Source organism: Panthera pardus, unplaced genomic scaffold, assembly GCF_024362965.1.
Source record: "Panthera pardus isolate Hobbes unplaced genomic scaffold, ASM2436296v1 HiC_scaffold_27, whole genome shotgun sequence".
NCBI classification, from domain to species: Eukaryota; Metazoa; Chordata; class Mammalia; order Carnivora; family Felidae; genus Panthera; species Panthera pardus.
In genome coordinates, this window is record NW_026526843.1 from 59,216,079 (window position 1) to 59,288,167 (window position 72,089).

Genomic DNA, 72,089 nt, shown 5'->3' on the forward strand with positions numbered 1-72,089 from the left:
AATCTCATCTAAGCTTCTGTTTAGGGACTTATGCCATCAAATACTTTTGGAATACCAGAGGATACAAAAAAATAAGTTTATGTAAGTTAGAATAAGCACAATAAGTGAAAATAGTTTTTTAATCTTTCGCATCACAAATTAACCACAATAGGAAGTCCTACGCTAGGATTTTTTTGAGACAAATATCATTTAGGCAAACGACTTTTAAAATGTGGTACCCTGTCAAAATGAAGCCCAGCTCAAATTTATATCATAATGAAAATAGAGTAAATATGATAATGAAAAATTTCATTAGATGGTACCCAAGAGGTGGTGCTGTGCAGGACAATTTTGGGGAGAGAAACTAGAACAACAATAAAGTAAATAAAAGTTATCTTGGATTCTTCTCCAACCACTGACTCAAATCTATTACTAAACAACAAATGTGTTCCTGTTACACCAGGCTGCCCTGAGTCCACTCAGCCTCTGAGACCTTATGACTTCGTGAAGTGTTCATTCCCTTCTGCTTTCCCCACATAAAAAAAAAAACAAAAAACTTATCCATATTATAAATTACTCCTTGAGCTTATTAAATCATATAATTAACTATTTTTTAAGTTTATTTTTATTCATTTTTGAGAGAGGAAGTGGGGAAGGGCAGAGAGAGAGAATCCCACGCAGACTCTGCACTGTCAGCACAGAGCCCCATGCAGGGCTTGAACTCACAAAACATGAGATCATGATCTGATCAAATCCAAGAGTTGGACACTTAACCAACTGAGCCACCCAGGTGCCCCATAATTAAGTTTTTAATGCATTTCTTGTGTGTCAAGTATTTGCCTTTTCACACAACTATTTGGATAGAGTTATCAAAGGGGTGATCTAACAATGAGGTGAAATTTACTAGTAAGTTTGGTAGGTTTTTTTGTCTCATGAATTCCACCATCCATCCACGTGCCTGCTATTCCTAAACCCTGTGTTACCCTAATAATTCTGCATTGACTGGGATATAAGAGTGTTCCCACTTTGTTAATAGTGGCAGTCAAATAAAATACACTCTGATTTTGACACCCATTTAGAAATGTAGTTCTGAAATATAAATTGAACACCTGAAACACAGAAAAGTTGCTTTAAAAAAAAAAAATAGCAGCTCTTTCTCACCCAGTAATTTCTCTACTGAGTCTAAGAAGTTGTTATCTAATACTCAGAGCCTGTGTAATATTTAAGATGCTTACAATTTATTTTCTTTCTAAAGTATTCTGATGCCTCTTGCCATTTAGCCCAGCTGATGAAAGGTTTCCCAGATGCTTTTCTCAGTCCCTCCAAAACAAGGCATAACTTCAGGGAGGCTCTGAGACCTAACCTGATTTCCACTCTAGCAAATTTGTAGATTGCTGAGCTTTTAATGAATTATGTAATAGTTCTTCCTTATAATTGACATACGGAAGTATTTTTATTGGACCCTGTAAAGTTCCCTTGCTAAGTTATCCATATGTGTAATAAATGTAAGTTTCACATAAAAGTTGAGAAAATGCTGGAAATGAAAAAGACCTCTCAAAATTCCCCTCAGCTCTTTACCTTAAAGTTCCTGACTTAAGGACCACTAGTGCCCTCTTCTGGTCATAAGAAAGACAAACTTCATTTTATCCAATTATATAGGAGAGCAGTCAACAGAGAATAATCATTTTCATGATATCCAGTCCAAAAATAATCTCACCTGTAGGAACAATTTTAGAAAACATAATTTTTATTAAATTCACCACTTAGAAAAGCAATATTACTACCTACAAATTCTAGACACATATAAGTTACATATCTCCTTTCAAAGATGGCTTTAGCATATTCCAGCACTATAAAATTGTCCAATACTAAAAAATGTATACACATGAAAGTGTTCATGCCATATTATATGTGTCCATGTAGAGAAAAGTTGGTGAGAAAAGATAATATAAAATGTGAAAATCTGCTTGAAAAAAATTTTCATAGAAAATTAATTTCTTTCCAGGCACAGTATCTTTTTTGCATGCAGATAGAATGCTGAGGTGCAAGGAAGAATCCTACAAAACCTAAGGATGTGTAATAAAGAAATTTGAAACACATTTACATATACACATGCAGAAGTCAAATTTTTGTGCCTTCCTCTTCATAGTCATTTTGATAGGCTACACTCATATACTGTGAACTTTCTCAAAACTTCCCTTTGGAAATTACAGTCAGAGCCTAAAAGACATTAACGTTACTTTCTGCTAAACTTATCTTTGACCCATTGCTGTATTACTCAGCTTGAGCTCCCATATAACTTAATATGCAAAATTCTATCCCACGCAGTTGTTTCCAAAAGTTCAAGTCTACTTTTCTAGGAGAAAGATTTATCAACACCAAGGAGAAAGATTTATCAACACCAAGGATATTCAAAAGGATACACCCACTCAGAAGCTAATTTTTAAAAAGGACACAGGTCCAAGGATGTCTCAAACATTTTCTGAAATATGGCAGTAAGTGGAGAAGCTAGCTACATTGACTATTTTGAATGAAATAGGATCTAGATATCTAAATTTTTCAAACACCATCCATCTACTTTTCTGTCACTGCTAAATAAATACATTATTAAGCCTCAAATTAGGGCATGAGACTTGAACCACACAAAGCAAGGGTGGCTGGGCATGTATCCATAGGGATTCAAAGGACAATTAGGTACATCCCTTCTCCTCCATTAGTGTGTTAGGGATACTTATAACCTCTTGAGAGTTTAAGTCTAGGCTTTTAACTTGACTTTTGTTTATGTGGATAGCGTAAGGCCACAGGATGTTTTCTGTGGCAGGTGGCTGAAATAGCATGAATATTACTTTATATTTTATATTTTATTATTCTGTCACTTCATGGTCATTTGACTGGAGAGAGCAAGCTTTTTTTTTTTTTTTGTCTGTTCCTGTTAGTGTTTCCGTTACTGGCTTCTTTATTTTCAATTCTAGGCTACAGGAAGCCAAAAACAAACAAGCAAGCAAACAAACAAACAAAAACTATCTGAACTTATCACCATATAACTTCCTCAAGTCCTGAGGCTGATAGCAGATTTGACACTTTTGTCCACCATGCAGAGTCTCCTTACATTTTTTTTTTTATATATAAGACCCAGGTTGCTTAGTGTCAATTAGTAGGACAAATAGGGGAAAGTATACATGGTCCATATTCCTGATAGTGGAAGGACACATTATTTTTGAGATATGTGAGATATGCAATTGGAAATGCTAAGAAAGTAACTGGATATATGAATCAGAATTTCAGGGCAAAGTCTGGCAAGAAATATAAATCTAGGAGGCATCAGAACATAGATTATATTCAATGAAATTATCCTGGGCATTACTTAGAAAGTATTTGTAAATAGAAAATTCAAGATATACAAAGATTTAAGTTTGTGGTACTCCAATATTTAGAAGTTGGAGAGTTAAGGAGGATCCAGAGAGGGATTCTGAGATGAGGCAATAAGAAAAGTAAGAGGAAACTCAGGAAAGATTAGTTTTCCAGAAGTCAAATAAAAATAGTGTTTCAGGAAGTAGAGGGTGTTTAGCTTTTCCAATTGATAGTGAAAAAATCAAATTAAAAAAAGGATTAAGAATGGACTATGAGACATGGGAATATGGATACTATTTAGTGGTTACTACATGCTGCTTTAATGAATCCATAATGGTATTATTTTTATCAGATGTACTTCCTAATAATCACATTGTCTTAGAGTTAGGAGGATACAAAAGTCATCTATCCAACCATTCAACCAATCTATAAGATCCCTGATGATTATTTGCAGTCTTCACTTAAGCACTTCTAGTTGCAGTTAGCTCACAACTGTATAGTTATTTCTGTTTCTGGAGTTACCCTAACTGTTCCTTGTTTTGAATATGTATTTACTTTTACTTCCTATCCATTATTCACATTTCTTATTTTGAATTCAAACAGTATTATGAAATTTTTCCAGATATTCATAAGACATGTCTGTTATTTTTTTTAAGTTCCAACAGATATAAGTCTTCACAAAAATGACAACCTCAAAAATGTGTATGACTCCACAAGAAGTCAGCACCCAGGTTACAGAGAATAAAGTTTTGCTATTATCTTACCACCCCATTCCCTTGAAGACCCTCTCAAGTGCACATGATTGCTGAGCATTGTTCCCCACTTCCACCTCCAAATTTGTCTCCTTTCCTCTAGGCCACAGTTCTGTCATTAGCTGTCTGTCTCTCATCCTCTCTATATCCACTATATAACCAAGAAGTTTCAAGTCTTTGCTCTGAATCTATCATAGACCATATGTTTATAACTTTGTGATTGATTTACCTGGTCTGAAGCTCTTTACCCATGTACAAAATTGGAACAAACCAGCTACTTCCCAGGTACACCTACCAGTAGTCCTTATAATCAATGTTGTTCCCAGTACTATTCCATATCTACTCTTATCAACTTTCGTGTGGAGTGAGGACATGATGTCATAACATGTAACCACCTCACTGTAAATATTGCCCCAAACTCACTCTAAGGAGCATGATGATGATTTCATTCCAGTTAATAAGCCTACCTGCCATTTGTGGGTGAGACAATTTTGCAATAAGTAAAAGCAGGTATACAGAGAGAGTCAAGACAAGTTGAGTGAATAAAAGTCACTAGATGTCTGATTTCCCACACATTCAGAGAAACAAGATCACTCCTGCACCAAACAACTTTTAGTGTAAACCACCTAACTTTGACCAGGTTGAACAGTAGGCAACAATTCATTTAACCATTTCTATTCCAAATTATTATCTCATATACCGTTTTTATTGTTTGTTTAAATGGCCCCAGGGTAGAATTCATGGTAGAAATAACCAACAAAATCTGAAATGGTTTAGTGCAGAGAAAAGTAATGCATATATGGAATCAATTATTTGTTCTTACCTATTTCCCATTTTCCAGTATTAGCTACTAATTAGCTACTAAAAGAACTTCTTTCATTTAAAAATTATTAAAACATATTTGATGTGTAACATTGTGTAAATTTAAGATATACAACATTTGTAAATGATAGATTTGATACAATGATAAATTGTAATATGATTGCTATTGTAGCAATAATTAGCACCTATATCAGCTACATCATTATCCTTTCCTTTTAGTAATTCTTGATTACAACACAATATTGTTGTCTATATTTACTATACTGTGTATTATATCTTTATAGCTTATTTACTACTCATTGCAAATTTGTACCCTTAAACAACATCTGTTCTATCCCCACTACCCTCTATTCACTAGTAACTACATTTTACTCACTGTATGAGTTTGAGTTTTTAAGTTTTCATATACAAGTGATATCATAAGGTACTTGTATTTAACTTATCTCACTTAGTAAAATATACTCAAGGACTATCAATTATGTTGCAAATGGCAAGATGTCATTTTTTTCTCATAGCTGAATAATGTTCCATTATTAATATATAACTATATTATATAATATCCATGTATAATTATATCGATATACATATGAATACACACACACATACACACACATTACATCTTCTTTATCCATTCATCTGTCAATGGGCATCTATGTTGTTTCCATATCTTGGCTACTGTTAATAATGCTGCAATAAACATGGCAGTACATATATCTCTTAAAAATATTGTTTTTATTTCCTTTGGGGATATATACAGAAGTGGACTTGCTGGAGTGAGGGGAAGAAACTCTTTCAACAACAAACTCTATCAGGTATATATTTGCTTTTTAAACCTTCCTGAGCTTGGAAATGCTTTTCAGTCTATATTATTTACTTCCACAACTCCTTCCCTTAAACTATGAGACTCATGCAGTTGATCAGTCAGCACTTATGTTGCACCCTCTCAACTAGGCCCCATTTCTAGAACTAGAAATCACTCATCCCACCCTAGTTCTATTTATTATTGAACGGTTGGAATTTGCAGGTTTGAATTAAGCAAATGCTAGAGGTTAGCTACCTTATTTTGTTTAAGTTTTTACTTAAAAAAACTTAAACTAACTTAACAGTTAGTTAACATACAGTTTAACAATAGTTTCAAATGTACAATACAGTGATTCAATACTTCTATATAATACAAGGTGCTCACAATAAGTGCATTCCTTAATTCCCATCACCTATTTCACCCATTCCCCCATCCACCTCCCCTCTGGTAATCATGAGTTTGTTTTCTATAGTTAAGAATATGTTTATTGGTTTAGCTCTCTCTTTTATCCCCCTACGATCTTTTGTTGTGTGTCTTAAATTCAACGTATGAGTGAAATCATTAGGTATTTTTGTCTTTCTCGAGTGACTTATTTCGCTTAGCATAATACACTCTAGTTTCATCCACATCATTGGAAATAACAAGATTCCATCATGTGTATGTATATGTACATACTTGCACCAATGGGTTAACAAGGCTTAAGATTAACCATCCGAGATTAGGTAAACAAGGCAAAAGCACCCCCAGGATAGTACAAAAGCATAAGAATGGGAAGTCACAGGATAAAAGCATATATATATACATATATATGTATATATATATGTATGTATATATTCATAAATTGATGGACACTTGAGCTGTTTCCATGAGTTGGCTATTTTAAATAATGTTGCTATAAATATCAGTGTGCATGTGCCCCTTCAAAGCAGTACTTTTGTATCCATTGGGTAAATACCTAGTAGTGCAATTGCTGGATCATAGGGTACTTCCATTTTTAACTTTCTGAGGAAACTCCATACTATTTTGAGAGTGGCAGCACCAGTTTGCTTTCCCACAAATAGTGCAAGAGGTTTCCCCTTTCTCCACATCCTCGCCAACAGCTGTTGTTTCTGTGTAGTGAATATTAGTCACTCAGACGGGTGTGAGGTAATACCTCATTGTAGTTTTGATTTTCGATTACCTTATGAAAACTGATGCTAAGCATTTTTTCATGTGTCTGTTAGCCATCTGTCTATCTTCTTTAGAAAATTTTGTATTCATGACTTTCCTCCATTTTTAACTAGAATATTTGTTTTTAGGTGTACAGTTTTTTAAAAATGTATTTATTTATTTTGAGACCGGGAGAGAAAGAACATGCTAGTGGTTGAAGGGCAGAGAAAGAGGAAGAAAGAGAATCCCAAATGGGCTCTGCGCTAATGTGGGGCTCAATCCCACAACCACGAGATCATGACCTGAGCTAAAATCATGAGCTGGATGCTTAAATGACTGAGCCACCCAGGCACCCATAGGTGTTCATTTTTGTAACTTCTTTATATATATTAGGATAATAACCTTTTATATGTTATGTCATTTGCAAATATCTTCTTCCATAGGTTGCCTTTTAGATTTGTTGATTTTTTTCTTTCACTGTGCAGAAACCTTTTATTTTCATGAAGTCTCAAAGGTTTATTTGCCTTGGGACACATATCTAGAAAGAAGTTTATATGGCTGATGTCAAAGAGGTTATTGCCTGTGTTCTCCTGTAGCATTTTGATGGTTTTCTGTGGGGAATAAGTTTAGGAATTCTCTGAGCTTGCACCAATGGGTTAAACAGGTTCAAGACTAAAGCATCCGATGCATCAGCACTCCTGTATCCCTTGGGTAAATTCCTACCAGTGCTATTGCTGGGTCATAAGGTAGATCTATTTTTAATTTTTTGAGGAACCTATGTTTTCACTCTTATGTAGATCCTGAGAAACTTAACAGAAGACCATAAGGGAGAGGAAGGGAAAAAAGAAGTTAGAGAGGGCCAGAGCCAAACCATAAGAGACTATTAAAATCTGAGAATAAACTGGGGGTTGATGGGGAGTGGGAGGGAGTGATGGGTGGGTGATGGGCATTGAGGAGGGCACCTGTTAGGAGGAGCACTGGGTGTTGTATGGAAACCAATTTGACAATAAATTTCATATTAAAAAAAGAGATCACTTTCTTTGCTTGTCCATAAGAAGAAAATCCTTATATGTTAAAATTTTATCATAAGATTATAGCAATTCAGTCACATCTTCAGGCTCCACTTCTTTTTTAAAAAATTTTAATGTGGGGGCGCCTGGGTGGCTCAATCGGTTAAGCGGCCGATTTCAGCTCAGGTCATGATCTTGCCGTCCGTGAGTTCGAGCCCCGCGTCGGGCTCTGTGCTGACAGCTCAGAGCCTGGAGCCTGTTTCAGATTCTGTGTCTCCCTCTCTCTGACCCTCCGCCATTCGTGCTCTGTCTCTCTCTGTCTCAAAAATAAATAAACATTATAAAAAAAATTTTATAAAAAAATAAAAAAAAATTTAATGTGTTTTTTTTTTTTTTTTGAGAGAGACAGAGTGTGAGCAGGGGAGGGGCAGAAAGAGAGGGAGACACAGAATCTGAAGCAGACTCAGCACAGAGCCTGAGGTGGGGATCAAACTCATTAACCATGAGATCATGACCTGAGCCAAAGTTGGGTGCTCAACTGACTGGGTCACCATTCAGGCCCCACTTCCAATTTTAGTTCTCTTGCTTTGTACCACATCTGCAGTTACTTTCTCCACTGAAGTCTTGAACCTCTCAAAGTCATCCATGAGGTTTGGAATCAACTTCTTCCAAACTCCTGTTAATGTTGGTATTTTTAATCTCTTCCCATGAATTGTACATGATATTATTTTTTTAAGTTTATTTATTTATTGTAAAATAGAGACAGTGTGAGTGGAGGAGGGGCAGATAGAGAGAGGGAGAGAAGGAGAATCCCAAGCAGGCTCTGTGCTGCCAGCACAGAGCCCAATGCTGGGCTTGAACCCACAAAGCTGCTAGATCATGATCTGAGCTGAAACCGAGTTGGACACATAACCGACTGAGCCACCCAAGAGCCCCAAATCATACATGTTCTTATTGGAATCTAGAATGGCAAATTTTTCCCAGAAGGTTTTAAATTTATTTTGCTCAGATGCATCAGAGGAATCACTATGACACCTATAGCCTTACAAAATATACTTCTTAAATAATAAAAATTGAAATTCAAAATTATTCCTTGATCCATGGGCTTCAAAATGGGTCATGTATTTGCAGACACAAAACAGCACGAACCTCATTGTACATCTCCATCAGAGACCTCTTGGGTGACCAGGTGTATGTCAATAAGCAGTTACATTTTGAAAGGAGTAGTTCTCAAAAGAGAGCTTAAAATATTCAATAAACTATTTCATAAACAGAAGTGTTGTCACCCAGGCTTTGTTGTTCTATTTGTAGAGTACAGGAATAGTAGATTTAGCATAATTCCTAAAGTCCCTAGGATTTTGGAAGTGGTAAATGAGCATTACCTTCACCTTAAAGTCACCAGGTAGTTAACCCCTAAAAAGTCAGCCTGTCCTTTGAAGCTTGGAAGCTAGACATTAACTTCTCTTTAGCTACAAAACTCTTAGATGGCATTTTTTTACAATAAACGATTTTTAATCTACATTGAAAATCTGTTGCTTAGTTAGCAACCTTCATTAATTATGTTACTTAGATCTTTTGCATGACATGCTGCAGCTTATACATCAGCACATGTTGCTTCAACTTGAACTTCTTTATTATGGAGATGGCTTCTTTCCTTAAATTTCATGAAACAACCTGTCCTAGCTTCAAACTTTTCTTCTGCAGCTTCCATACCTCCTTCAGCCTTCATATAATTGAGAGTTAGGGTCTTGCCCTAAATTAGGCTTTGGTTTAAGGAAATATTGGGTGGGTGGTTTGATTGAGACCACTAAAACTTTCTTTATATTAACAATAGCCTGTTTCACTTTCTTTCTTTTTTAAAATTTTTTTAACGTTTATTTATTTTTGAGACAGAGAGAGACAGAGCATGAACAGGGGAGGAGCAGAGAGAGAGGGAGACACAGAATCTGAAACAGGCTCCAGGCTCTGAGCTGTCAGCACAGAGCCTGACGCGGGGCTCGAACTCGCAGACCGTGAGATCATGACCTGAGCCGAAGTCAGACGCTTAACCAACCAAGCCACCCAGGTGCCCCTTCTTTCTTTTTTTTTTTTAAAGAAAGAGTATTTAATATGCCAAAACTGTACAAAGAAATACTTATAATGAACTTTTCAAAACATTATGTATGTACCGAGTTCTTAGTACTTGTGAGTACTCTACTAGGTCCTGGGAGAGAACAAGGACAACAGAAGAGTTCCTTGAAAGTAGAGACTTCCTGTGGAGATAAGCAGAAAGACAAGTAAACCTCAATAATAATTTAATCCTTTAGTTCAGGATTAAGAACATTTTATGAGGAAAATTCCCCAAAAGAAGCACTCTGTTAATTTTAAACTGAATTTTTTGAATGATTCAAAAATAAAAGTATATCATAAATGCTTGTTTACCTCTATTACCATTACTAATTTTTTTTAAGACTGGTAATTTTCTTTATTTTTTTTAATTTAAATTCAGGTTAGTTAACATATAATGTAGTATTGGTTTTAAGAGTAGAATTTAGTGATTCATCACTTACAGTGCTCATCCCAAAAAGTGACATCCTTAATTCCCATCACCCATTTAGTCCATGCCCCCCAGCTCCCTCCAGAAACCTTTAGTTTGTTCTCTATAACTAAGAGTCTCCTATAGTCTGCCTCCCTCTCTGTTTTTTCTTATTTTATTTGTCCTTCCCTCCTTTATATTCATCTGTTTTGTTGCTTAAATTCCACATATGCATGAAATCATATGATATTTGTCTTTCTCTGCCTTATTTATCTCAGAATAATACACTCTAGTTTCATCCACATTGTTGCCATATTGTATTCTTTTTGATTACTGAGTAATATTCATATATATATATATATATATATATATATCGCAACTTCTTTACATTTGGAACAATAGTCTGTTTCACTTTCTTATCATTTATGTGTTCACTGGAGTAGCACTTTTAAATTCCTTCAAAACCTTTTTCTTGGCATATACAACTTTACTAATAGTTTGGTGCAAGATGTCTAGTTTTTTACTTAGCTTTTAACATGCCTTCTTCACTAAGTTTAATCATTTCTAGCTTTTGATTTAAAGCAAAAGGTGTTTAATTCTTCCTTTAACTTGAACACTAATAGGCTATTACAGGATTATTAATTGGCTTAATTGAATTACTATTGTGTCTCTGGAAATAGGGAGGCCCAAAGAGAGGGACAGAGATGGATGAAAGACCAGTTGATGGAGTAGTCAGAACACACACAATATTTATTAAGTTTGCCATGTTATATGGGCATTGTTCATGTAAGAAATTACAATAGTTGGGGCGCCTGGGTGGCGCAGTCGGTTAAGCGTCCGACTTCAGCCAGGTCACGATCTCGCGGTCCGTGAGTTCGAGCCCCGCGTAGGGCTCTGGGCTGATGGCTCGGAGCCTGGAGCCTGTTTCCGATTCTGTGTCTCCCTCTCTCTCTGCCCCTCCCCCGTTCATGCTCTGTCTCTCTCTGTCCCAAAAATAAATAAAAAACGTTGAAAAAAAAATTAAAAAAAAAGAAATTACAATAGTTGACATCAGAAATTACTGATCGCAGGTCATGATGAATAATATAATAGTAATGGAAGGGAACAGCATGGAAGGTTTTTGTTTGTTTGGTTTTGCATCTTGCATCCATGAAATACAGCCAGATCAACATTCAACCATCTTGCACACCTAGAAAACTGATTTGAGGATTAACACAACAATCTGAAAAACCTGAACTACAGAACTCAGCAGGTACACGGCGTGGAGAGGTAAGTTGGGGGAGAGAGAAGCTTTGGAGGACAGGGAGCTGTTTTTGCTTGTGGAGAGAGGACAGAGATTGGGGATACATTGGGAAACCTCCCCTCCCCAAAAAGCAGCTGGAGAGAAAGTGGAAAAGTGGAAATAGCCACAGAGACTGAACTAAAAAGGAAGAAAGGAGAAAGGAGAGGGTTTAAATTCCATTAAGACTCTATAAACAGGGGAATCACAGAGTTTGAAATTCTACAGTTCAATACCTGGAGGTGCTCTGGTGAGAAAGGCAAATTCCCAGGACCAGAGTGGGTTCCAGGAGGCTCTCAGGCCACATGGAGAGAAGTGGTTCCACTTCTGGAAGGATATGTGGTAGAGGCTGTGTGGTCACCCAGTCCCAGCAGACCCCAGAGAACAATCTCATTTGCTGGTGCTAAAAGAAGGTCATTAGGGGTGAAGCCTGATGCCAGATGAGTGTTATGATTTTCCATAATCCCTGAAACGCTGCTGCTACACAATCACAGGAAATTTTTCTGGGGTGGGCTGGCATCCAGCGCAGTTTCTGGGTATCAGCAGCAGCATGGTCCAATGAAAGTTCCTGGGTGTGGCTAGCACCTGGCCATTGCTTGGTGAGACCCTACCCCAGAGGATCTGAGCTGGTCTAAGCCACAGTCCCTCAGAAGTGAGGGATTGGGAAAAATAGCTGCATTTGAGATAAAACTCAGGAGAAAGGTGCCACCTGGCAACCTAACAGCTTGGTCACAGTGTAAAAGCAGGGAGTGGATGGCAGCCAGGGACAAAGGACAGGTGCTTGATTGCTGGTCAGGGAGAACACAGAGTTCAGATACTAGAGACTGGGTAGCTGGGTAACACCATTTCACCCCTCCCTCGCATGTGCATCCACACCTACAAGCATGACAACAATCCACCTCAGTAAGCTAAGCAGTGCTATCTAGTGGTGAAAGGAGCCATTACACTAAGCCCTACCCAACTGGGCCAACCTTGCTCTTCAGGAACACCACAAATCTCTTCGCCTGCTTAATTTATGGACTATAAAGTGCTTCATAGTTTGACCTCTAGGGGAAACTAATGTAATTTCAATTGTATTTCAGCCTGTTCACTGGTCCATCTATTAAATTTTCTTTTTTGTTTATTTTCTTTTTTTTTTTGAATACAGGAAGAGAAAAAATTTGTTTACATTTTCAATTATTATTAAAAATATTTTTCTTTTTTCTAATTTTTTTTTACTTTTTTGTAAATTTTTCAAATTCTATTTTACTTCCATCATTTCATTTTATTCTATTTCATTGTATTCATTTTCTCAAATTTTCAAACATTTCCTTTTTTTCACTTTTTGCTATAATATATCAAGTTCCTTTCAATAATCAGACCAAAACGAACCTAGAATTTAGCATCATTTATTTGATTTTGTGTGTGTGTTTATTGATTTTAATTCTTTAATTTTATTTTTTTAACCTTATCAACTCCCTTTCTCCCTTCAAAATGATGAAATGAAGGACGTCACCCCCAAAGAAGGAGAAGGAAGAAACAACAGCCAGAGAATTAATCAACACAGATAGAAGAAAGATGTCTGAACCAAAATTTAGAATCACGATAATAAGGATACTAGCTGGGGTCAAAAAGAGATTACAATTCCTCTCTGCAGAGATAAAAGAAGTAAAAACCAGTCAGGATGAAATTAAAAAATGCTATAACTGAGCTGCAATCTCGAATGGACTCCACGGGGGAAGGATGGATGAGGCAGAACATTGAACAAATGATATAGAGTAAAATCTTATAAGGAATCATGAAGCAGAAAAAAAGAGGGAGCCTAAGGCAAAAAAGCATGATTTAGGAATTAGAGAAATCATTAACTCATTAAAAAGGAACAACATCAGATTCATAGAGGTCCCAGAAGATGAAGAGAGAGAAAAGGATTTGAAGGGTTATGTGAGCAAATCATAGCAGAAAATTTTCCTAACCTGGGGAAAGACACAGACATCAAAACCCAGGAAGCACAGAAGACTCCCATTAGATTCAACAAAAAGCAACCATCAACAAGGCATATCATTGTCAAATTCACAAAATACTCAGGCAAGGAAAGAATCATGAAAGCAGCAAGGGGGAAAAATCCTTAACCTATAAGGGAAGACAAATCAAGTTTGCAGCAGACTTATCCACAGAAACTTGACAGGCCAAGGAGTGGCAGGATATATTCAACGTGCTGAATTGGAAAAATATGCAGCCACGAATTCTTTATCCAGCTAGGCTGTCATTCAAAACAGAAGGAGAGATTAAAAGTTTCCCAGACCAAAAAAATAAAAATAAAATTAAAGGAGTTCATGACCACTAACTAGCCCCATAATACATTTTAAGGCGGACTCTCTGAGGGGAGAAAAAATAAAAAAAAAGAAGGAGAAGAGCAAATTTAGCAAAGACTAGAAAGGACCAGAGAACACCACCAGAAACTCAACTCTACAAGAAACATAATGGCAATAAATTCATACCTTTCAATACTCACTCTAAACAGCAATGAAATAAATTCTCCAATCAGAAGACATAGGGTAACAGAACGGACAATAAAACAAGATACATCTATATGCTGTTTACAAGAGACACACTTTAGACCTAAAGCCACCTTCAGATTGAAGGTAAGTGGATGGAGAATGATCTATCATGCTAATGGTCACCAAAAGAAAGTCAGAGTAACCATACTTATATCAGAAAATTTAGTCTTTAAAATAAGGACTGTAACAAGAGATGAAGAAGAACATTATATCATTATTAAGGGGTCTATCCACCAAGAAGATCTAACAATTGTAAACATTTATGTGCCAAATGTGTGAGCACCCAAGTATATAAATCACTTAATCACAAACAAAGAAACTCATTGATAATAATACCATAATAGTAGGGCACTTCAACACCCCACTTACAACAATGGACAGATCATCAAATCAGAAAATCAACAAGGAAACAATGGGTTTGAATGACACACTGGACCAGATGGACTTAACAGATATATTCAAAACATTTCATCCTAAAGCAGTGGAATATACATTCTTCTCTAGAGCACATGGAACATTCTCCAGAATAGATCACATACTGGGACACAAATCATCCCTCAGCAAGTACAAAAAGATCGAAATCACCGTGCATATTTTCAGACCACAACACTATGAAACTCGAAATCAACCACAAGAAAAAATTTGGAAAGGTAACAAATACTTGGAGACTAAAGAACATCATACTAAAGAATGAATGGGCTAACCAAGAAGTTAAAGAGGACATTAAAAAGTACATTGAAGCAATGAAAATGATAACACCACAACTCAAAACCTCTCAGATGTGGGAATGGCAGTCGTTAGAGGAAAGTATATAGCAATGCAGGCCTTCTTAAAGAAGAAAGAAAGATCTCAGATACCAAACCTAACCTTACACATTAAAGAGCTGGAAAAAGAACAGCAAATAAAACCAACAATCAGCGAAAGACAGAAAATAATAAAGACTAGAACAGAAATCAATGCTATCAAAACAAAAAAAAGTAGAACAGGTCAATGACACCAGAGCTGGTTCTTTGAAAGAATTAACAAAATTGATAAACCACCAGCCAGTTTGAGCAAAAAGAAAAAGGAAAGAACCCAAATAAATAAAATCAAGAATGAAAGAAGAGAGATCACAACCAACACAGCAGAAATGAAAACAATAATAAAATAATATTATGAGCAATTATATGCCAATATAATGGGCAATCTGGAAGAAATGGACACATTCCTAGAAACATATAAACCACCAAAACTGAAACAGGAAGAAATTGAAAATTTGAACAGACACACAACCAGTAGAGAAATCGAATTAGTAATCAAAAATCTCTCCTCCCCCCACCCCCCCCAAAAAAAAAAAAAAAAAAAAAAACAAGAGTCCAGGGCCAGATAGCTTTCCAGGGGAATTCTACCAAACATTTAAGGAAGAGTTAACAACTATTCTCTTGAAGCTGTTCCAGAAAATAGAAATGGAAGGAAAACTTTCAAACTCTTTCTATGAAGCCAGAATTACCTTGAGTGCAAAACCAGACAAAGTCCCCCCTAAAAAGGAGAACAATAGACCAATTTCCTGATGAACATGGAAGCAAAAATCTTCAAGACATTAGTCAACCGGATCCAACAATACATTAAAAAATTATTCACCATGACCAAGTGCGATTTATACCTGGGATACAGGGCTGGTCCAATATCCAGAAAACAATCAATGTGATTCATCACATCAACAAAACAAAGGACAAGAACCACATGATCCTCTCAATAGATGCAGAGAAAGCATTAGACAAAATATAGGATCCTTTTTTGATGAAAACCGTCAAGAAAGTAGGGATAGAAAGATCATACCTTGAGATCATAAAAGCCATGTATGAAAGACCCAATGCTAATATCATCCTCAATGGGGAATAACTGAGGGCTTTCCCCCTATAGTAAGGGACAACACAGGGATGTTCACTCTCACCACTGTTATTCAACATGCTACTGAAAATCTTAGCCTCAGCAATCAGACACAACAAAGAAATAAAATAGGCATCCAAACCGGCCAGGAGTAGGTCAAACTTTTACTCCTCGCAGATGACATGATACTTTATAGGGAAACCCAAAATATTCCAACAAAAAACAGATAGAACTGACCCATGAATTCAGCAAAGTTACAGGATACAAAATCAATGCACAGAAATCGGTTGCATTCCTATACACCAACGATGAAGCAACAGAAAGGGAAATCAAGGACTCTATCCCATTTACAACTGCACCAAAAATCATAAAGTACCTAGGAATAAATCTAAACAAAGAAGTGAAAAATATGTACCTGAAAACTATAGAAATTTTATGAAGAAAATTGGAGAAGTCACAAAAAAATGGAAAAAGATTTCATGCTCCTAGATAGGAAGAACAAATATGTCAAAATGTCAATACTACCCAAAGCAAGGTACATATTCAATGCAATCCCTGTCAAAATAGCACCAGCATTCTTCACAGAGCAAGAACAAACAATCCTAACATTTTTATGCCACCACAAAAGACCCCAAATTGCCAAAGGAATCTTGAAAAAGAAAACCAAAGCAAAAAGCATCACAATCCCAGACTACGAGCTGTATTACAAAGCTGTAATCAAGAAAGTATGGTACTGGCACAAAAAGAGAGAGATCAGTGGAACAGAATAGAAAACCCAGAAATGGACCCACAAACTTATAAACAACTAATCTTTGACAAATTAGGAAAGACTACTCAATGGAATTAAGACAGTCTTTTAAGCAAGCGGTCTGGGAAAACTGGACAGTGACATGCAGAAGAATGAACCTGGACCACTTTCTTACACCATACAGAAAATAAACTTAAAATGGATTAAAGACCTAAATGTAAAAGAGCAAGCCATCAAAATCCTCGCGGAGAAACCAGGCAAAATCCTCTTTGACTTTGGCCGCAGTAACTTCTTACTCAACACTTTTCTGGAGGCAAACGAAACAAAAGCAATAATGAACTATTGGGACCTAATCAAAATAAAAAGCTTCTGCACAGCAAAGGAAACTACCAGCAAAACTAAAAGGCAACCTAAAGAATGGGAGAAGATATTTGCAAACGACATATCAGATAAAGGGTTAGTATCCAAAATCTGTAAAGAACTTATCAAACTGAACAGCCCCCCCAAAAAAATCCAGTGAACAAATGGGCAAAAGACATGAATAGACACTTCTCCAAAGCGGACATCCAGATGGCAAATTGACACATGAAAAAATGCTCCACATCACTCATCATCAGGGAAATACAAATAAAAACCATAATGAAATACCACCTCACCCCTGTCAGAATGGCTAACATTAACAACACAGGCAACAACAGATGTTGGCAAGGATGCAGAGAAAGAGGATCTCTTTTGCACTGCTGGTGGGAATGAAAACTTGTGTAACCACTCTGTTATACAGTATGGAGGTTACTCAAAAAATTAAAAATAGAACTACCTTATGACCCAGCAGTTGCACTACTAGGTATTTAACCAAGGGATACAGGCATGCTGTTTCAAAGGGACACATGCACCCCCATGTTTATAGCAGCCCTATCAACAATAACCAAAGTATGGAAAGAGCCCAAATGTCTGTCAATGGGTGAATGGATAAAGAATATGTGAGATATATATATATATATATATATATATATATATATATATATATATGGAGTATTACTCGGCAATCAAAAAGAATGAAATCTTGCCATTTGCAACTATGTGAATGGAACTAGGGGGTATTATGCTAAGCAAAATTAGTCAGTCAGAGAAAGTCAAATATCATATGGCTTCACTCATATGAGGACTCTAAGACACAGAACAGATGAACATAGGGGAAAGGAAGCAAAAGTAATCTAAAACAGAGAGGGGGACAAACTATAAGAGACTCTTACATATGGAGAACAAACAGAGGGTTACTGGAGGTGTTGTGGGAGGGAATGGGCTAAATGTGTAAGGGGCATTAAGGTATCTACTCCTGAAATCATTGATGCACTATATGCTAACTAACTTGGATGTCAAAAAAATTAATTAATTAAATAAAAATTAAAGATATAATAATGGAAACATTTGAAATATAGTAAGGATTATTATATGTGATAGAGACACAAGAGGTGAGAAAATGCCCTTGGAAAAATTGCACCAGTAGTGTTACTCAATGCAAGGTTTCAACAAACAATTTATAAAAATTGCAACATCTGCAAAGCACAATAGAGTGATGTGTAATAAAGTGAGGTATTCATATATATATATATATATATATATATACACATGTACATATATATGTGTATATATATATATATATATATATATGATTTATTTAAAGGAATTGGCTTGTGCTATTATGGTGTCTCAGAATTTCCTTGATCTACAGATGGTAACCCAGTCTAAGTTTTAGTCTAAGTCTAAAGTCCTGAGAACATGGAGATTTGACAGTGCTACTTGCAGTCCAAGTCAGAGTCTGGAGGTAGGAGAAGATTGATGTTTCACCTCAAAGACATTCTGGGGGCACCTGGGTGACTCACTTGGTTGAGACTCTGACTCTTGATATCACAGTTCATGAGACTGAGCCCCACATTAGGCTCTGTGCTGACAGTGCAGAGCCTGCATGGGGTTCTTTCTCTTCCTTTCTCTATGCCCCTCCACTGTTCATGTGCATGCAGGCTCTCTCCTTCTCTCTCAAAATAAACCCTTAAGAACAAAGACGTTCTGAAAGAAATAATTTTTTTATTCAGTCTTTTTTTAAAATTTCTATTTCTTTTCTTCCAAGTTCTTATTGAAATTCTAGTTAGTTAACTTCTAGTGTAATATTGGTTTCACAAATAGAGTTTAATGATTCATCACTTACATATAACACCTGGTGCTCATCACAACTGCCCTCCTTATTACCCATCAATACTTTAACACATTCCCCAGCCCACCTCTCCACCAGCAATGCCCCATTTGTTCTGTACAGTTGAGAGTCTGTTTTATTGTTTCCTCTTTCTCTCACCCTCTCTTCCCATGTTCATCTGTTTTATTTCTTAAATTCCACATATGGGTAAAATCAAATGGTATCGTCTTTATTGACTTATTCTGTTTAGCATAATACACTCTAGCTCCATCCATATCATTGCAAATTGCAAGATTTTATTCATTTTTCATGGCTGAGTAATATTCCATTGGATATATATACCACTTATTTTTTTTCCCATTCATCAGTTGATGGTCATTTGTGTCAGTCTTTTTGTTTTATCTGGCTGTCAGTGGATTGGATAAGGCCCACTCATATTGGGGAGGGCAATTTGCTTTACTCTTTCTACCAATAAAAATGTTAATTTTATCTAGAAACACTATCACAGACACACTCATAAATAATGTTTAACCAAATATCTGGGACATATCAAACACCAGAGTCATAGTTCAGAAAATATTATTTTCAATTGCATTTGTTTCCTTTCTCTTATACTCCTTAAACGGCTGAAAGAATAAAAAATTTAGCTATCAGGTACTGTCACCAGCTAGACCCCAAGAACTGCCCTTTATGGCCCACCTGATTGTATTCAATTATCTTTGTCCCACATCTTCCCTTAAACTCTTATTCCCAGCTTATATCTTAATTCAGGCATATGGAAACCAAAACCACACCTCAAGTGATAGTGATCGCCTTGACAAGACAAGGCCCAGACCACCCAAACAAGTTTAAACATAATCCCTGCATAGATGGACGATGAAATGACCTCAAAATGAAAGACAACTACATTTACTTCATTATAATACTAAAATCCCCACCCAAGTGTTGGAGCCGGCAGTTTGTTATGTTCTAACAGGATACCTGGAGACCAGCAATAAGGAAGTCATGTCCTTATCAACTACCAACTATTGGGAAAGTTAGAGGCCTGTCTTGGCAGCACTCCACAAGAAACCAGATCAGATCAGACAGGCCAAAGATGATGGCTGTCATGACAGGAAATTCCTGACCAAATAAGGAAGAAAAGACATGGAACCCTGTTTCCATGACCCAATTAATGATTATTCCACCCCCTGTATAACACTGCTGATAAAAAAGAAAAACGTGATCCCCAGGGACACATCTCATGATCTCTGTCACTGTCTGTCTGTCTGTCTGTCTCTCTTTCTCAAGTTCAGCTACTCTCAAATCTGGAGAGCACACTTTATGCTTTAATAAACTTTCCCACTTTTGTCGCTTGTTTGCGTTGTTGCATGTCTGTCCTTGAATTACTTGAATTACATTACTTGAATTACATTACTGTGCCCTCGAAGACAGTGTAGCCACTCTGATTCTCTTGCTCTAAGAATCTTCTTTTAATGCAATTTATTGTCAAGTTAGCTATCATACAGTGTATATGTATACAGTGTGCTCTTGGTTTTGGGGGTAGATTCCCATGATTCATCGCTTACATACAACACCCACTCCTCATCCCAAAAAGTGCCCTCCTTAATCCCCATCACCCATTTCCCCTCTCTCCTGCTCCCCAGCCATCAACCCTCTGTTTGTTCTCTGTATTTAAGAGTCTCTTATGGCTTGCCTCCCTCTGTTTGAAACTATTTTCCCCTTCCCTTCCCCCATGGTCTTCTGTTAAGTTTCTTAAGTTCCATATATGAATGGATAAAGAAGATGTGGTTTATATATACAATGGAATACTACTTGGCAATGAGAAAGAATGGAATCCTACCATTTGCAACAATGTGGATGGAATTGGAAGGTATTATGCTAAGTGAAGTAAGTCAGTCAGAGAAAGACAGTTATCATATGTTTTCACTCATATGTGGATTTTGCTCTAAGAATCTTTACACCCAGTTAAATGGTGCCCATCCTGTGGCATGACTATAAGAGTATTTTCTCTGAGTTGCCTCACAAAACATGGCAGGTCAGTGAGTCATGTAAGAACAGGGCCTCTCTGGTAAACACTCTGGGGAATATAACACTCAATTATAGTTGAGCTTAGATATCCCTGAGTGGCAAAAGCACACAAAACTGATAGGTATGAATTTATTGCCATTTTGTTAATTGTTTTCTGATGATTTCTGTAATTATTCTCTGTTCCTTTCTTCTCCTCTTGCTATTTTCCCTTGTGGTTTTATTGATTTGCTTACTGTTATGCTTGAATTCCTGTGTGTGTGTGTGTGTGTGTGTGTGTGTGTGTGTGTGTGTCTGTGTGTGTGTGTGTGTGTGTCTGTGTGTGTGTGTGTGTGTGTGTGATCTATTATAGGTTTTTGGTTTGTGGTTACCATGGCATTCATGTATCTTATGTGTATGTAGTCTACACTGAGTAGATGGTCCCTTACATTCAAACACATTATAAACACACTAAATATTGACTCACTTCTCCATGTTTTCTTTATATGATGTCATATTTCATATCATTTCACTTTGTGTATCCCTTGAGTAAATTTGTTATATATACTTGTTTTACTACTTTTGTGTTATAACCTTGTTACTAGTTTTTTTATTTGATTGATCTTCTATCTTTACTACGTATTTACCTCTGCCAGTAATTTTTTTCTTTCATAATTTTCTCACTTCTGGGAATGATTTTTTTCTTTTTATTTATAGTTCCCTTTAACTTTCCTTGTAAGGCTGATTCAGTGGTGATGGACTCCTTCAACTTCTGTTTGTCTAAGAAATTCTAGCCCTCCTTCAATTCTGAATGATAATCTTGCTGGGTAGATTATTCCAGGTTGTACAGTTTTATTTTCTTTTTAGCGCTTTTTAAATTTATCGAAGTATAATTAACATATAGTGTTATGTTAATTTCAATTGTACAGTATAATGATTTGACAAATGTTTACATTACTCAGTGCTCATCATGATAAACGTACTCTTAACCCCCTTTACCTATTTCACACATCTATCCATCCATCTCTACACTGGAAACCACCAGTTTGTTTTCTGTATTTAAGAGTCTGTTCCTTGGCAAAATAGAGTCTATCTCCATCCACATCGTTGAAAATAGCAATATTTCATTCTGTTTTTATGGCTGAGTAATATTCCATGGTGTGTGTGTGTGTGTACATATGTGTGTGTGTGTGTATAGTATTAATATATCCATTCATTACTGAAGGTACATTGGGTTCTTTCCATAATTCAGATATTGCTGATAATGCTGCTGTAAACATTGGGGTACATGTATCACTTCAAATCAGTATTTTGCATCCATTGGTTAAATACCGAGTAGTGCAGTAGTTGGATCATAGAGTAGTTCTATTTTTAACTTTTTTTGAGGACTTTCCATACTGTTTTAAAGAGTGACTGGACTAGATTGCATTCCCACCAATAATGTAAGAGGGCTCCCCTTCCTCCTTTTCTCTGAATTTTCATGAACACCCATTTTTTACTATGATTTTACTTTGAGCTGTTCTGAATGGATGAGGTGATATCTAGTTATAGTTTTGATTTGCATTTCCCTGATGATGAGTGATATTGAGCATCTTTATATGTGTGTGTTAGCCATCTGTTTGTGTTCTTTTCAAAAATGTCTATCCATGCCCATTTTTAACTGGATTATTTGGGTTTGGGTGTTGGCTTTCATAAGTTCATTATATGTTTTGGACAGTAATAATTTATCAGTTATATAATTTGCAAATATCTTCTTCCATTCTGTAGGTTGACTTTTAGTTTTGTTGATTATTTCCTTCACTGTGCAGAAACTCTATTTTGATGAAGTCCCAAAAGTTTATTTTTGCTTTTGTTTCCCTTGCTTCTGGAGACATATATAGTAGGAAGTTGATGCATCTGATGTCAAGGAGTTATTGCCTGTGTGTTCTTCTCTAGGATTTTGATAGTTTCTTGTCTCATATTTTGGTCTTTCATCCATTTTGAATTTATTTTTGTGAATGGTTTAAAAACAATGGTCCCATTTCATTCTTTTGCATGTTGCTGTTCAGTTTTACCAATGCCATTTGTTGAAGAAACTGTATTTTTTTCATTGAATACTCTTTCCTGATTTGCCTATATAGTTGTGGGTTAATTTCTGGATTTTCTATTCTGTTCTATTATTCTGTGTGTCTTTTTGCTAGTACAATACTGTCTCTATCACTACAAATTTTTAATATATCTTGAAGTCCAGAATTGCGATGCTTCCCCCTTTGCTTTGCTTTTCAAGGTTACTTCCACTATTCAGGGTTTTTTGGTTCCATACAAATTTTAGGATTGTTTGCTCTAGCTCTGTAAAACATGCTGCTGTTATTTTGATAGGGATTGCATTAAATGTGTACATTTCTTTAGGTAGTATAACGATCTTAACAATGTTTGTTTTTCCAATCCATGAGCATATGTTTTCCCATTTCTTTGTGTCATCTTCAACTACCAACATCACTGGTTTATAGTTTTCAGAGGACAGATATTTTACCTCTTTAGTTATGTTTTTTCATGCAATTGTAAATGGGATTGATTCCTTGATTTCTCTTTCTGATGTTTTACTATTGGTCTATAGAAATGCTACAGATTTGTAAACATTGATTTTTGGATCCTGTGACTTTACTGAGTTCATGTATCAGTTCTACCAATTTTTTGTTGGTGTCTTTCAGATTTTCTCTATAGAGTATCATGTAATCTGCAAATAATGAAAGTTAGATTTCTTCCTTGGCAATTTGAACCCCTTTTGTTTCTTTTAGTTGTCCAATTGTCATGGCTAGGACTTCCGGTACTTTGTTAAATACTAGTGGTGAGAGTAGACATCCCTGTCTTGTTCCTGACTGTATAGGAACAACTCTCACTTGTGCCCCCTTGAGGATGATATTAGCTGTGGGTTTTTGATATATAGCCTTTATGATGTCTAGGTATTTTCCCCCTATCCCTCCTTTCTGGTAGGTTTTTAACATGAAGGGATATTATAATTTTCAATGATTTTTCTGCATTTATTGAAAATATCATATGAGTATTATCTTTTCTTTTTTTTAATGTGATGTATCACAATGATTTATTTGTGAATACCAAACCACCCTTACAGCTCAGGAATAAATCTCACTTGATTGGGATGAATGTTTCTTTAAAAGTATTGTTGGATTTGATTTGCTAATATTTTGTTGAGAATTTTTGCAACCATGTTCATCAGGAATATTGGCCTGTAATTCTCTTTTTTAGTGGAATCTTTTTGTGGTTTTGGTATCAGGATAATGCACACATAAAATTAATTTGAAATATTCCTTTCCATTTCTATTTTTTGACTAATTTGAGAAAAATAGGTATCAACTTTTTATTTTTTTTAATTTTTAATGTTTATTTATTTTTTTAAGCTTTTTAAAAATATTTATTTTATTTTGAGAGAGAGAGAGAGAGAGAGAGAGACAGAGCGTGAGCAGGGGAGGAGCAGAGAGAGAGGGAGACACAGAATCCAAAGCAGGCTTCAAGCTCTGAGCTGTCAGCACAGAGCCCAGTGCAGGGCTTGAACCCATGAACCATAAGATCACAACCCCACCCAAAGTCGGACGCCCAACTGACTGAGCCACCCAGGTGCCCCTATTTATTTTTGAGAGAAAAAGAGAGGTTCAGAGTGCGAGTGGTGGAAGAACAGAGAGAGAGGGAGACACAGAATCTGAAGCAAGCTCCAAGCTTCCATCTGTCAGCACAGAGTCCAACATGGGGCTTGAACTTGTGAATTTTAAGATAATGACCTGAGCTGAAGTCAGACGTTTAACCGACTGAACCACCCAGGTGCCCTGGTATTAACTTTTCTTTAAATGGTTGGTAGAATTCCCCTGTAAACATATCTGGCCCTGGACTTTTGTTTGTTGGGAGAGTTTTTGATTACTGATTCAATTTCTTTGCTGGTTATTGGTTTGTTCAAGTTTTCTTTCTTTGTTTCAGTTTTGGTAGTTCTATGTTTCTAGTAATTTATCCATTTCTTCCAGGCTGTCCAATTTGTTGGCATATATTTTTTATAATATTCTCTTATAGTTGTTTGTATTTCTGTAGTTTGGTTGACTATTTGGTTTGGTTGTTATTTCTCCTCTTTCATTTGTGATTTTATTTATTTTTGTCCTTTTGATCTGTTATTTTGTTTTGTTCTGTTTCTATGCCATTTATTTCTGTTCTAATCTTTATTATTTTCCTTCTTTTGGTGCCTTTAAAATTCATTTGTTGTTCCTTTTATAGGTCCCTTAGGTGTAAGGTTAAGTTGTTTGAGATTTTTATTTCTTCTTGATATAGGCTTGTATTGCTTTATATACTTGCTTCTTAGGACCACTTTACTGCATCCCAAAGTTTTGGATTGCAGTGTTTTTATTTGTTTCCATGTATATTAAATTTATTCTTTGTTTGTCTGTTTGACCTATTCATTCTTTAGTAGCATGTTGATTAATATTCATGTATTTGTGGACTTTCCTTTTTTTTTCTTGTGGTTGACTTCAAGTTTCATAGTGTTATTATCAGAAAATATGCATAGTGTGTTCTTATTTTTTTTTGTACTTGTTGAGGCTTTATTTGTGATCTAGTATGTGATCTATTCTGTAGAATGTCCCATGTGCACTGAAAATAATGTGTATTCTGCTGCTTTAGAATGGAATGTTCTGAATTTACCTGTTAAGAACTTCTGGTCCAGTGTGTTATTCAAAGCCACTTTTCCATGTTGATTTTCTGCTTAGATCATCTGTCCATTGATGTAAGTAGAGTGTTAAAGTACCCTACTCTGATTGTATTATTATCAGTGAGTTACATTAGGTTTTTTATTAAATGTTTTATATATTTGGGTTCCTTCAAGTTGGGTGTATAAATATTTACAAATGTTACATCTTCTTGTTGAATAGTCCTATTTATTATGACATGGTGCCCTTCTTCATCTCCTGTTAAAGTTTTTGTTTTAACTTATAGTTTGCATGATATAAGCATTACTACTACAACATTCTTTTGGCATTCATTTGGATGTATTTCTCCATCCCTTCACTTTCAATCTTCAAGTGTCTTTAGGTCTAAAATGAATCTCTGTAGACAGCATCTAGATGGGTATTGTTGTTGTTGTTGTTGTTGTTATGCAGTCTGACATCTTCTGCCTTTTGATTGGAGTGTTTAGTTAATTTACATTCAGAGTAATTATTGATACATATGTATTTAGTGTCATTTTATTACTTGATTTGCTGTTATTCCTGGAGAGTTTCTCTGTTCATTTCTAGTCTTTGTCACTTTTAGTCTTTCCTTTCCACTCAAAGAGTCTCCTTTAATATTTCTTAGAGGGCTGGTTTAGTGGTCATGAACTCTTTTAGTTTTTGTTTGTCTAGGAAACTCTTTATTTCTCCTATTCTGAATGATAACCTTGCTGAATAGAGTATTCTTGGCTGCAGATTTTTGCCATCCAGCACACTGAATATTTTGGGAAATCAAACAGCTATGTCCTGGGTTAGGAGATTATAGGGAACACTTTGCAAAGCATAACACTGCTTTTTGGCCTTGCTGAAAACAAGCAACCATGCTTCACTTATCTAGATAATATATACATCTAGGGTTTGGGACCTGCCTGTGCTCATGAATTCCTTAGATCATGGTATCTATGGAATATCTTATCTTTTTTTCCACCCTGCTTTCTATATCTGGTCTTTTGTAACCTTGGGAATGCATTAACTTGTTTTTCTGCATGCATCCTATACTTTCTAACTGGCATGTAGCCCACTGATGTGTTGTTCAATGTTTCCCCAAATGTGTGCTTAATAAATATGGGAGCTTGAAAGCAGCTCAGGGAGACTTCCCTTAACCTCCTTCTCACCTCTCTTGACTTGCAGAGTCTTGAGTAATCCTTTCTGCTGTCCTTGGTTTTGCTAGACAAAGCAAAACCTGAACCACAGAATATATCATGAGTTTCACTTCTGGCTTTCCAAGTTTCTGTTGAGAGATCTGCAGGTAGCCTTATGAGTCTTCCCTTGTAAGTTAGGGACTTTTTTTTCTTGCTGCTTTTAGATTTTGTTTTCTTTATCACTATATTTTGCAAATATAATTACAATGTGTCTTAGTGTTGGCCTGTGTTTGTTGATTTTGATGTTAGTTCTCTGTCCCTCCTGGATCTGGGATGTCTGTTTCCTTCTCCAGATTAGAGTTTTTAGCTATGATTTCCTCAAATATAGTTTCTGTCTCTCTTCCTCTCTCTTCTCTGGGACACTTATGATATAAATGTTGTTACATTTCATAAAGTCACTGAACTGCCTACATCTTTTCTCATGATCCATAATTCTTCATTCTCTCCTTTGCTCAGCTTTATTATTTTTCATTATTTTATCTTTAAAAAATGTTTATTTTTATCTTTGAGAAAGAGAGAGAGAGAGAATGCAAGAGCAAAGAGGGGCAGAGAGAGAGGGAGAGCTGTTAGCACAGAGCTCAATACAGGGCTCGAACTCATGAATTATGAGATCATGACCTGAGCTGAAGTCAAATGCTGAATTTACTGAGCCCCCCATGCGCCCCTCATTATTTTATCATCTATATCACTTATTTATTCTTCTGCTTCTCCCATCCTTGTAGTCATACATCCAGTCTGTTCAAATATAAGTTATTGTATTTTTCTTTTCCAATTGTTTTTTAACTCTTTTATTTCTGTGGAAAGGGTTTCCTTGAAGTCTTCCATAATTTTCTCAAGCCCAGCAAGTACCCTTATGATTGTTGCTTTATATTCTCCATCAGGCCTATTACTTATATCTATTTTGATTATATCTCTAGCAATGATCTTTTGTTGTTGTTGTTGTTGTTGTTGTTGTTGTTGTTGTTTCATTTGGGATTAATTCTCCTGTCGTGGCATTTGTCTAAGTCTCTGTCTTCTCTTTGTTAGAAAAATCTGTTATGTTCATCCCAACTAATGCCCTCCTCAATGTCCATCACCCATTTTCCCTCTCTCCCACTACCCTGTCCACCCTCAGTTTATTCTCTTAAAAAATAAGGCCAAGAAAAAAAAAAAGAAAGGTCTGTTATGTTTTCTGTTCCTAACCATAATGCCTTAATAAGGAAGAGGTCACATAGTGTCCAGGACCTGTCACTTCAGGGAGTGCCTCTTGTGTGTGCTCTGTGCACTCTGCTGCTGTATTTCTTCTGCTCTGTCCTTCAAGGTATTATTTTCAGAGGCTCTCCTTGCTGGAAGTGGGCAGTGTTTGGACCTTGGCCAGAATGTGGTGAGTTTTAACTAGGTATGCTCTGGTATGTTTGTTAAATGAGACCTGATGTTATTTCTTCTAGAACTGAAGCCTTGCAGAACTCTCTGGTCGGAATATGTGGTGTATGAGGTGGTTTCTGCTGGTCTTCTGTGGAAGGGGTCCACTGGACAGGCTCTGAAGAATACCTGCAAGTGAAGGGCAGTACAGGCAGAACACAGGGTTTTATGTAAGCATGTTAGGTGGCCACTGTTGGTGCTGTTACTTACTTTATCTGTTTTATGCTGAGAGGTGGAGGAGGGAAATGGCACCAGCCAGCTCCTTTGTCCCAGGAGTGGGGTCTCTGTGTTTGCTGCTCTCAGGGAAACACTCCAAGGATAATGAATCATCTCCCCTCTGTGCATCCCAGGTGTTTTTCAGATTGCCATTTTCAGGCTGTTTGTCTCCAGGTTGCTTGCCTGCCAGGAGCAGCACAGTGTACTTTGGGCTCTGTCTCAGCCAAGCCTCCTGGCTGCTAAAACTCAAAACTTTAGGGGCTTTGTGTGGTGGAGGCCTGTGTTGGTCTTATAGGGGATGGTCTCAAACACACTTCTAGGGGAAGGACTGATGTATATTTTTCTGAGAAGGGCAGTGGGGCCAGAGCCCAAGAGTGTGGGACTTGAAGCAAGTATTCTAGGCATCTTGTGTCCAGGCTAGCCACCATACCAGGTGGTTCTGTATCTATGGTGAGGAACAGGGGAAGGAAATGGCTCATTTGTCTCCAGAAAGGTACCTCTATGAATGCTGCCTCTGACAGATGCACTCCAAGAAGAGTAAACAATCTCTCCCCTGTGAGCCTTAAGTGTTCCCCATATCTTGCTGCATGCCCCCCCCCCCGCCCCGGGTTGCTTCCCTGCTTTCTCTCAGGAGTAGGACAGGGCCCTCATGCTTCTATCACAGCAAAGCCTACTGAGCTTTAAAACACTATGCTTTAAGCCCTGCTTGTTGCAAAAACTTACAAACACCACCCCTTCTCATTTTCCCTACCATTGGCTTTGGAGAAGTGTTATCCCTTTGCAATTGTGTACTCCTCTCTTTCTTGCCTTTCTCCATGACCAGGGCTCCCTGCCTTCTGCAGCACTCATCATCATTTCTCCCTCAAACCACATCTCTGCACTTCCTACCTTTCTCAGTGCCACTTCTTCTCTCCTTCCACTTATGGAGTTTGTTCTATCAGTCCTCAGATCAATGTCTTGGGTATTCAGATGATTTGATAGTTATTTGTGTTCCAGGGTTGAGATGATCCTAGGATCCTCCTACTATGCTGCCTTTTTAGCTCCTCCCTGTCTTTCTATCTCTGACTTATTTCACTTAGCTTAATGCCCTTGAGGTCTATCTATGTTGTAACAAATAGCAAGATTTCATTATTTATTATGGCATATATATATATATATATATATATTTATATATATACACACACACACACTCACACACACACACACACACACACACACACACACCACAATTTCTTTAGTCATTCATCCATTAATGAACATTTTGATTATTTTCATATATTAGCTATTTTAAGTTGTACTGCAATAAACATGGGAGTGCATATACCCTTTCAGATTAGTATTTTTGTTTTCTTTGGACAAATACCAAGAAGTGGAATTTCTACATCACAGGGCGGTTTTGACATAGTATTGGAAGTCCTAGCCAGAGAAATTAGGCAAGGAAAAAAGGCATCTAAATTGAAAAATAATTAGCAAAAATTATGACTATTTGCAGAAGACATGATATTATATACAGACAATCCAAGAGATTTCATCAACAAACTGTTAGAACTAATAAAATAATTCAATAAAGTTGCAGGATACAAAATCAATACCCAAAAATCTGTTGCATTTTTATACAAAAAAAATAATGAATTACTGGAAAGAGAAATTACTAAAGCAATCCCATTTACTATTGCATCAGAAAGAATAAAATACCTAGAAATAAATTTAACCAAGGAATTGAAAGACCTGTATATTTAAAACTGTAAGAAATTAATGAGATAAATGGAAGAATATTTCATGTTCGTAGACTGGAAGAATTAATAGTTAAAATGTACATATTATCCAAAGCAATATATAGATTCAGTGCAATTTTTATCAAAATTCTGTGTGTGTGTGTGTGTGTGTGTGTGTGTGTGCTATTTTCATCTGGTTCTTAATGCAAATTTCTTGCACTTATATTTTCAGAAAAAAGTGTGTAGGATTAATATTAATTAAAAAAATATTTGGTAGAATTCGTTAGTGAAGCCATATGGACTCAAAATTCCCTTTGTGGGAATTTTTTTAATTTACTAATTCGATCTCTTATTTTTTATAAATCTGTGAATATTTTCTATTGCTTTTTCAATCACTTTTGTCAGTTTATATCTTTGTTTGAATTTAGTGATTTAATATAAATTACCCAATTTTTTGGCAGAATTATTTATATATTTCCATATTAGTGGATGTGTAATATTCCTAATGTTATTTGGTAATTTTAGTTTTCTCTCATTTCTTGGTCATTGTAGGTAAAAGTTTGTCAAGTTTTTTGGAAAGAGTTTAGTGACCAATGTTTCATTTGTTGATTTTTAAATTGTCTTTCTATTTCGTATATTTTTTCTCTGATATTTATTTATTTTTTCTTTTCATCTGCTTAATTAGGTTTAGTTTCCTCTATTTTGTTTAGTTTCTGAAGGTTAGGTTATTGATTTGAAATGTTTCATCTTTTTAAATAAAGGCATTTATAACTATCCATTTCCCTCTAAGCACCAATTTAGCTGCATAATTTAAACATTGGTATGTCGTACTTTATTTTCATTTAACTCAAAGTTTTTTTTTGTAATTTCCTTGTGATTTATTCTTTGACATTATTTAAAACTGTGTTATTTAAATTCCCCAAATTGTGCATTTCTTCAACTTATTCCTTTATTGATTTTTTGATTGATTGTATTGATCGCATTACACTGTGGTTGATAAACATATTTTGCATGATTTCAATTATTTTAAATTCATGGTATCAGGTTCCTGCATTTTAGAATTTCCTGAGAGTTGGTGTGTTCTAGTCAAATTGATACTTTATTTTCTGTGTAACTTTCTCATGGATAAAATTAAAATTAATATTATCATCTTCACATTTTTTAAAAAAATTCAATGATATAATAATGTGTTTAAAAGCACTTTGTTAACTAAAATATAGTATTTGTATGGATTTTCAGTAATTAGAATTAGATTTTTTTTAACTTATGAAGAATGTTTCCCACTCTTCACTTTTATTCAATATAGTAGTAGAAGTCCTTGTCAAAGCATTTGGGCCAGAAAACTAAATACAAGACATTAAAATCAGAACAGAAAAAGAAAATCTGTCTTTATTTTCAGATGACATATTTACATAGAAATTCCTGATACCACCAACACACAAATTGTTTGAAATAATAAATCCATTCAGTGAAGTTGCAAAATACAAAATAAATATACAAAAATCAGTTGTGTTATTATAATGTATTAGCAAACTCTCTGAAAACATTCCCAATTACAGAAGCATCAAAAATAATAAGATTCTTAGGAATAAATTCAAATAAGGAAGTGAAAGATTTATGCAATGAAAACTACATGACTGTGATGAAAGTAATTGAAAACAGATATGAAAAGACACTCAAAGATCATGGATTATGAAAATTAATATTTTTAAATGTCAATATTACCCAAAACCGTTTATAGATTCAATGCAATTTTCATCAAATTTCCAATGTCATTTTTCAAAAAAAAAAATAACTAGAAAAAAATACTAAAATTGTAGAGAGTGGCAAATGAACCCAAATAGCCACACCAATCCTGATAAATATAATCAAAGCTGGAGGCATCACACTGCCAGATTTAAAATTGTTGTACAAAGCTGTAGTATTCAAAACAGTATGGTGCTGGCATAAAACAGGTACATAGACCAATGAAACAAAATACAGCACCCACAGATAAACTCAAGCATATATGATCATCTAATATTTGACAAGGGATCCAAGAATATTTAATGGGGAAAGGACAATCTCTTAAAATAAATGATATTGAAAAACTGTATAAACACATGCAGAAAAAATGAAATTGGACACTTATACCACTCACAAAAATTAACTTGAAGCAGAAGACCCCAAACCATACAACTCTTAGAAAAACATACAAAAAATCTCAGTAACGTTTTTGGCAATGATTTTTTGCATATGATACCAGTAGCACAGACAACAAAAGCAAAAATAAACAAGTGTGACTACATGAAAGTTAAAAAAGAAATCTGCAGTGCCAAAACCACTATCAATAAAATAAACAAATAACCTGTATAGTGGGGGAAAATATTTGAAAGTCATATATCTGATGAGTAAATCAGTATTTCAAATATATAAGGAACTCATAACTTATTAGCAAAAAAAAAAAAAAGAAAAAAACTCAAAAAACATGATTTAAAAATAGAATGAAAATCCAAATAGACATTGTTCCATAAAAGGCATACAAATAGCCAGCAGTTTCATGAAACGATGTTCAATATCTCTAATCAGGGGACTGTAAATCAAAGTCACAATGATTTATCTCTTCACAACTGTTAGAATGGCTATTATAGAAAACACAATGACAACGAGTGTTGTTGGCAAGGATGTAGAAAAATTGGAATACTTTTGATTTTTTAGAAGGCATATGAAATAGTGCAGCTGCTATGGAATAGTGTGGAGGTTCTTCAAAAAATTAAAAACAGAACTATCATATGATCCTGTAATCTAACTTCTAAGTACATATCAGAAAGAAATAAAAATCACCATGGTAATATTTGTACCACCATTTTCATTGCAGCATTATTCACAATAGACAAGAAATGGAAGTAACTTGAGTGCCCACGAATGAATGAATGTATAAAGAATATTATATATATATATGTATATATATTGTATTATATATATGGATATTATATTATATTATATATGGATATATATTATATACATTATATAATACATATGACATATTTATTATGAATCAGTTATATGTTATATATATATAATTAAATACAATAATGTATATAAATAATTATACATAATATATACAATTACTCTATAATGAAGGAAAGAAGTCCTGCTATTTGTGACAACATGGATGTAACTTCATATTATGATAAGTAAAATTTGCCAAATGAAGATAAATTGTATATATAATTTATATGCGGAATCTAAAATAGAAGAACTCACGTGGATGGAACTGGAGAGTGTTATGCTAAGTGAAATCAGTCATACAGAGAAAGACGGATATCATATGTTTTCACTCCTATGTGGATCCTGAGAAACTTAACAAAAGACCATGGTGGAGGGGAAGAAAAAAAAAAGGTTAGAGAGGGACGGAGTCAAAACATAAGAGACTCTTAAAAACTGAGAGCAAAATGAGGGTTGATGTGGGTGGGACGAGGGGAGGGTGGGTGAGGGGTATTGAGGAGGGCACCTGTTGGGATGAGCAGTGGGTGTTGTATGGAAACCAATTTGACAATAAATTTCACATTAAAAAATAAAAATAAAAAAATAAAAAAGAAGGACTCATCCAGAGTAAAATGGTGGTTGCCAGAAGCTAGATATTATGGGGGATAGGGAGATGTTTGTCAAAAGGTACAAATGTCCACTTATAAGATGAATAAATATGGGGAATCTAATGCATAGTGACTATATTTAACAATTCTGTATTATATACCTGAAAGTTACTGAGAGTAGATCATAACGTTATAAATACAAAAAAATTATAAATATATGTGGTGATGGAGATGCTATTTAACTATTATAGTAATAATTTTGCAATATATACATATATCAAATCACATTGTGTACCTTAAACGTACACATGTCAAAGGACAATTATATCTCAATAAAGCTGGATAAAAAATCAGTTATTTAAGTATCATATAATTTTTGTTTTTGAAGCATATCTTATTCATAACAAAGTTAAACTGTGCATCTCCAGAAATATTTTGGGGTATGTTTTCATCAACAGCAATATGCTTTCAGGCAAAATAATCTTAAAAGAATCCAAGTAAAGAAAGCTTTTCTATCCACTGGAAAACCCATTAATTATGTTATGGAACATTAGGGGAAAAATGACACAATAACTTTAATTTTTAAGATTTTTAATCTCAGTAAATATTCAGGATGGTGTTTGTGACAATGGAGATCCAGTTGGTGAAGTAAGTTTGGAAACTATCAATAACAATCAATATGTGAAGTAAAAACAGATAATATATGTGTTTTTATTTTCCCTTAATTTCATTTAAATGTTCATCATTACATTATATGACAGTTCATTTCATCCATGGCTTTCTCTCACTAGAATGTGAGCCCTTTGCTGAGAAGCACCTTGTATCTTCATTTCCTACAATCAATATTGAAAGAATGAATGTGAAGTAACACATTTTACTCATCTATCTTTGAGTGAGAAAATTTCCAAAGGGCTTAGATAGGCCTCTTCATGGAAAGGAAGGAACAGCACAAGGAATTCTCAAGAGCTATTTCTCCAAATTAGAAAAAAAAAAAAAAAATATATATATATATATATATACATATATATATGTATATGTATACATATATGTATACATATATACATATATATGTATAAGTATACATATATATATATGTATAACTAGCATCTCAATATCGCAATATGAAATATCTTATAAAAGCATAGGAAAATTATTTATGATAAGTATTAGAGGAAAATTTGCATGAAATAAAAGACCACTTCTCAATTTATTCTTTCATACCAAAAACCTTACATTTTCAGTGAAGTAAAAAAAAAGATTCCCTCCAATGTGCAATACATGTCTGATTTATTATCAAAAAACTTAAATGGTTTTTAATGTTTGTTTATCATTTACGGTCTAATTATGTTTCCACCTCAATAAATATCATGCAAGTAAGTCTACTATCAACACAAAATCATATATTTAAAGAAACTTTACAATGGGAGGCCTGGGTGGCTCAGTCAGTTATAAGCATCTGACTCTTTATTTTGGTTCAGGTCATGATCTCATAGTTCATGGGATCTAGCTTGGTGTTGGGCTCTGCACTGACAGTAGGGAGCCTGTTTGGGATTCTCTCTCTCCCTCTTTCTATGCCTCTCTCCCACTTGCACTCTTTCTCTCCCAAAATAGATAAATAAACTTAAAAAATAAATTTTACAATGTTCATATAATTGCAAGAAATTGAATTTAAATAGTAATAATAGCAACTCAGTCTAATTTTATTTTTTGACCCAATTTTGTTTGTTTATCCATAATCACTCTTGCTATTATTTGTAGTTTAACATGGCTTGAAGCAGATCATAAAGTAAAAAAAAAAAAGTTTTATTGATACTTGACACAGAAATTTAAGAACACTTCTTTTAATGGCAGTATGTGTATTAATATTTAGAAATATGGCAGAATATAATTTGAAATAATAATTTCTATATATTATGTCTAGGCATAATAAGTCTTAGGCAAGATGGAGAACATTTTCTATCATCTAACATGGCAATATAATAGCAGAATGGTATTATACAGAGACACCTGTAAGATATTGGAGAGGCTAAAAGAAGACCAGACCTAATGCATTGCTTTAATGTACTCCACCCCCATCCAATTTCAGAATTTAGATGCAAATCTGGGGAAATTAGAGAGACTGCAAATTGAGAAAGATAACATTTCTACTGCTAAAAAAATCTATTTAAAAAGTTTAAAATAAAGGAAAAAGATAAGTGCAAAGTAGTTTAATATCATAATTCAAATGTGATACTCAAAGTGCAGGTCTGTAATAAAATAAGAAGCTTGCACTAGAATGCAAATTTTCATATTGTTCCTTCATTGATTTAGTCTGGCTAAAAAGTAAAATGCCAGCCCAACTAAATTATATACTTAGTGGCATAGTTGATTTGTATGTTGCCAAAAGTTCTTTTTCTGTTGCAGATGGTAACGGTTCATGAATTAGCAGCTAATTCACCTACTTTATGTAGCACTGTACTAGATCATTATTTAATAAGTCTGCATAAAGGATGTTTGCTTATTCTCCAAGGTTTGTAACTTTCTTAGACTTTCTATGTCCTATTCAGTAGAGTCCAAATTATGAAATTAGGTGATAACTGTAGAAGACTGATAACTTGGAAATTATTTCATGTGGTAAAAATAAAACTTACTTCTGTTCAACATTGTTTTAAAATCTCCAAACTTCAGTGATGGCAGCAAAATGGAGATGTAAGTCATTCCTCTTTTCTCCCCCTTTTTTAAAACACTAGTCAAGCATTCACAATAAAAAAAAAAATGGTGCTTGTGCACCTTATACCAACGAAGCCAGGAGGATTCTTGCCCCTGTGCATCTGAAAATAAAAAAGACTTTGGTAAGGTCTGTAGAACCAAAGGAATTGGTAAATCTGACCCATCCCTACTTACTAAGAGCAGAGGAAAAAAACCTGGAGAGGACAAACCTGAGCTGACACACTCTGGTGAAAGAGAATTTGTATAAGCTCATCCTGCCTGAGGAGAGATTCTGGCATGCTATCACAGAAGGACAGAAGTGAATTCAAACACCAAGAAGGGTGAGAAACTCAGCAGAGTTACCAGTATTCCCAAGGTCAACACTGTAATGATTTAAATTGTTTGGCAATGGCAGCAACAACCTCTCCCACAGATGAGTTAAAAAGTGAAAGTGGTGAATAAATGCCAGGCTAATCCAGTTGTGTGGGTTGCAGCTAAATAAATCAGCTTCTTTCCACCAGCACCTGTATTTTTGAGGAGGAACCTCTATAAGTGGGGGAATGGAGAAAAAGGGAAAGAAGCAAATAAAAATATCAAAGGTGATTAGGGGAATGTGGTCCCTGCTATCTGCTTCAGGACTTCAGAAAGAAGTCTTCCCACAAGCTTTTGGAATACTTGACATGAAGGTGAGGATATACCCACCAAGCCTGTGGACACCTCCAAAACCCAAAGAACCACACATTCTCCACATCTGCTGCCTGCTCCTTTTGCTTATCCTGAGAATATCTGTAAGGTAAGCTCCAGTAGACACAGAGGGTGCTCAGGTCAAGGTCACTGGGTAAGGGAGAAATCACACATTTGACCCATAGCACATTTTTGTTCTGGAATACAAAAATGTAAATAAAAAGTATTTCATAGTCAGTTATGGAGTTGTAAGAATGAAAGAACAAGTAAAACTTTAGTTAAAAAGGTGTATGATACTTCAAATCTGAAAGTGGAAGTACATACACACAAACACTATGAAAACTCAAGGAATTACGGTATTACAAAAATAAAATAATACTCTAGCAACTTAACACAAGTGCATGGAATATTAGTGTGGGAAATAAGTTTAAGAATTCTGTATGCACCAATGGGTTAACAAGGCTTAGGGCGGAAATCAGCCACAGGCGAAAGCACCCAAAGATAGCCATTAAGTAAAACAAGGCTTAGGGCGAAAATACCCAAGTGAATACCTAGTGAAGAGGGTGCCTTGTTAGCCTTAAGGCAGCATACTCCAGTAATCTTAAACTTTGCAGCGACTAGCTGTATCACCTACAGAGAAACACTGTCCATCTGGCATCTGGTGCAAATATATCATTGTGCTTTAATCTCAACTGCAAACACCACTCATCCCCCAAACCCTTTGCTTCTTACACACACAAATTAGTGGTCACTATCTTATTGTTTTGTTCTGCACGTTCACCACGCATGTAAGACCCTGACAGCTCAATAAATACAGTGAGGAAAACCCTATCCTGGGCTCTTATCTCCTACTGGACATTAGTCTCTCTCATTTTCATTTCTGCATCCACTCTCCTGCTAGATAAGGGAGAACTCCAGACTCATAGATTGAGACATATTAGAATCTAACTGATAAGGAATTCAAAATAGCTGTTATAAAGAAATTAAACACCTACACGAAAACACAGAATGGCAACTCAATTATCACAGAAATGAAATTAATAAAAAGAAATTCTTTACCAAAAGGATTGAAAGCACTAATTAAAAAAGTATGTACACCTCGGTTTATTTCATCCTTTTACATTAGCCAAGATATTGAAGCAACCTGTTTATTGATAATTGAATGGATAAGGGAGATGTGGTCTATCTATCTATTATCTATTTATCTACCTATCCATGTGTGTGTATTACACATATATTTATACAATATAATACACCATATATATACAATGAAATATTATGTAGCCATGAAAAGGATGAGATATACCATTTATGACAACATAGATGGACCTAGAAAGTATTATATAAGTGAAATAAGTCGAACTGGGGAAGATAAATGCCATATGATTTCACTCAAATGTGGAATCTAAAGAACAAAACAAATGAATAAACAAGAAAATGAACACAAAGCAGAACCGGATTTTTAAACACAAAGAACAAACTGATGATTTTTGGGAGGTTTCAGGATGGGCAAAATAGGTGAAGGGGAGTGGGAATTATAGGCTTCCAGTTATGGAATAAATAGCTCACAGAAATAAATAGCACAGCATCATGAATACAGTCAATGATATTGCAATCCATTTTATGGTAATAGATGATAGCTATGCTTGTGATGAACATAGCATAATATACAGATAGTTGCATCACCATGTTGTAAACCTGAAACTAATGTAACATTGCGTGTCACCTGTAATCAAATAAAAAATAATTTTTATTTCGTTTTCGAGAGAGAGTGAGTGGGGGAGGGGCAGAGAGAGAGAGAGCGAGAGGGGAACAGTCATCTGAAGCAAGCTCTGTGCTGACAGTAGAGAGACTGATGTGGGGCTCAAACTCACAAACTGTGAGATCATGACCTGAGCTGAAGTCAGATGTTTAGTGAACTTAGCCACCCAGGAACTGCCCCCCCAAAAAAAAACAACAATTAAAGAACACCAAATAAAATTTAATGTTCAGAACAAAAAATTGAAATTATAAAAATAAACCATCTAAAATAAATTGTGGAACTGAAGATTCAATGAATGAGATGAAAAATGCAATGCAGAGCATCTGTACCAAGGAAGACAGAACGAAAGAAAGAATAAGTGACTTGAAATATTGAAATACAGGAATAATTTAGTTAAAATAGGAGCGGGAACTAATATTTAGAATGGAGAAAGGCTACAAGAGCTAATAGAATTTTCAGAAAGAAAAATATAAGAATAATTTGTGTACCAGTATGAGAAGAGAAAAATAATGGGACAAAAAGTTTATTTAAGGCAATAATAGCTAAAAATAAAAGGCAAAAAATTAATAGCTGAGAACTTTGCAAAGTTGGAGAATGACTTGGAAAAACAAGTATAAGAGGCTAATAAAACACTTTATTATTTCAGCGCAAAAATTTTTTCTCCAAGACACATTATAAAAAAATTGTGAAAAATCAATGATAAAGAAAGAATCTTATAAAGAGTTATGTGGAAAAAAAGTAACCTAAAGTAACCCCATTACTCCATTAGTGGATTTTTCACCAGAAACTCTAGTCCAGGAGAGATTGTAATGATATGTTCAAAGTATTGACAGATAAAAATTCCAGCCATAAATACTTTATCTGGTAAAATTATCCTTCAGATATAATGGATAAATAAAGGATTTTCCAGATAAAAAAAAAAGCTGGGGGATTTTACTTCAACTAGATATGCCTTGAAAAAATGCTGAAAGGAATTATTCAAGTTATTGAATTCAAGTTATTCCAGTTGAAATGAAAATATGCTAATGAGCCACATGAAATATATGAAAGTGCAAAACACTCTGGTAAAGGTGAAAAATAGTAAGAATTTTTAACAGTTATGTCTCTGTATTAGAATGGTGTGTTAGGGGTGCCTGGGGTGACTCAGTCAGTTAAGCACCCACCTGACTTTGACTCAGGTCATGATCTCATGGTTCATGTGTTCAAGCCCCATGTCAGGCTCTGTGCTGACAGATCAGAGCCTGGAGCCTGCTTTGGATTCTGTGTCTCCCTCTCTCTCTGCTCCTCCCCCACGTGTTCTCTCTCTCTCTCTCTCTCTCTCTCTTTCTCTCTCTCTCCCCCTCTCTCTCTTTCTCCCAAAAATAAATAAAACATTTTGGGAGATGCAGGAGAGAAGAATCAAAGGAAAAGACATCAAAAGGGAAGGTGTGGAGAAGGTGCAAGGCCTTAGGACAAGTTTACATAGCTGAACAAGACTGCTGCTCTTAAGGAACGCCTAGAGCCATTAATATTGTCCAGTGCTGGGTCCTCCTTCACACCTGACCCTTCCTAGTGTTATAGAAACCAATTAACTCGAAATTCAATCTTGAAAAGCTAAACCATTAGATTGATTAACACACTTGCTTAGCTGACTTTATGCACATAGTCTTTAGCAATTATCTTAATAAAAAGAAGCGTCATTCTAGAGTTGGGGCCTCATTCTGACTCGAGTATGAGGACCTTCACTTAACTGCATTTTTTTTTTCAACGTTTTTTATTTATTTTTGGGACAGAGAGAGACAGAGCATGAACGGGGGAGGGGCAGAGAGAGAGGGAGACACAGAATCGGAAACAGGCTCCAGGCTCCGAGCCATCAGCCCAGAGCCTGACGCGGGGCTCGAACTCACAGACCGCGAGATCGTGACCTGAGCTGAAGTCAGACGCTTAACCGACTGCGCCACCCAGGCGCCCCGGCTTAACTGCATTTTTATTGTGGACTCATTTTTGTAACTCTGGTCATACTCCCTGCAAAAAAACATTAAAAATTTTTAATAAAAAAATAATGGTGTGTTAACTAAATTATAAAGATAAAAGGAGAAGAGTATTAAAAACAACTATAATTAGTATAATTTGTTAAGGAGTATGTATCATAAAAGGAGGTGAATTGTGACAACAAACAAAATAAGATAAATAAAAGGGTGGAGGCTTTATGGGCATACAAAGATAATTTGCTATCAGCACAAAATGGAGTATTTTATACATGAGATGTTTTTATTAGGTCTCATAACCTAATAAAACAAAACAAAAAGATAGTGTCGATTAGAGTAGATTTATGAAACACAAATATATATAAGGGGAGTCAGAGTTTACCATGATGAATAACCAACAATTTACAAATGTAGGCAGAAAAAGAGGGAAAAAGAAATAATGGAGATACAAAATAATAGGAAGATAAACAAGAAGATGGCAGTAGTCTTTATATATCAATAATCACTCTAACTGGGTTATTTGTGGGTTTTGGGGTGTTGGGTTAGATAAGTTCTTTATGGATTTTAGATACCAACCCTTTATCAGATATGTCATTTGCAAACATCTACTCTCATTCTATTAGTTTCCTTTTAGTTTTGTTGATTGTTTCCTTTGCTGTGCAAAAGCTTTGCATCTGGATGAAGTCCCAAGGAAGTTCATATTTGCTTTTGTTTCCCTTGCCTCCGGTGATATCTAGAAGAGCTTGTTACAACCAAGGTCAAAGAGGTTGATGCTGTGTTCTACTCTAGAATTTTGATGATTTCTTGTCTCACATATAGGTATTTCATCCATTTAAATTTATTTTTGTGTATGGTGTAAGAAAATGGTCCTGTTTAATTCTTCTGCATGTTGCTATCCCATTTTCCCAACAATCATTTGTTGAAGAGACTTTTTCCATTGGATATTCTTTGCTGCTTTGTTGAAGATTAGTTGACCATATAGTTTGGGTCCATTTCTGGGTTTTCTATTCAGTTAATAAATGGGCAGAAAACATGAATAGACACTTTTCCAAAGAAGACATACAGATAGCTAACAGATGCATGAAAAGATGCTCAACATCACTCATCAGGGAAATAAATATCAAAACCATGATGAGATACCACCTCACACCTGTCAGGATGGCTAAAACAATACAAAAAACAGCAGATGTTGGCAAGAATACGGAGAAAAGAAAACCCTCTTGCACTGCTGGTGGGAATGCAAACTGGTGCAGCCAGTATGAAGAACAGTATGGACGCCCCTCAAAAAATTGAACTGACTAGATATTTATCTAGAGAATACAAAAATACCGATTTGAAGGGGTGCATACACCCCGATGTTTATAACAACATTATCAACAATAGCCAAAGTATGTAGAGAGCCCAAATGGCCATTGACTGATGAATGGATAAAGAAGATGTGGTATATATACACAATGGAATATTAGCCAGCAAAAAGAAATGATATCTTGACATTTGCCATGATGTGGATGGAGCTGGAGTATTATCCTGAATGAAATAAGTCAGTCAGAGAAAGAAAAATACCATATGATTTCACTGAAGAATTTAAGGAACAAACAAACAAAAAAAATGAACATATGGAAAGTGGAAAAAAACAGAGAGAAGGAAACAAACCATAAGTGACTTAATGACAGAGAACAAACTGAGGGTTGGAGAGAGTTGGGTGGGGGATGTGTTAAATGAATGATGGGAATTAAAGAGGCTATTTGTGATGAACATTGGGTGTTTGATGTAAGTGATGAATCACTGAATTCTACTCCTGTAAACAATATTGTACTGTATGTTAACTAAAATTTAAATATTTTTTTAAAAAAGGAAAAGTAAATGGATTCAACTTATCAATAAGAAGGCACAAAATAGCTGGATAAATTATTTAAAAATACTGAACTATATGCTGCCTACAAGAGACTCATTTCAGCCTTTAAAAAATATCTGGTTCATAGTGAAGGGGTAGAAGAAGATATGCCATGCAAGTGGAAACCTAAAGAAAGCAAATATAGCCATATTTGTATTAGACAAAATAGATTTTTAGCTAAAAATGGTGACAAAAATTAAAAAGATCATTATATGATGATAAAGGGATCACGACATCAAGAAGATAAAATTGCAAATGGATACACAACCAACTTTGGAGCACCTCAGCAAATATTAACAGATCTTAAGGGAGAAATAGGCAATACAGTAAAGTAGGGAACTTCAGTACTCCCACTTTGACCAATGGATAAAGCATGCAAACAGGAATCAAAAAGGAAATGTTGAAATTAAACCATGCTTTAGACCAAATAGGTTAAATATACATGTATAAAACATTATATCCTACAGCAACAGAATACACCTTCTTCTCAAATGCACAAATACATTCTCCAGAATAGATCATATGATAGGACACAAACAACTATTAGCAAGTTTAAGAAGTTTGAAGTCATATCTTCCTTTCTGACCATAATGGAATGAAATCAGAAGTCAACAATAGGAAATTATATAATCTAACAAATTAGATAACTGAGAACAAACTATAGGGATAGTGCTCTGGATAAATTCCTAGAGCACACAATTAACTGAGGCTCAATCAGGAGGAAACAGAAAATCTGTACAGACAAATAATGAGTAAAAATATTGAAACAATCATCAAAACCTCCCAATACAAGAAACCTCAGGACTATACAGTTTCACTGGAAAACTGTACAAAAACATTTGAGGTTGAGGCATAATTAACACCAATTCTTCCCATTTAATTCCAATGTATTGAAAATGCAGAAGCATTTCCCAATTCATTCTATGAGGCCAGTATGACTCTGATAGCAAAATAAAATAAAAGTACAGTAAAAGAACTATACAAAAATATCTCTGCTGAATATGTGTAAAAATTCACAGCAAATTATTGCAAACTGAATTCAAGAACACAAAGAGTTATACATCATGACTGAGTGAGATCAATTCCTGGGATCCATGGATGGTTCAACATATGCAAATATATAAATGTGATAATTTACAGTAATTGAATAAAAGATAAAACATATATAATCATTGTAATAGATACAAAGAAAGCATTTGACAAATACAACACACTTTTATAATAAAACACCCAACAGGTTGGTTAGAGAAAGAATATAATTTAATATAATGAACACCATATATGTCACACCTGCAGCTAACATTAAACTCAGTGGTAAAAGAATGAATGTTTTCCTTCTAATGAATGTTTTCCTACCACGGATAAGGAAATAGTGTCAACTTTAACAACTCTAGTTCAATATAGAATTGGAAGTCCTAGTTAGATCAACTAGGCAAGACTAAAAAATAAAATCCAAATGGGAAAGTAAGAAATAAAAATGTCATTATTTGCAGATCATATGATGTTTTTATTTAGGAAATCCCAAGACTAAAGCAAAAATACTATTGGAACTGAAAAACACATTCAGTAAAGTTGAAGGCTATAAAATCAACTTACAGATGTTACTTACACTTCTCTACACTAATAACGAACCATTATAAAGAGAAATAAAACTACCACATTAAAATAACATAACAAACAATAAAATATCTAGAAAAAATTTGAACAAAAGAATTAAAAATTCCATAGAATAAAAATGATAACACTTCTTATCAAATCCAAGAACACACAAAGTAATGGAAAATCATCCATGATCTAGGATCATTAGAAATAATATTGTTAAAATGACCATAATACTCAAAGTCATCTACATATTCAATGCAATCCCTATAAATATGATATGACTTTCTTCACAGACACAGAAAAAAAAACAGTTCCAAATTTTTCATAGAGCCACAAAAGATCCTTTATAGTGAAAACAACATTGAAAAATAAAGACAAAGTCAGATGCATCATGCTTCCTGATTTCCTATGATAATAAAAAGATATAGTTATAATGAAGACAAACAGACCAATTTAATAAAATAACACAGAATTATTTTTGCTTTTGTTTCCCTTACTTCAGATGTATCTGGTAAGAAGTTACTATGACCAATGTCAACGAGGTATTGCCTGTGTTCTACTCTAGGATTTTGATGGTTTCCTGTCTCACATTTAGGTCTTTCATGCATTTTGAATTTACTTTTGTGTGTGGTGTAAGAAAGTTGTCCAGGTTCATTCTTTTGCATGTCGCTGTCCACTTTTCCCAGCACCATTTGTTGAAGAGACTATCTTTTTTCCATTAAATATTTTTTTCTGCTTTGTGAAAGATTAGTTGACCATATTGTTGTGGGTTCATTTCTGGGCTTTCTATTCTGTTCCATTGATCTATATGTCTGTTTTTGTGCCATTACTTTACTGTCTTGATGACTACAGCTTTGTAGTATAACTTAAAGTCAGAAATTGTGATGTCTTCAGCTTTGCTTCCCCCCCCCCCCCCGCCAAGGTTGCTTTAGCTATTCAGAGTCTTTTGTGGCATCACGCAAATTTTAGGATTATTTGTTCGACCTCTGTAAAAAAATGCTGGAGATATTTTGATAGAGACGGCATTACATGTATTTATTGCTTTGGTACTATAGACATATTAACAATATTTCTTCTTCCAATCCATGAGCATGGAATGTTTTTTCCATTTCTTTCTGTCTTCAATTTCTTTCAAAAGGTTTTATAGTTTTCAGAGTACAGATCTTTTACTTCTTTGATTAGGTTTATTCCTAGCTATCTTATGGTTTTTGGTGTGATTGATTCCTTGATTTCTCTTTCTGCTGCTTTATTATTGGTTCATAGAGATGCATCAGATTTCTGTACATTATTTTTGAGGATTATCTTAGGTGTAAGTTTTTCCATATATGGAATTTATGACGTTGAGGTATGTTTCCTGTATCTCTACTTTGTTAAGGGTTTTTATTAAGATTGGACATTGTACTTTCTCAAATGCTTTTTTCTCTATTGAGTGGATCATATGGTTCTTATCCTTTCTTTTATAAATGTGGTGTATCACATTGATTGATCTGAGACTTCACAAAGATAAAAAGCTTCTGAACAGCAAAGAAAATAAAAAAACTAAAAGTCACACTTAATAATGGAAAAAGATATTTGCAAATGACACATCTGATAAAGGATTAGTATCCAAAATTTACAAATAACTTATCAAACAAACACCCAAAAATCAAATAATCCAGTGGAAAAATGGGCAGGAGACATGAATAGACATTTTTCCAAAGCAGACAGATGGATAAGAGACACATAAAAATATGTTCAACATCACTCATCATCAGTGAAATAGAATTCAAAACTGCAATGATTCCATCTCTTCCCTCCTCCTATATGTTCATCTGTTTTGTTTCTTAAATTCCACTTATGAGTGAAATCATATGGCATTTGTATTTCTCTGTCTGACTTATTTCCTTTAGCATGACACACTCTAGCTCCATCCAAGTTCTTGTAAATGGCAAGATTTCATTCTTTTTTTTCTTCCAATTTTTTATTTAAATTCAAGTTAGTTAACATATCATGTAGTATTGGTTTCAGGAGTAGAATTTAGTGATTCATCACTTACATATAACACTCAGTGCTCATCCCAACAAGTGTCCTCATTAATATCCATCACCCACTTAGCCCACACACCACCCACCTCCGATACAGCAACTCTCAGTTTGCTCTCTATAGTTGAGAGTCTCTTATGGTTTTCCTCTCTCTCTGTTTTTATCTTATTTTTACCATCCCTTCTCTTATGCTTATCTGTTTTGTTTCTTAAATATGTGGAATATGAGTGAATTCTTATGGTATTTTTCTTTCTCTGACTTATTTAGCTTAGCATATTACATTCTGGTTCCATCCATGTCATTGAAAATGGCAAGGTTTCATTCTTTTTGGTGGATGAGTAATATTCCAGTGTGTGTGTGTGTGTGTGTGTGTGTGCGTGTGTGACCACATCTTCTTTATCCATTCATCAGTTGATGGACATTTGGGCTTTCTCCATAGTTCAGCTATTGCTGATAATGAAACCAATATTACACTGTATGTTAACTAACTAGAATTTAAATGCAATTTTGAAAACATATATATATACAATGGGATACTACCTCACATGTGTCAGAATGACTCTAATTAACACAGGAAATGATAGGTGTTGGCAGGTATGTGGAGAAAGAGGAACCTTCTAATATTGTGGGAATTCAAACTGGTTTAGCCATTCTGGAAAACAGTATGGAGGTTCCTCAAAAAGTTAAAATGTAATTATCATATGATTCAGCAATTAACCTACTAGGTATTTACCCAAAGGATACAAAAATACTGACTTAAAGGGATACATGCACCACTATGTTTATAGCAGCATTATCAGCAGTAGCCAAATTATGGAAAGGACCCAGATGTCCACTAGCTGATGAGTGGATAAGAAGCTGTGATATATGTATATGTATATGTATATGTATATGTATATGTATATGTACATATACATACAATGGACTATTACTCAGCCATCAAAAAGAATGAGATCTTGCCACTTGCAATGATGTTTTGGAGCTAGAGTGTATTATACTAAATCAAATAAGTCAGTCAAAGAAAAACAAATACCATATGATTGCATTCATATGTGGAATTTAAGAAATAAAAATAAAATAGATGAACATAAAGGAAAAAAAGAGAGAGAACAAACCATAAAACAGACTCTTAACTATAGAGAATAAGCTGAAGTGTGCTGGAATGGAGGTGAGCAGTGGTGTGTGTTAAATGGTGATGCACATTAAGAAGGCACTTTTGATGAGCTCAGGGTTTTCTATATAAGTGATGCATCACTAAATCTTACACTTGAAATTAATATTAGACTATATATTAACTAACTGTAATTTAAAGAAAAACTTAGAAGAAAACAAAAATAAATAAAACAAAATGCAGAGATTAAATTCTGTAAATTAAGCACATGTCAACTAATATTTGATAGGGGAGCCAAGAACACAGGGAAAAGGATAGTTTTTTTCCACAAATGTTTGAAAAACTGGAGAAACATATGCAGAACATTAAAGTTGAAACTATCTCACTCCACTCACAAAAATTAACTAGAAATAGATTAAAGACTTAAACATAAGACATAATACCATAAAATTCCAGAACAAAATGTAGGGAAAATTCTTTGACATTGATCTTGGCAAAAATGCTTTGGGTATGACACCAAAGTACAAACAACAAAAGAAAAATTAACAAACAGGACAGCATAAAACTCAAAAGCAACAATGAAAAAAATGAAAAGGCTACCTACAGAATGGGAGAAAAATTTGCAAACCATATATGTGAAAAGGGATTGATATCCAATCCATATAAATAATTCATACAATCAAAAACAATAGCAAAATAGCAAAAAATGATTAACCAGCAAAGGAACTAAATAGACATACCCCCCCCCCCAAAAAAGATCTAACTTTAGGACTTCTGGGAAAATGATGGAGTAGAAGGATTTCAAACTCACCTCTTCCCATGGACACGTCTAGATAACAGTCAAATAAGTGTATCTGACTCAGGAAACGACTTGAAGAGTTGCAGAATAGACTTTCCACAGTTAATATTAGAGAAAAGGACACATAAAAAAGGGTAGGAGGAGTGAAGGCATGTTGGAGAATCAAACTCCACTCAAAACTAAATACAAAAAAGACTGACCCCATAAGTATAGAGAAAGGAGAGGACAAGACCCCACACCAGGAACCCCAGATATGGGGGACTTGCACTGCAAAGAGGAATCCCCAAAGCGTTTGCCTTTGGAATTCAATGGGGCTTAAATTCATGAGTTTCTATAACCAGCTGTACTTAGCTCTATGTACTTTAAAAATTAACAGGCTTGGCTCAGGGAGAGTCAGAAGATCATGGAAAAATTAGTACCCCCCCCCCCCTTAAAGGAAAGCATAACAAAAAATCCTGCTGAGATACAACATAGAAGGAGCAGTTTGAAAAATATCTGGGATATATGTGAAGGAAATTTATTTACTAATTTCAGAACGTGTACTGGAAATACAGGAGTCTTTAGGAAACTTATCTAAAAACAAAAGAGGTGGTGGGATTCTTTTCCCTGCCCTCCTCGAAAGCCTAGATAGCTGGACACCTACAGGAAACAGCTCACTTTCCCCCTAACTTGCTAATAGCACACACCCTGCCCCTGCATTATCTTGTGTATCATCACCATTCAACATAAACCACTCAGCAGGAGTCCCTGATGCTCTTTTCATGTCTCATCCTGCAAGAAGCCCAGACAGGAATTGGTGTCACTCCAAATTGATTCCTACCCTAAGGGAAGGGAAAGATGACCATATGCACCAGTACACTTGTAGTCCCAGCGGGCAAACTTTATAACTGGCAGTGCAGAGAAAGTGCTCTGCCAATTCATGTTACTATAGCCCTGGCAGGCAACTGGCCAGACTTCTGGCTCCACCCACCAACGAAATACTCTAAGGGACAATGCAGGGAGAAAGCCCCGTAGTTCAGTGTGACTATGGTCCATAAACATGGGCTGAAGGCAGGAATCTGGTCTAACTACTGACACCACCCAACTACAAACCCACAGCAGCCCTAGACTGGCCACTTAATACCATAGGGACCAAACCTGACCCACAAAATGCAAAGTGGGCCATTGCTGTCAGAAGAATGAAGGCAAAAAAGGCACAGCAACAACAATAGGGTGTATGCAACCTGCATCACATACACCCCCGAAGCACCTGATTCTGGTGAACAGGGGATATTGCAATACAGGCCACCATAGAAATTACTCTTCATAAGGCCACTATTTTCAAGATCAGGAGACATAGTGAATTCTCTAATACATAGAAACAAACACAAAAGTTACACAAAATGAGAAGGCACAGAAATATGTCTCAAATGAAAGAGTAGGAAAAAACAGCAAAAGAGCTAAACGAAATGAAATTATATGTCTAATGAAGAACTTAAAGTAACAGCAATAAAGATACTGGACTTGAAAAAAGAGTGGAGGTTCTCAGAAATACCTTCAAGAATAAATAGAAAATATAAATAAGAAAAAAATCAGATATGGTACACTCAATAACTAAAACTAAAAACATATTAGAGGGAATCAATAGTAGATTAGAGGAGGAAGAACAATGATTCAGTGAACTGAAAGATAGTATTGGAAAGAAACCAAACTGATTGTCAAAAAGACAAATGAATAACAAAAAATGATAATGGGTTGAGGGGACTCAGTGGCATAATCAAGTATAATAACATTTGCATTATAGGGATCCCATAAAGAGAAGAGATAAAATAAGGCAGAAAATTTATATGAAAAATTATAGCTGAAAACTTCCCATATTTGGGAAAAGAAAAAGACATCCATATTTAGGAGGCAAAGAAAGCCTTCAACAAAACCAACCCAAAAAGTCCACATCAAGACACATTATAATTAAAATGGGGGGAGTAAAGATAACAAGAGAATTTTAAAAGCAGCAACAGGTGAAAACAAACAAAAAACCACCACCAACAACAAAAATACAGTTATATACAAGGGAAACCCAATAAGGCTATCAGGTGATTGTTTGGCAGAAACTTTGCAAGCCATAAGTGAGTAGTATTATATATTGAAAATGCTAAAAGACAAAAAAAAAACAAAACTGCAACAGATAATAATCTATCCAGCAAGACTATCATTCAGAAAAGATGGAGACATAGAGAGATAAAGAGTTCCCAAACAAGGTTGAAGGAGTTTATCACCATTTAATCTGCCTTTCAAGAAATGTTAAAGGAAATTCATTGAATGTAAAAAGGGCCATAATCAGAAGTAAGAAAACTATGAATGGATAAAAACCCCACAGGTAAATATAAACATGATTGAAGTATTAATCACTTATAAAACCAGTGAGGAGGTTAAAGCACAAAAACTGTAAAAACAATTATGTCTATAAAAATCAGTCAAGGGATTCATGAAGTAAAGGATATAAAGTATGATGTCATATACATAAAGAATAGGGTAGGAGAGAGTAAAAAATTAGTGCTTTTAGAATGGGTTCAAACATAAGTGACCATCAACATAGTATAGACTACCATATGCATAGAATGTTGTATATGAGCGTAATGGTAACCATGAATAAAAAGCCTGTAATAGAAATGCAAAGGAATATAAGCATATCTCTTAAGAAAACCATCAAATCAGAAAGAAGAAAGTAAGAGAAGAAAGGGCAAAATATGGACTATGGAAATAACAATAAAACAAGTAACAAAATGGCAATAAGTACATACTTATTGATAACTACTGTGAATGTATGGACTAAATGCTCCAATCAAAAAACTTAAGGAGACTGAATGGATAAAAGAGCAAAACCCATCTACCCATCTACCCATCTACCCATCTACAAGAGGCCCAATTAAGACATCTGTAGACTGAAAATGAAGGGATGGAAAATATATTTGCCATGGCAAAGAAAATTAAAAGAAAGCTGGGAGAGCAATAGTGCTATTAGACAAACAGATTTTAAGGAAACGACTGTAACAAGACATGATAAAGGACACTACATAATGATAAAGGGAACAATCCAACAAAAAATGTATAACAATTGTAAATATACATCCAATGTGGAAGCACCCAAATACACAGAAAACCTGAAATACCACCAAAAACTGCTAGAATTGATAACCAAATTCAGTAAAGTCGCAAGATACAAAATCAACAGATTTTGATATAAAATGCGATACATTTCTATACACCAAAACATAATTTAATTTATACATATAATATACACCAAAATATAAAATACCAAAATATACACCAAATATACACCAAATAATCTATACACCAAAATATAATATAATTTATAGATATAATTTATTGTATAGTTTTTGTGCTTTAACCTCTTCACTGGTTTTATAAGTTACTAATACTTTTATAATGTTTATATTTGATACAAGATGCAACACATTTCTCCACACCAAATGAATTAGCCGAAAATCTACACATTCAATGTAATTTCTATGAAAATAACAACAGCATTTTTCACAGAACTAGAACAAACAATCCTAAATTTTGTATGGCACTTCAAAAAAACTCCAAATAGCAAAAGTAATTGTGGGGGAAAAAATGCAAAGCTGAAGACATCACAATTCTGGACTTCAGGTGTGGTGATTAAGCTTAGGAATCCTCCAGGCTTACACCAATGGGTTAATAAGGCATAAAGAAATATAAAGTCATAAAATGCTCACACCCGAGTTTGGGTAAATCAGATTGGTACCCCCAAAATAGGGGGGTACAAAGACACACTGAGAAGTGTATCAAAGGGAGTGACAAAGGTGCCAAGAATAGGGAGATGCAAATGCACCCCAAAATATAGAGGGGGTGCAGAGCCCCCAAAATAGAAAGGGAGAGGCAAAGACCTAAAATAGAAATGGCGCAAAGGTGCCCAATACAAAGGTATGTGAAATGAATAAGATTAGATGTTCAGGTGGAAGCACTTCCAATTTAGTACTATAGCAGAAAAACTGCTTTCACAGGAGAATAGGGCCAGGTTAGGTAAATTGGTGAATTGGACTATGGACAGCTGTGCTACAGGCAAAGCAGCTCAGAGCAGAGCTGGTTAACAAAAGAAAAGGTGCCTTATTAACTCTGATGTTATTTCCCCCATCTGTCTCATCCCCTATGCTAGCTAAGATAAACAGAGGTGCTGCTTCATGTCTGCCATTAACAACGATCTATCCATCTGCCTGGCGCCAGGATTTTGTTTTATATTGACCCAAACTCCAAACACTGTGTATCTTCAAAGCCCCCTTTTCCCCTCACATCCCCAAGTTAATGTTCACAGTTTCTTTGTCTCTTTGTACATGCCCATCACGTTTGTAAGCCTTCTGATCCTAACAAAAATGGGGCAATGACCCTTATTTGGGGCTCTTGTCTTTTCCCGGACATTAGCCATCTCTCGCTTTAGTCCTGCATCTGCTCTTTTGCGGGAAAGAGAACTTTAGACTTAGAGTCTATGACATTCAGGTTATATTAAAAAGCTGTAGTAATCCAAACAGTATGGTCCTGACACAAAAAATAGATAAATAGATCAATGGAACAGAATAGAAAACCCAGAAATAATCCCACAATTATATGTTCAATTAATCTTTGACAAAGCAGGAAAAAATATCCAAAGGGAAAAAATATCACCTCAAAAAATGGTATTTAGAAAACTGGACAACTACATTCAAAAGACAATTCTCTTATACCATATATCTAAAATACATTAAACATGGATTAAAGATCTAAATGTGAGAACTAAAACCATAAAAATCCTAGAAAAGAGCAAAGGCAGTAACTTGTCTGACATCAGCCATAGCAGCTTTTTTTCTAAATATGCCTCCTGAGGCAAGGGAAACAAAAGAAAAAAATAAACTCTTGGGACTACATCAAAATAAAAAGCTTCTGCAAAGTCAAAAAAAAATCAACAAAACTAACAGGCAACCTTCAGAATGGGAAAAGATATTTGCAAATGAAACATGCAATAAAGGGTTAGTATGCAAAACATATAAAGAACATACAAAGAACTTATAAAACTCAACACTTCCAAAAGAAGTATCCAACTGGATATGTGAGCAGAAGACATGAACAGACATTTCTGCAAAGAAGACATCCACTTGGCCAGCAGACATATGAAAATATGCTCATCATCACTTATCATCAGGGAAATGCAAATCACAACTACAATGCGATATCACTTCACACCTGCCAAAATGGCTAAAATCAACACAAGAAATAACAGGTGTTGGCAAGGATGCAGAAAATGGGGAACTCTCTTGCACTGTTGGTGAAAATGCAAACTGGGGCAGCTATTGTGAAAACAATTACGAATTTTCCTTAAAAAATAGAAAAAAAATAGAACTACCCTGTGATCTAGCAATTTCACTACTGGGCACTTACCCAAAGAATACAAGAACACTAATCCAAAGGGATATATGTACCCCTATGCTTTTTGCAGCATTATTTACAATAGCTGAGATATGGAAGCAACTTAAGTGCCCATAGGTTGATAAATGGATTAAAAAATACGGTTTATATATACAATGGAATATTATTCATCCATAACAAGGAATGAAATATTACCACTGTCCATGATATGGATGGAGCTAGAAGTGTAATGCTAGGTGAAATAAGTGTCTCAGAAAAAGACAAATACCATATGGTTTCATTCATATGTGGAATTAAAAAAAATCAAACAAGCAAAGGAAAAATAGAGACAAACCAAGAAACATACTCTTTATTATATAGAACTGATAGTTACTAGAGGGGTAGTGGTTAGGGAATGGGTTAAATAAATTATGGATATTAAGGAGTGTTCTTGTCTGGATGAGCACCAGGTGATGTATGGAATTGTTTAATCACTCTATTGTACACCTGAAACTAATATAACATGGTATGTTAATTAACTGGAAGTAAAATAAAAACTTAACAAAAGCAACTATAGAGATATAAAGGGAGAAATTAATACAGTAATACAATATTAATACAGGATTTTAACTCCCCACTTAACATCAATAGATAGATCATCCAGCCAGAAAGTCAACAGGGAAACAATAGCATTATATGATACTCTGTATCAGATATAGCTAACAGATATATTCGTAACATCCCAACAAATTACATGGTATATTTATAAAATACATTACATGTTAGGTCACAAAACAAGTCCCAAAAACATTGAAGTCATGTCATGCATCTTATCACACCACAACAGTAAGAACTGGAAATCAATCATGGGAAAAAACCTGGAAATAACACAATACATGGAGCCTAAATAATGTACTACTTAATCAAGCAAAAGAAAAAATGAAAAAGGAAATAAAAGAATACATGGAGGGGCGCCTGGGTGGCTCAGTCGGTTAAGCATCCAACTTCAGCTCAGGTCACGATCTCGCGGTCTGTGAGTTCGAGCCCCGCGTCGGGCTCTGGGTTGATGGCTCAGAGCCTGACGCCTGCTTCCGATTCTGTGTCTCCCTCTCTCTCTGCCCCTCCCCCGTTCATGCTCTGTCTCTCTCTGTCTCAAAAATAAATAAACGTTTAAAAAAAAAAAGAATACATGGAGACAAATGAAAATTAAAACAAAAAGTACCAAAATATTTGGGATGTAGCAAAAAGCTATTCTAAGAGGGAAGATTATAGCAATACAAGCCAAACTCAAGGAGGAAGAAAAATATCAAATAAACAACATAACCTTACACCTAAAGGATCCAGAAAAGAATAACAAATCCCAAAGCCAGTAGAATAAAAGAAATAATGCATATTAGAATATAAATAAATGAAATAGACTGAAAATAAACCAATAGAACAATGATATCACGTGCTAGTTCTTTGAAAAGATCAACAATACTGATAAACCTTTAGCCAGACTCTAAGAAAGAAAGAAAGAAAGAAAGAAAGAAAGAAAGAAAAGAAAAGAAAAGAAAATAGACTCAAATAACATCAAAACTGAAAGGGGAGAAATAACAATACCACAGAAATACAAAAAAAAATATGAGAATATTATGAAAAATTATATGCCAAAAAATTGACAACCTAGAAGATATGGATAGAAGATATGGATAAATTGTCAGAAACATCACCTTCCAAAACTGAATCAAGAAGAAATAGAAAATTTGAACAGGTCAATTACCAGCAATAAATTTAAATCAATAATAAACAAACAAACAAACAAAAGTCCAGGACCAAATGACTTCACAGGTGAATTCTAGCAAACATTTAAATAAGTGTTAAACCTATTCTTGTCAAACTATTCCAAAAATAGAAGAAGAATGAAAGCTTCCAAATGAATTCTAAAGGCCAACATTATGCTGACATCAAAATTACATAAACACACACACACACACACACACACACACACACACACACACAAGGAAAGAAAACTGCAGACCAATATCTCTGATGAACCTAGATGCAAAAATCATCAACAAAAAGTCAGAAAACCACATTCAATAATATATTTAAAAAATCATTCACCACAATCAAGTGGGATATATTTCAGGAAAGCAAGTATGATTCAATATTTGCGAATCAATCAATGTAATCTATCACATTAATAAGCGAAAGGATAAAAAAAAGATCATATCAATAGATACCGAAGAAGAAATTGACAAAGTACAACATTCATTCATGATAGAAACTTCAACAAAGTAGGGTTAGAGGGAACATATCTCAACATTAATAAAGGCCATATATGAAAACCTCACAGCTAATATACTCAGTGGTGAAAAACTGAAAACTTTTCCTCAAAGATCAGGAACAAGACGAAGATGCCCACTCTTACCATTTTTATTCACCATAGTACTGAAAGTCCTAGCCACAGCAATCAGACAAGAAAAAGAAATAAAAGACACCCAAACAGGCAAGGAAGAAGTAAAACTTTTACTATTTGTGTATGGCAAGATACTATATATAGAAAACCCTAAGGACTCCACAAAGAAAACTACTAGAAGTGATTAATTCAGTAAAGTCAAAATTAATATACATAATTCTGTTGCATTTCTATACACAAAGAATGAAATAGCAGAAAGAGAAATTAAGAAAACAATCCAATTTAAATATCACCAGAATGAATAAAATAGCTAGGAATAACCTTAACCAAAGAAATGAAAGATCTTCTTTCCAGGGGCGCCTGGGTGGCTCAGTCGGTTAAGAGGCTGACTTCAGCTCAGGTCATGATCTCGTGGTTTGTGAGTTTGAGCCCCGCATCAGGTTCTTTGCTGACAGCTTGGAGCCTGGAGCCTTCTTTGGGTTCTGTGTCTCCTTCTCTCTACGCCCCTCCCCCACTTGTGCTCTATCTATCAAAAATAAATAAATGTAAAAAAAATCTTAAGAGAAAAAAAGATCTTCACTCTGAAAACTATAAAATATTGATGAAAGAAATTAAAGATGACACAAAGAAATAGAAAGATATTCTATGCTCATTGATTGGAAGAACCAATATTGCTAAAATTGTCATACTATCCAAAAAAATCTACAGATTTACTGCAATCCTAATCAAAATACCAACATTTTTCACAGAACTAGAACAAATAATCTTAAAATTTTTATAAAACCACAAAAGATCTTGAATAGCAAAAGCAATATTGAAAAAGAAGAGCAAAGCTGGAGGTACCACAATCCCAAGTTTCAATGTGTATTACAAATTTGTAGTAATTAAAGCAGTATGGTACTGGCACAAAAATAGACACATAGATAAATAGAACAGAATAGAGAGTCCAGAAACAAAACTAGGATTGTCTGATCTTTCATTCTATGACAAAAATATGAGAATATACAACAGAAAAAAAAAGACAGTTTCTTCAAACAGTGGTTTTGGGAGAACTGGACAGCCACATGAAAAAGAATAAAACTGCACCCCTTCTTACACCTACTCCAAAATAAACCCAAAGTGGATTAAAGACCTGTTTGTGAGACCAGAAACCCTAAAAGTCCTATAAGTAAACATAGGCAGTAATTTCTTTGATCTCAGCCAGAGAACATTTTTCTATATATGTCTTCCAGACAAGGGGAAAAAATAAAAATTAAACTCTTTGTGTTACATCAAAATATTAAAAAAAAATATTGCACAAGGAAACCATCAAGAAAAGGAAAAGGCAGCCTAATGAATTGGAACAGGTATTTCCAATGGGTATATCCAGTAAAGAGTTAATATCCAAAATATATAAATGACTAATATAACTCTACACCTAAAATCCAAATAATCTTATTTAAAAATAATCAGAGAACCTGAGTAAACATAGTTTTCCAAAGAAGACATACATATGGCCAACAGACACATAAAATGATGCTCAACATCACCAATCCAGGTAAATGCAAATTAAAATCACAATGAGATATCACTTTACACTTGTTAAAATGGCTAGAAACAGAAAGACAGAAATAACAAGTGCTTTCAGGGTTCTTCAAGTAGTTAAAATTAGAATTACCATATGATTTAGTAATTCCACTACTGAATATTTACCCAAAGAAAACAAAAACACTAATTCAAAAAGATATATCCACCCCTATGTTTATTGCAGCATCATTTACAATACCGAAGATATCAAAGAAACACAAGTGTCCATTAATAGATGAATGGATAAAGATGATGTGGTTTATATATACAATGGAATACTACTTGGCAATGAGAAAGAATGAAATCCTGCCATTTGCAGCAACGTGGCTGGAACTGGAAGGTATTAGTCAGTCAGAGAAAGACAGATATCATATGTTTTCACTCATATGTGGATCCTGAGAAACATAACAGAAGACTATGGGGGAAGGGAAGAGGAAAAAATAGTTACCAACAGAGAGGGAGGGAGACAAACCACAGGAGACTCTTAAATACAGAAAACAAACTGAGGGCTGATGGAAGGGTGGGGGAGAGGAGAAAATAGGTGATGGGCATTGAGGTGGGCACTTGTTGGGATGAGCACTGGGTGTTGTATATAAGCGATGAATCATGGGAATCTACCTCCAAAACCAAGAGCACACTGTATACATTGCATATTCTCCTACTTGACAATAAGTTATATTAAAAAATAAAAAAAAACCCAGAATCTCATACTGGAATTTCGAACTGCAAATAAAAGAAGTTGTAGTAAGCAATGGAATATCACTCAGTAATAAAAAAGAATTAAATCTTGCCATTTTCAACAACATGGATGGACTTAGAAGGTACAATGCTAAGTGAAATAAGTGAGACAGAGAAAGACAAATACCTTGATTTCACTCATATATGGAATTTAAGAAACAAAAGAAGCAAACAAAAAGAAAAAAGAAACAAATAAATACAGACTGAAATATGGAGAACAAATTAGTGGTTTCCAGAGGAGGATGGTGGGGGAATAGGTAAAATAGATAAAGGGTATTAAGAGTACACTTATTTTAATGAGCACTGGGAAATGCATGGAATTGTTGAATCATTATATTGTACACCTGAAACTTAAATAATATCATATGATAATTATACCTAATTCAAAAAAATGGTTAAAAAAAAAAACAAAACAAACACAAAGAAGACATCCACATGGTACTCAGGTACATGGGAAGATGCTCCACATTAGTAATCAACAGGGAAATTCAACTTAAAGGCATAATTAGAAGTCATCTCACACTTGTTAGAACACCTATCAATAAGAAATGTTTTGGCAAGAATGTGGATGAAAAGGAACCCATGTACACTGTTAGTGTGTATATTAATTGATTCATCCACAATTGAAAACAATAGGGTAGTTTCACAAAAACTGAATGTACTATTACAGTAATATCCAGCAGTTCCACCTCTGTAGGTTTACAGGATGAATAAAAGGTATCCAAGGAGATCTGGTGGTAAGAATAGATGGTGTTTCTAATAAGGTATGCAAAATTTCTAAAGAGATACACCAGAGATGATCCAAAGCTGTAGTTTTCACTCAATGGATCCTGGGACTAAAATTTCTCGAAGGAATTAAGATCAGGAAAAAAAAAAATAAGATCAGGAATATTCTTATCTTGGATAGATATATTCATTATAAGTTTTGTAAAATAAAGTTTACCACACAAATGAGCAAAAAAGACTGCATGAGCATGTCAAAGACCTCAAGAAAAAACTTAGAGGGAAGACTTCCTAAGTACCTTTAAAAAGCTTTCTGCAATGTTTAGTTCAAATGTACTGCCTGAATATGAACCCAAGAGAATACTATAGTGTCTCAACTGAATAGCAGCCTAAGATCCTTTTGATGATGAAATTTCTTCTCATATTTGGCTACTGAAATCACCTAAATCTACCAAATTACTTAATTACTACAAACTTGCTGATTCTCAAATATGGAGCTTTCATGAATCACTTTTTTTCATATTTCTTGAATGTATGATTAAGATCTCAAGAGAATATTACTGAAGCACCAAACTTCTGTAGGTTGGCATACTCCAGAAATAATGAGCTGAGAAAAATAAGGTAAAAAATAACCTGACTTAAAGGCAAGGTATTTTAGTGACTGGGGAATGATTAAATGAAATAGTTGAACCTTAGAGTCAACCTAGATCATGTAAAACTGGAGGACAGAGAAATTGTTGAATTTAAACTAAGAATATTAGTCTAGCAAGAGCCATTGGAGAAATAAATGTATTTGATTGGAAACTAGGTACTTATGAGTAGAAATGTGGAAAAATTGTGATTAAATATTTTGCTGCAATATATATCACTTTATCTTTGTATATGTATAAAATTATAATAATTATATTCTCTATAATTTAATAATCAGTATTCAATTCCAAAGGAAATTTAACTTTGGTGCTTACAAGAAGTTTCTGTAAGCCAAAAGTGAGGGAAGACACTTAATAACTAAACCTGAAGCATTTGGGGTGAAATAATCAGTGTTTTAAATCTTGGCATATATAAAAACCCTACTTTTAAGTAAGAAAAATGTAGGACATAAACACACTTTGTTTATGACATGATCTTACTGGCTACAGAATAAATTCCCATCACTTCATGGATTCTATGGTCCTTTATATTTTGGATCCTACTCTCCTCTCAAAGGTGATTTTTCTCCATATACTTTCATATGATTTATTAACAAAGCACACTAAAGTATTTCTTACTTACAAGACATATAATTGTTTTTCATACCTTTGTGTTTTGCAGATGTCTTCCTCATTCCCTGGAATGTTTTTCCCCCAACTTCCACTTGAATAGTGGGGAAGAAGCAATGTCTTGTTACATGGTAAGAAATTTGGGAAGACTTGGGAATAGAAGAGAAAGAAGTGTTAGATAATGCTAGGAGCATATCTTTACTTCAATATCCCTACCAAATATTGCTGTTGTGACTAACACTGTATGAGTTCAGTACTTAACTGAACCCTCATCTGTAAATAGCAAACCACTTCCAGGAACATAACAAAACCAATTTTGGGGAGAGTAAATTGATCGTGTGAAAGTGCACTATGCGTTGGTGTTTGGTGAAGACCCTGCAGTGATTTAGAAAGCATGCTACAGGCATTGTTGATAACCCTTAAATATGAAAACAGTCCAGCTCCTCAGGATATAACATTATAAAATGGAAAGCTTAAGTGGTTACTCTCATCTTACACTCTGCATATTGGCAAGATACCATAAGGAAATAAAATAAGCTATTCTTCTATTTTACTGAATAAGCATTCAAGAAATGGCCAACTTGTGGCCAGAGACCTATGTTACATGTTCAACCTGACACTAAGCTCTTCAGATAAGAGGTCACTGATATTCAACTGATTTAAAATGAGTAATGCTAGCAAAGATATTCTGTTTTCAAAAGTATTATATTTTGTGTCCCTAAACATTTTGCTAAGGTGTTTTTAAAATTTCCTTTAACTCTCTCTCTCTGCCCCTCCCGCCTCAAAAATAAATAAATAAACATTAAATAAACAATTAAAAATCCCTTTATTTGATAGGCTAGATATGAAACTATCAGGGAGAGTAATGCAACCTAACACTGTGAACAAAATTCACTTACTGAATGTGAATTTGTTCACATAGAGAATTAAAAGTTAGATACAGTGCTATACAATAATAGAGAGAACAAGAACATTTAAGTCAGAGAATTAAAACTCCAAAATGCAGCTCTAAAAGCTTGACAAACAATGTCCATTATTATGGAACTAATAAAAAATGGGTATAATTTATACATTTTATTTTTATAGAAAGAAAACCTTGACTTCCTTTAAAAAGAATACTGCAGGGGCGCCTGGGTGGCGCAGTCGGTTAAGCGTCGGACTTCAGCCAGGTCACGATCTTGCGGTCCGTGAGTTCGAGCCCCGCGTCAGGCTCTGGGCTGATGGATCAGAGCCTGGAGCCTGTTTCCGATTCTGTGTCTCCCTCTCTCTCTGCCCCTCCCCCGTTCATGCTCTGTCTCTCTCTGTCCCAAAAATAAATAAACGTTGAAAAAAAATTAAAAAATAAAATAAAATAAATAAAAAAAATAAAAAGAATACTGCATGTATGTAAATAGATATATAGATGCTCATATAAAATTTTTCTACAAATATAATGTCAAGTAATACAGTATGCTGGTGAAAAATGTTATAGCATGATTCCTAGCTCAATTTAGAATGTCTCCATAGATACAGAGTATTTCTGAAATTATATAGAAGAAAATCTTAATTCAAGTTTCTCATCAAAAGAACTAAAAGTCTGAGTATAATGGCAGCTCACTTTAAGTTATTACCTCTTGAACAGTTCGTATTTTACTGTGTGCATAAATTATTGTTTCAGTATTATTTTTAAAACATCTATGCTACTTATTGTGTAGCATTAGACAAGTATATCAATTCATCTGGACTTAAGTTTCTTAATCTATAATTTGAGGGAAAATGTGTTGTTTTGTATCCTGCAAAATTACTGAATTCATTTATTAGTTCTAGCAATTTTTTGGTAGAATCTCTTCAGTTTTTCATATATAGTATCATGTCATCTGCAAATAGTGAGTTTTACTTCTCTATTGCCATTTTTGATGCTTTTATTTCTTTTGTTGTCTGATTGCTGTGGCTAGGACTGAAAGTACTATGTTAAATAACAGCAGCGAAAGTGGACATCCCTGTCTTCTTCCTGAACGTACAAGAAAAGTTCTTGGTTTTTCCTCATTGAAGATGATATTAGCTGTGGGTTTTTCATATATGGGCTTTACTTCATTGAGGTTTGGTCCCTATAAACATGGATGTTTTACTTGTGAAATGCTTTTTCTGCATCTATTGAAATGACCATACGGTTCTTATCCATCTTTTATTAATATGATGTATCATGTTTATTAATTTGTGACTATTGAATGACCCTTGCAAAACAGGAATAGATCCCTCTTGATCATGGTAAGTGATATTTTTAATGTATTGTTGGATTCTGTTTCATGGTATTTTACTGAGGATTTTGCATCTGTGTTCCTCAGGGATATTGACCTATAATTCTCCTTTTTAGTGGAGTCTTTATTAGGTTTTGGTATCAGAGTAATGCTAGCCTCATAGAATTTGGAAGTTTTTCTTCCTTTCCTGTTTTTTGAATAAGTTTGAGAAGAATAGGTACTAACTTTTCTTTCTTTATTTATTTTTTCTTTCTTCAAAGTTTTAATTTAAATTCCAGTTAGTTAACATACAGTGTAGTATTAGTTTCAGCTGTAGGATTTAGTGATTTACTACTTACACACAACACCTAATACTCATCACAACAAATGCCCTCCTTAATACCTATCATCTATTTTAACCAATCCACCCACCCACCTCCCATCCAGCAGCCCTCAGTTTGTTCTCTACAGTTAATAGTTTGTTTTATAGTTTGCCTCTCTCTTTTTTCCCTATGATTATCTGTTTTGTTTCTTAAATTCCACATGAGTGAAATGATATGGTATTTGTCTTTATCTGACTGACTTATTTCACTTTGCATAATACTCTCTAGCTTCATCCATGTTGTTGCAAATGTCAAGATTTCATTCTCTTTTATGACCAAGTAATATTCCAGTATATAATATAATATATTATATATAATTATACATATAATACACACACACACACACACACACACACACACACACACACAACATCTTTTTATCCACCCATCAGTCTGTGGATATTTGAGCACTTTCCATAATTTAGATACTGTTTATAATGCTGTTATAAACATAGAGGTTCATGTATACCTTTGAATTACTATTTTTGTATCCTTTGTGTTAATACCTAATAGTGAAATTGCTGGATCATAGGGTAGTTCCATTTTTAACTTTTTGAGGAGCCTCCATACTGTTTTCCAGAGTGGCTGCACCAGATTGCATTTCCACCAACAATGTAAGAGGGTTCCCCTTTCTCCACATTCTCATCAACATCAGTTGTATCCTGTATTGTCAATTTTAGTCATTCTGACAGGTGTGAGGTGATATCTCATTGTAGTTTTGATTTATATTTCCCTGATGATCAGTGATGTTGAGCATCTTTTCATGTGTCTGTTCGTCATCTGTATCTCTTCTTTGGAAAATTATCTAGTCATGTGTTCTGCCCATTCTTTAACTGGAATTTCTGTTTTGTTTTTGTTTTTGTTTTTGGGGGTTATTGATTCTGTTAAGGTCTTTATAGATTTTGGATACTAACCTTTTATCCAATATGTCATTTGCAAATAACTTCTCCCATTCCAAAGATTTCCTTTTAGTTTGGATTATTTCCTTCACTGTTAAGAATATTTTATCTTGATGAAGTCCCAACAATTCATTTTTAGAAGTTTATTATTTATTTTGAGAGAGAGAGGGAGCAGGGGAGGGGAAGAGAGAAAGTGTGAGAGAGAATCCCAACCAGGCTCCATGATATCAGCACGGAGACTGATGTGGGGTTCAGTCCTACCAACCGTGAGATCATGACCTCAGCCGAAAACAAGAGTCAGTTGCTTAACCGACTGAGTCACACAGGCACCCTGGAATTAGTTCATTTCTTCCAGGTTGTCCAATTTGTTGGCATATATTTTTCCATGATATTATCTTACTATTCTTTGTATTTCATTGATGTTATTTTTTCTCTCTCATTTGTGATTTTATTACTTTTGGTTCTTTTTCTTTTCTTTTTGATAAGTCTGGTTAGAGTTTTATCAATTTAATTAATTTTTTCCAAAAAATAAAAATAAAACAGCTTCTGGATTCATTGATCTGTTTACTTGTTTTGTTGTTGTTTGTTTTGCTTTTATTTTTTTTTTAATTTTTTTAACGTTTTATTTTATTTTTGAGACAGAGAGAGACACAGTATGAACAGGGGAGGGGCAGAGAGAGAGGGAGACACAGAATCTGAAATGGGCTCCAGGCTCTGAGCTGTCAGCACAGAGCCCGACGCGGGGCTCGAACTCACGGACCGTGAGATCATGACCTGAGCCGAAGTCGGACGCTCAACCGACTGAGCCACCCAGGCGCCCCTGTTTTGCTTTTAATTTGTTTGTTTTAGATTCCATGTCATTTATTGCTGGTCTAATATTTATTATTTCCTTCCTTCTCATGGTTTTAGTCTTTGTTCTTTTTCTACCTCCTACAGGTATAAGCATAGGTTGTTTATTTGAGATTTTCCTTGCTTTTTGAGGTAACCCTGTATTGCTATAAACTTCACTCTTAGGGCTGCTTTTGCTGCATCCCAAATGTTTTGAATCATTATGTTTTCATTTTCATTTGCTTCCATGTATTTTTTTATTTCTTCCATGATTTCTTAGTTGACTTATTAATGAATTAGTAGTATGGTGTTTAAGCTCCATGTATTTGTGGTCTTTCTAAATGATTTCTTTTCCTTGACTTCTAGTTTCATAGTGTTGTGGTCAGTAAGGTGCATGGTATAACTAAATCATTGCAAATGTTGAGGCCTGATTTGTGACCTAGGACATGATCTATTCTGGAGAATGTCCCATGTACACTTGAAAAAAATGTGTATTCTGTTGTTTTAGGATGGAATGTTTAAAATATATTTGTTAATCCCATCTACTTCATGGTATCGTTTAAAGCCATTCTTTCTTTTTTTATTGTCTATTTAGATTATATGTCCATTCATATAAGTGTGGTGTTACAGTCCCCTATTATTGCGTTATTATCCATTAGTTCCTTTATGTTTATTATTAAGAATTTTATATATTTGTGTGCTTTCATGTTGGGTGCATAAATATTTACAATTTTTATATATTCTTTTTTTAATTTAAATTTTAGTTAGTTAACATATAGTGAAATAATTGGTTTCAGGAGTGGAAATAAGTGATTCATCACTTACATACAAAACCAAGTGCTCATCACAGCAAGTGCCTTCTTAATCCCCATCATCCATGTAGCCCATCTTCTACCCACCACCCTCTATCAACCCTCATTTTGTTATCTATCATTAAGGGTCTCTGGTGGTTTGTTTCCCCCTCTTCTCTTCCCCCTTTTTCCATATGTTTATCAGTTTTATTTCTGAAACTCCACATACGAGTGAAATCATATGGTATTTGTCTTTCTCTCATTGACATATTTAACTTAGCATAATATATTCTAGCTCCATCCATGTACTTGCAAATGACAAAATTTTGTCTCACATCTTCTTCATACATTCATCAGTGGATGGACATTTGGGGCTCTCTCCATAGTTTACCTTTTGTTGATAATGTTGCTATAAATATTGGGGTGCAGGTACGTGTTCAAATATGAATTTTTGTATCCCTTGGGTAAATACCTTATAGAGCAGTTGTTGGATCATAGAGCCATCCTATTTTTAGTTTTATGAAGAACCTCAATACTGTTTTCCAGAGTGGCTGCACCAGTTTTCATTCCCACCAGCAGTGCAAGACTGTTCCTCTTTCCCTGTATCTTTACCAACACCTATTGTTTCTTGTGTTGTTAATTTCAGCCATTCTGAAAGGTGTGAGGTTGTATCTCATCATTATTTTGATTTGTATTTTCCTGATGATAAGTTATATTATGTATCTTGTGATGTGTCTGTTATCCATCAGGATGTCATCTTTGGCAAAGTGTCTATTCATGTTTTCTGCCCATTTCTTAACGGGGTTGTTTGCTTTTGGAGTGTTGAATTTAATAAGTTTTTATAAATTTTGGATACTAACCATTTATGTTATGTCATTTGCAAATATCTTCTCCCATTCCATTCGTTGCTTTTTATTTTTGTTTATTGTTTCCTTCAATTTGCAGAAGTTTTTATCTTGATGAAATCCTAATAGCTCATGTTTGCTTTTGTTTCCCTTGACTTTGCCAATGTCTGTAGTAAGAATTTACTGTGACCAAGGTCAAAGAGGTTGCAGCTTGTGATCTCCTCTAGGATTTTGATGATTTCCTGCATCACATTTAAGCTTTTCATTGATTTTGATTTTATTTTTATGTATGGTGTAATAAGTGGTCCAGTTTTATTCTTCTGCTTGCCGTCATCTAGTTTTCCCAATACCATTTGTTGAAGGTAATATCTTGTTTTTCCATTGGATATTCTTTCCTGCTTTGTAGAAGAATAGTTGACCGTATAGGTGTGTTTTCTATATATTATTGCAGATTGTGCCTTTTAAGATAGGTAGTGCCCTTCTTTGTCTCTCTTTATAGTCTTTTTTTTTTTGAAGTCTAATTTGTCCAATGTAAGTATTATACTCTGGCTATCTTTTTACATCCATTTACATGATAAATATTTCTCCATTTCCTCACTTTAAATCTATAGGTGTCTTTAGATATAAATTGAGTGTCTTGTAGGCAACAAGTAGATGGATTTTTTTAATCCATTCTGACACTCTATGTCTTTTGATTGGATACTTTCGTCCATTTGCATTGAATTTAATTATTGATAGATATGTATTTATAAATATTGATAGATATGATTTACATGTTTTGTGGTTGTTTCTGAAGGTTTTCCTGACCCTTTCTACTCTTTGTTATTTGGTTTCTTTTGCACTGAAAAATTAGCCTTTTATATTTCTTACAGTGCTCCCCTTTAGATTTTGTTTCTTTGGGAAACTCTTTATCTGTCTTCTATTCTGAATGATAGCATTGTTGGATAGAGTATTCTTGGCTGCAGATTTTTCCCATTCAGATTTATGAATGTATCATGCCTCTCCCTCCGGATTGCTAAGTTTCTATTGAGACATCTCCTGCAAGTCTTATTTGTTTTTCCCTGGTAAGTTAAGGACATATCTTGTCTTTTTGTTTTTAAGATTTTATCTTTATAATTATATTTTGCAGATTTATTTACAATATACCTTGGCCTGTTTTTGTTGATTTTGATGGGAGTTATCTGGGCATCCTGTATCTGGATGTCTGTTTCTTTCCTCAGATTAGGAAAGTTTACAGCTATTATTTCTTCAAATACATTTTCTGCCCTCTTTTCTCTCTTCTTCTTCTGGGAATGTTATTACATTTGATGGAGTCACTGAATTCCATAAGTCTATTCTTGTTGTGTAAATCTTCTTTCTCTCTTTTGTTCAACTTCATTATTTTCCATTATTATGTCTTCTAGGTCATGAATTTGTTGTGCTTCTCCCAAATTGCTGTTCATTGCATCAACCCTGTTTCCAGTCTTGTTTATTGTACTCTTCATCTCTGATTTATTCCTTTTTAACACTTTTATCTCTGTGGTAAGGGTCTCACTGTGTCTTCTTTTCTCAAGCCCAATGAGTGTCGTTATGATGGTTGCTTAAATTTTCCATTAGGCATGTTACTTATATCTGTTTCATTTAGATCTCTGGCCATGGCATTCTCTTGTTCTTTCATTTTGAGATAAATTCACCTGTCTTTGAATGATGTCCACATATATGCCTTTTTCTGTGTATTAAAAAAGTCAGTTATGTCTCATTATCCTGTAAGTAATGGCCTTATTAATAAGAAGTTATGGAATTCCCAGGGCCTGGTACATCAGAGACTGTCTCAGGTGTGGGCTGCCTGTGCTCTGCTGTTGTATTTTGACAACCTTATCCTTCAGGATATTTGTCTATAAAGGTTCTCCTTGCATGCTCTGGGCAGTGTTTGGTCCCTGGCCTGAATTTGGCTAGTTTTAACTAAGTGTGTTGTGATCTGCTTGTGAAATGAGACCTGAAACCATCTCCACCAGAATTTAGCCCCTGCAGAACTCTTTGGTTGAGATATATGGTGTGGACAGGGATTTGTGCTAGTCTGCTGGGAGAGGGGCCTATTGTGGAGGAATGAGGGAAGGTTGACAGAGAAGGGTATTCTCACCTGTGTGTGTGTTCCAGGGGCCTTGTGTAAGCATGTTAGGCAACCATTGTTGGTGGTGTTCTGCTTCCTGTGGCTGTGTGTTCATGCTGAAGTATAGGGGAGGGAAATGATGCCAGCCTACTCTTTGTTCCCAGAGACGTGTCTCTGTGAACCCTGCTTCTCATGGATGTAGACCAAGAAGAGGAAATAATCCCCCCCATATATTCCAATCATTGCCATTTTCATGTTGTCTGCCCCCATATTCTTTGCCTGCCTTTTCTCCTGGAGCAGCACAATGCCCTCCAGGCTCTATCCTAGCCAAGCCCACTAATGTTTAAATCTCTAGACTTTAAGGCCCACTAGTTTCAAGAATTCACAAATTCAGTCACTCTCATTTTCCAATGCAATGTCTTTGGGGAAACATAATTCTTGTACATTCCCCTGTGTGCTCCTCTCTCTCTCTCTCTTGCCCTTCTCCATGACCATGGCTACCTCCCTTACACAAAACCTATAATGTGTTTCTCCCCTAAGTCATGTCTCTACAAGTCCTACCTCCTTTGCTATGGCCTCTCTCTCTTTAGTTGTGTAGTTTGTTCTTCCAGTCTTCAGGTAAATTTCTGGCATAATTAGGATGATTTTATTGTTATGTAATTGTGTTTGTGAGCCTAGGGTCCTCCCATTCTGTCACCATCTTCCCCTCAAAGAATCTAATGCACTCTTTATATCATTTATGGGGTTCTTTGGCTCCAGGATTTCTGTGTGAGTCTTTTTTAGTATTTCAATAATTTTAATAGAGTGCCCCTTCGTTTATTAATCATATTCTGAAGTTCAATAAATTGCTTTTCTGAGTTTTCTTGTAGCTCAGTGGATTTCTTCATAACAGCTTCTGAATTATTTTATAACTAACACAATATTCATGTCTTTGCATTTGGATCCTAAAAAATTTTCATTTTCTTCTTGTGATAGTATATTACTATGATTTTTTGTGGAAATGTGCTTCTGCTGCCGCATTAGAATTAGTGAAATTTTACTTATTTAGATAAGGTTTTGTTTACTTTGATTCTAAAGATACAAATTGACAATTACCTATTGGGTTAGGCTTATTCCTAGGTATTTTAAGGGTTTGGTGTAATTGTAAATAGGATCTATTGCTTGGTTTCTCTTTCTGAATTCTGAAAACTATAGAAATATAATGAAAGAAAGTGAAAAAGATACAAAGAAATGGAAAAACATTCCATGCTTATGGATTGGAAGAACAAATATTATTAAAATGTCTAGACAAGTCTACCCAAAGCAATCTACACATTCAATGCAATCCCTATCAAAATAACACCAGCATTCTTCACAGAGCTAGAACAAATAATTCTAAAATTTGTACTGAACCAGAAAAGACCCCAAATAGCCAAAGTAATTCTGAAAAAGAAAAACAAAGCTGTAGGCATCACAATCCCAGAATTCAAGCTGTATAACAAAGCTGTAATCATCAGTACAGTTAAGCACTGGCACAACAACAGACGCATAGATCAATGGAACAGAATAGAGAACCCAGAAATTGACTCACAAATGTTTGGCTAAATAATCTTCAACAAAACAAGAAAGAGTTTCCAATAGAAAAAAGACAGTCTCTTTAGCAAATGGTGTTGGGAAAACTGGACAGCCATATGCAAAACAGTGAACCTGGGCCACTTTCTTACACCATACAAAAAATAAACTCAAAATGTATGAAAGACTTAAGTGTGAGACAAGAAACCATCAAAATCCTAGAGTAGAAAACAGGCAACAATATCTTTGACCTTGGCCACAACAACTTATTACTAGACATATCTCTGGAGGCAAGGGAAACAAAAGCAAAAATGAACTATTGTAACTCATCAAAATAAAAAGCTTCTGCACAGTAAAGGAAACAATCAACAAAACTAAAAAGAAATTGATGGAATGGGAGAAGATATTTATAAATGAAATATCAGAAAAAGGGTCAATACCCAAGTCTATAAATTTTTATTAAGCTCAACACCCAAAAAACAAATAACCCAGTGAAGAAATGTGCAGGAGGCATGAATAGGCACATTGCCAAAGAAGGCATCCAGATGGTTAATACACCTGAAAAGATGCTCAACATCACCCATCACTGGGGAAATACATATAAAAACCACAATGAGATACCAACTTACACCTTTCAGAATGGCTGAAATTAACAAATCAGGAAACAACAGATGTTAGTGAGTATGGGGAGAAAGGAGAACACTTTTTCACTGCTGGTGGGAATGCAAACTGCTGCAGCCACTCTGGGAAACAATGGGAATGTTCCTCAAAAAATTAAAAGTAGATCTACTCTATGACCCATCAATTTCACAACTAGGTATTTATCCAAAGAATACAAAAATGCTGATTCAAAGGGGTTCATGCACTCCAATGTTTATGGCAGCACTATTAACAATAGCCTAATGATGGAAAGAGCCCAAATGTCCAACCATTGAAGAATGGAAAAAGATGATGTGGTATATATATATACAATAGAATATTACTTGGCAACCAAAAAGAATGAAAGCTTACAATTTGCAACAATGTGGATGGAATTAGTGTGTATTAACTAAGTGAAATAAGTCAGTCAGAGAAAGATAAATATCATATGATTTTACTCATAGGTGCGTGGAATTTAGGAACCAAAACAGATGAATGTAGGGGAAGGAAAGGAAAAAAATAGCATAAAAACAGAGAAGGAGGCAAACCATAAGAGACTCTTAAGAGACCATTAAGAGAACTCTTAAATACAGAGAAAAAACTGAGGGTTGCTGAAGGGATGTTGGGTGGGAGAATGGGCTGTATAGTTGATGGGTTAAGGAAGGATCTTGTTAGGATGAGTACTGGGTGTTACATGTAAATGATGAATCACTAAATTCTATTACTGAAACAAATACTATACTGTATATTAAGTAAATTGTATTTAAATAAATAAATAAAAGATTTGATCTTTTTTCGCCAGCTGTTGTCCTATCTTTTGGCATTAATTTTGATATGATACCCTCTAATATTCTCTTGAACTTATTCCATTAATGTAATTATTTTTCCAATGTATCCAACCTCCCCCTCTCTAGGTGTTATTTCCCCTTAACAAATTAATCAAGTTTATTTTAATCTCTTTCATTAAAATAAAACAAAATATAATGAAAAACCTCTCATGATTCTACAGTTTTATTTAGCTATCACCTTCATTCAATTAAATATGACTTTGGTTTGCTTTCCCACCACTTCACTGACACCATTCCAAAAATTTAATGTACTCCAAATTGATACATCCAATTATTTCCTTGTGCTATTTAAAAAAAAAAAAATTTTTAAGGTTTATTTGTTTTTGAGACAGAGAGAGACAGAGCATGAACGGGGGAGGGGCAGAGAGAAAGGGAGACACAGAATTGGAAGCAGGCTCCAGGCTCTGAGCCATCAGCCCAGAGCCCGACGCGGAGCTCGAACTCATGGGCCACGAGATCGTGACCTGAGCTGAAGTCGGACACTTAACCGACTGAGGCACCCAGGCGCCCTTTCCTTGTGCTATTTTTGACATCCTCCTGATGTTAAATGAGATCTTCATATGAAACTCTGTTTTCTCAAATGAGA